Below are 70929 nucleotides of genomic sequence, written 5' to 3'. Positions count from 1 at the left end.
CAGAGATTTATGTAAAACATTGAAATATGAGACAGATGGCTGGACGTCAGCACATAGGGGTTTAGTTGAAGGAAGTACAACTAAGTATGACCGCTTTTGCACTCTTGGTAAAAGTATGGGCCTTTTTTTTTTTTTTTTTAGATGAATGACACTTATGTTTTGTACTGTTTATTCAAGGATTAAACCCGTGACCCTGCGCGGATAAGCGGGCAGGAAAAATGGATGGATGGATGGATTGAAGGAATAAATTATAAAACACATTCATAAGTTGCATCTAATGATAAAATGGGTTTTTTGTTTTTTCTGCAATTTTTTTCTTAACTGCAATAAACCAAATCACAGGAACTTGAACATACCAAATATCTTATTGAACATAAAATATTTTAATTGCCTAACTCTTAAAGTAGCAATGAACATAAGAGTTGAAAAAGGCAAAGCAAAAAGTGAAACTTATGATTCAGATCACCCAAGCTGACAGCTAGCTATGCACCATGCTTACATTAAACTGTGAAATATCCTCATATTGAAAATAAACTTTGGTTATTACCTTCTAACAAAAGCGTTTCTAATTTCTTCATCTCAAATAGTAACAATTTGTTAGACAATTGTGTTGACTTATTTTAGTCTCATTAGTTATTTGCTGTGTTTTTGGATTTAAATTAATGTTATCTTCCTATTTAAATGAATCCTTTATTGTTTTTTAAACCTGATACCAGTGAATAGTGTTTCTGGGATTTATTACAATCATAATAAAACAACGTTTTAGTGGTAATTTTAATTTTGTGGAAATTTACAAGACAAATCACCTCTGGGCTGCTGCACTTGAACTGCACAATAATTCTTACAATTTAATTTTTCTTTAGGTTAAAAAAATTATAACAGCATATGAACTGACTATAAGTGGAAAGTAGCAAAGGTTTCTTTTTATCCAGTTCAATCTGGAAAAGTTTTCAAAGACAAAGTTGAAGAATGGAGATGAAAATCCGTGATTTAGGTCACTGAGGGGAAACAAACGCATAAGTCCGTCCAGAGTTACTTCTGATGATTTGTATGAGATGAAATCTTTATTTACACATGACAGCTTTATTGATTTAGTACTGTGTTACTGCACCCCAAGACAGATTAGGGCAAAATATTTTAATCTGATCAAATTAAGTGAATTTCAAAGTAAAAAAAAAAATATATAAAAAATTTAAATAAAGCAGAAAATCAGAAATTTTAAAAAGATTTGAATCTGAAAAACTAAATATGAAAAATGTAATTTATAAAATAAATAAATAAACTTAATAAATTCTTCATCTAAACCAAAACAGATGATTTAGATTTACTTGTTTTGTTTGTTTTTCATATTTTAGAGAATAAAATTTACAGTTTCTTCAATATGGTCCGTAATAAAACATAATAGTTTAAATGATATAATTCACAATTAAAGTTCATGATGTTGTGAAAGGGTGAGCACAGTTATAAAAACAAATCAAATTATTTTTATTTCGTTTCTGCTTCTGCTGATCTACTTGCTCCAAGTTTGGTCATGTATTACTTTTTGCATCCACACGGGGGCAGTGTTTGCCGCTACTAAGAAACTGTTTTCCAACTGGCTGTTTTGCCTCCATATAGACGTTAAAAATGAAATAAATTATTCAAGGACACCATGAAGAAGTATTAAATTCACTGAAGCATTTATGATTCACTTCCGCATGCATATTTGATAACAAAACAACACACTTCTCACTTATAATCCCTACAAAATACATGCAAACCAGGAATTTTCCAAATCTTTACCATAGTTATTTGCATAGGTGGCTCAAATTATTTTGGGACTTTCAATTGGGAAACTATGAGGCATAAATATGCCAGAGGCCACATGGCGTAGCAGTGGTTAGCATTGTTGCCTTGGAGCAGGAGGGTCCTGGTTGTACCCTCTCTATTGCCTAATGATTGTTTGTTAAAGTTCAACTCTACGACACAGTGGTTTTTGTTTCAATCCTTCACAAAGAACACGGTAACGCCTCAGAGAAACATTTGCCGAAAGTTTCAGTGATTAGTGTCTGAAATCCCCAAATGACTGGTGTGAAAGCAAATTGTCACCCTGGAATACGATCAGGTTTCATGGGACGCGTTCCAGGTGAAGAACAGAAACGTCTGGTGTAATTTTGAATGGAGGCTGTGCTCTGTTTCTATGTGTTGCTTCCACAGCATCACACTGTGACCCTCAGTCATAATATTCACCTCCAGCTCCGGATTGGTGTTTAAATCTGTCGGACTCTAAAATGCATGGAAACCTTTTTACGCTGTGAGCGTGTCCACGAAAACTCTTCCCACCAGGTTGTAATGTGAAACTGCTGGTGTTTGTGCCCTCCTGGTGCTGAATCATGTTTCTCTGGTTCTGACACCCTCCTCCTTTGTCCTGCCGGTATCAGTCAGAGTTTCAGTTTGAGCTCAAATCCTTCCACGAGACACATTTTGCACTGTGTTCCTATAGTGCGGCGCCCTATTATGATTCATTTGTGACTAAATAAAGAATAATTTAAATGTCTGTGACCTTAGAGTTCCAGTTAAAAACGTTCATCCTCTAATCATCTGCATGAATTTCAGATTGATTTGGGGATTTTAGTGATTGATTTTAACCATTTTTATTCTATGATGTGGAACAATTATACAATGAACAATTTCAATCATTTAAAAAAAAAAGAAATAGGTGCACCAGATTTGAATTATTGTGTTGTTTCCTCAACTAGTAACTCAAATACACACATGCACCTCCATTAACGTTTGGTTAAATGTCCCTTGGCCAGTTGTACATCAATAACAGATTTATGGCACAAATCTGGCTGTATATTTAACCTCCCTTCCAACCAGAAATAGCAGATCTTATTTTATTGCTGCGATTATGTTCTGAGGAGGCTGCAAGAACTTGGTTTGATCCCTGCAGGCTGCCACCATGGGTCCTTGAGCAAGATCTTTAGTGTCAGCAGCCGACCACTCCCTAAGAGGTGGGTAAAACGTGGAGACAAATTTCCCCTCTGTGGGACTATAAAGGCAAATATTTAGTCACTTATAAGGAGTCCACACATTTCCAGAAGGTCTGATGCTGCTGCAATTGAAAAACGTGCCCGTGTGTGTGTTTGGGGTCATTGTCCTGTTGTGTCCACTTTCCAACCAGAGTTGTTGATTTGATGTTAAGCTGGATGATTTTAAAGGTAGTCCGTCATTAACTCATCCAGTTTGTACACCCGTTCCATGATGCTACAGCCATCTCACTTTCCAGGTGGTGCACCCTTGGTTTGGAAGCTAACCTTGAGTCCTGTAAACATTCTTGTCATTGAAGCTCAAACTTTTGTCATTTTAGGCTTGTCTGTGTCCGCAGCTACAAATAGCAGCTTGTGTGTTGTTGATGTTACCTGGATTCACTGTGAACAGTGAAACGAGTCTTCCAGAAGCTTCTAGTTAATGACCATTGCTTTTTCCTGAACTTTTCCTGATTATTCTTACATCTTTTTTTCACTCCAAGAGATCCACTTGGGTTTAGATGGTTGAAACTTGGGACACCCCCAGGTGTTTTAACAAAACTAGGACCCACAAACATAAATCAAAACTGGCTTGAGGACGGATAAAGACAAACATTAAGTTTCTAGAATGTCCTTCCAGAAGGCCAAATCTCTCTCCTCATGGAAATTTGTGGATTATGCTTCAGAACCAGAACTCAATATAAATTAACCGTTTTCAATTATGCCAGAATATAGTTGATTGCTATAAAAGATGGAACACTGATGTCCAGTTTGCTCAGGGTAATTTATTCAAATCTTAGTGAAGATGTATGTAGTTGAGCCTTTATGCATAAATTGAAGCACTTGTGAGTAAAGAAAAAAATGAGTAAATTTAAACTATTGCATCCCTCCTGTTGATTTTAAAATCACAGAAGTTGCATGTTGGATTATGTCTCCATTAGAAGCCAAATATTATTATGACAGTCATCCAAATACATGTCAAAATAGTTTTTGACCCAAATCACAAGCCTTTGTAACAAAACTGGAAACAATTATGGAGATTTAGACGCTAGTGAAAGTAAATGTATTTATTTAATATATAAACACATACATGGCAGAGAGATGCTCATTCTGGCAGTTCTTTTGTAATATTTAAAAATAAAACAAAGTTCACACTGATTCTGTTTAAGTGAAAGTATGTATAGATATTTCTGGATAAACAGGAAAATAAACATCTGTATTTAAAGTCCTTTGCGGTAAAGGTTCAGATATTTGCAGAAGAGCTCATTCTGGTAAAAACAACTCTTTGATTTTACTCCTAAACTCAGATCTTAGCCCCTGAAATCCAAGTTACGTTGACAGCTGAGCGTTAATTGTTTAGTTTCAGGAGAAGAATGCTTGTTCAAGGCCAACTGGTGGAGAAGATCAGCGCTACAACCAATAACTGATGAACTGATCATGTAAAAGTTGAACAAAAATTAGAAATGAGCAGATTAAGGAAATGCTGAGAACTGACATGAAATTAACTCTACATGAAAACCTTCAGCCTAGCTTTTAATATCCGGTTCCCTTTCCAGAGTTTTCAGAAAAGCATCCGCTAACAACTGGAACTGTTGCGCAATCGGCAGGTACTCTGGTTTACAAAACACAGGGCGGTGCTTTTTTTTTCTGCCTCATTTCTTGCTGTCCTCGATCTGCTCCACCTCACTGCACTCGTTGACCACCTTGCCGTTGATCATCGTCTGCGTGACGACTTTTACGATCTTCCTGGTCCGCACCTCGGGGTCTTCTGCAACAGAGGGAACCGAGCAGGATGAGTCCCACTTACGTAATGCCAGCAGAAACAACACTGAAGCAGATCATTGACTGTAAGGGAATACAGTCTGCTGTGTGGTATCGAGGCCATGAGGCTGCGCTGAAATCTAATGATTGGATTATGTGGGCCAACATGACTGCAACAGGGATGACAAAAGAGAAACATCTTTTCTCTTTTGTGGTGGAACAGGTGAACACAAAAGCCCCTTAAAGGATCAGATCCTTTCTGTAAGAGATGCCTTTTTTATTTTATTCTCACATCCTGCTGGAATTTCAGTTGATTATGTGAAGAAGATACAGATTAAATGTCTCATATATATATATATATATATATATATATATATATATATATATATATATATATATATATATATATATATATATATATATATATATATATATATATAGTCAACTGTGTTTAATAATATGAACTTACTTTTAGGTGGTGGAGTTGGTTCCTTTACCCTGTAAAACAGAGTTACACAAGCATTAATGAATAACACCTAAACAATATCAAACAAGATAAAAAGAATCCACTATAAATCATAGATTTGAAATGTTAATAGTAATCTATTTTTTTTTATTAAGCATCATATCTATGTTTTACTAAATTAAAATTCTGGTTATAAGTTTGAGCATAAGCAGGATAGTTTTCCTCTAAAGGGAAAAACAAAGAATTATTATTTTTTTCTATTCTGCTCATGTTATCATTTGTTTTGCTAAGTTCAACTAAAATATAACAGTTTGTAGTCACTTTATTTACAACATTAATAAGAGGGCATTTCAAAATTGGCTCGTTTAGCTGATTATAAAAAAATAATGTTATTGGCAAATTTAAAGACGAGGCCAAGAATGGCTTTTAGGAATAAAGGGTCTGTTTTTACAAGTATAACTAAAGAGAAATGTAAAGAGTTTTAGTCTTGATGATGGCATATTTTAAGTGAACCATCTCTGAGTCCCTGATTAAATGCAATTCCCAACACTTGTTGTTGGCTGATTGTCTGTGATTGAATGTCTGCCTTACATTTAGTGCTACCCAGTGAGCCGAGAATGCATTTTGCACAGCCACGTAAAAAAAAAAAAAAAAGAAATATCAGGGCCTTGACTTTTGTAATGTACACAAAATGTTATATCTTAGCTATTTTATTTAAATTTTTATTTTTTCTAAAACATTTATTAATTAATTTCAAAAAAAGTGAATGAATGTATTTTTTCTCAATTTTGTATATGAAAAATAAGTGGAAATAAAGCACATTGTGTTTGTGATCCAATGACAAACAAAAATGGCTTCTGCTGTAATTATATGTGGGAAAACGACATCGTTATCCTTTTTTTTTTTTTGTATTTCCTTCATATCTTAAAGCATTGATCAGTTCTATCATTTCGGCCAAAGTTGTGAAGAGACCTTGTGGGGTCTTTAGGAGCAAGGGAAGTGGGACACAATCACACTTCTGAATGGGTCATATGGTACTGATACTATACATATATTTACTATATACTGTATATTATGAGTACTGATACTGCAATGTAACGCCTCTGATTGTTTAAGGAAGGATCTGTCAGGGACTCTGGGGACAAAAACATCCTGATGGGTACATCCCACATTAGAGCATTTGGTTTTGATGTTACTCTTTCTAGACCCCGTCCTCATTTACATTTCCTCTCCTTCCAGCAGCCGCCTGTAGGTGGCGATCTCCATCTCCAGGTTTTGCTTGATGCGCAGCAGCTGCTCGTAGTCAGTTTTGTTGCGCTGCATGTCCAGACGCAGCTGAGACAGCTCATCCTCCAGCTGCGTCAGGGTGGCCTGAAGGCGGTCCATCTCCACGCTGTACTTCTGCCCGGTCTCTCCCAGGTTTCCCTCCAGCACGCTGACCTGATGGCCCAAAAATATAACACGATTAGACGACGATACAATATTTTAATACAATGTATGGATGCCTCTGATGAGAAGACCCAGCTCTCTGCCCAAGACTGACTGACCTGGGGGTGCCACTGGTAATTAATATCAAAAATCCTTTGTCATTATGTGCCCCAAACAACTTTTCTGTTGGTTATTTGCAAGTGCCATCAATGAGTTGCTGTTGTGTCTATGCTGATGGAGAACAGATGGGGGGAAAACATTCAATTTGGTTTTTGAGAGGCTCATGAATTATTATTTTTTTATTTAAGATGAAAAAAACTAAAACTATCAGGACCCCTAGTTTTTTTTGTTTGTTTTGTTTTTACTTCTTGTAGCTGGTGATCCTGCAGTCTGTGTTTGCACCCATTTAGCATTGCTTATCTATTGATTCTTGTTTCTGTCACTAGTTAGTTTTTTTTTTGGTCTTGTAGATGTTAGTAGTTTATTCACCTTTTGTTTTATTTCTATTTTTCTGCCTGCCCGTCTTTAGGTTAGTTAGGCTATTCCCCGACGTCTGGTCATTCGTCATGTTTCCCTGTTAGATTCTCTTCTTCTGATGGCCCTGCCAGTTCATTGCCCTCCTTCTCCTGCAGCTTAATTGCCTGTTCTCCTCTCACCTGTTACTTTGCCCCCCCCTCCCCTGATGTTCTCCCGTCGCCTCCTGTATATGTTCAGTCAGTCTGGCAACACTCAGTTTCAGGTTCTCCGTCACACTATCCTATACTGGTCTCATCCTTGCCTTGTTCCTGTTTCCTGTCATCCCTGGCATCTTATAAGCCTTCATTTTACTTATTTAAATAAATTCAATATACGACATGTGGCTTCCCAGCTCTTATCTGCGCTTTGGTGCTGATTTAAACAACACAAACCTTATGAACCTTGGGACAATATAACAGTCAAAGCTTTACGATAAGCTGCCTTTAAGAAGGATTGAGCATCTTTAATTACCATTGATGTCAACTTCCTGAATAGTGTCCCGCTCGTGTAGCAACACGAATAGCGACACAAAAGCCGAACCCCTACGAGGATAAAAGGTTGAAGCTTTTTGGCTCATCGCGGCGGTCCGGCAATGAGCTCACCGTTTTTTAGTGCTGCTTTGAAAACCAGCCTGTCTGAGCTCTTCCATTCACTCCCCCCTCACCACTTAGCCTGACATATGAGGGACTGTCAGCGTAATAATATCAACCCATTCAACGTGGTGGGCTCGGTATCACACTGCGCAAACATTTCGGAGCTTTACGCACCCCCGCTGCACACGGTATCTGTCAGCGTCCGGACGTACTGATTGATTACAGGAGTCCAGTGCAACCGCTCAACACTTTTGTGTATCTATACAGTTATAGCTCTTCGCACATAAAGAGTAAGCAGCTGTTTTCCATTGACTGTCCCGACATGTCTGCACCTCGGAGGACAAGGTGAGGACGTGGATGAGCTCTGAAAAGAAGGAGGGGCAGGTGGGCTCCAATGAGAGACAAGATGTTTAACGATTCTTATTTTAACAACCCCACTCTCACTGTGATGGGTAATGCGTGGAGAGATAGGCGAGTATTCACAGCTCGTATCTTTGCATTTCTTCTTTGCAACGAGCTAGACTGTCTGGTAAACTCTTTAAGCGACCTTGATTAACAGTGCCTCAGACTTCCTTTAGTTTTTTTTGTTTTCCTTTGGACTTTGGTTTAACTTTCTGTCCTGATTCAGACCATTATATGGTGAAGTGACGACTCCAGCTGCACTGGAAGTAATAGGAAACAACTAGATTTGGTCTGTAGCCTTAATAGGGCCGACCCAGGTCAAAGCAAACTAAGCTGCTGCTTAGGCAAGGCAAGGCAAGGCAAGGCAAGGCAAATTTATTTATATAGCACAACTCAGTGCAAAGACAATGCAAAGTGCTTTACATGATTAAAATATAGCAAAATAAAAGCAAGTAGGAATAAAATGTAGTTAGAAAATAGAATAAAAGCATGTAGGGATAGAATGTAGAAACAAAGAAGAACATTAAAAGCGGTAGAACAGTTTAACTAGAACAGTTAGGACCCCAAGGCCACGGTGACCCCAAAGAGTCATTAAGAATAGAAGTGTATTATGTAAACTGATTTCTATGTGATTAAAGTAATAAAAACCCACAATTTCATGATAAAATGTGAATTTTTTACGATAATATATATTTGATCATGTAAAAATTATTCCCTATACATGCAGAAAAAAAAGTATTGATCGTTGAGGCCTCTTAGTTGCCGCGGTTGGTCACGCTGCACCCCAAATATAAGGTTCCCGCCGTGCAAAACAATGTTGCAATATTATGATGTTTAGGAACGAGATTTGTGTGGCTGCTAATAGGAAATTAGCTTGCTAGTGACCTTTAACGGTCCGGCTAAGTAGCCAGATATGGTGACATGTTTGTATTTGTGTAAAATCTAGTTTTAACTTTGATTACGTTAATTATTGGGGTTGGTCTCTTATATGTCCACTTCTTTTTGGCTTGAAATCAAAGTTTGTGCTAATGACTGATAGCAAACAATAATTAAAACTTCACCACATTTGACACTTGCCAGCAAATCCATATTATTGGGAGAAATAGAGGGACACAGAATTAAATTCCGATCCCTGTGGAGGCTTGGGCCGGCCCTGGGCTTTAATCATGAATGTCGCTGATTTCTGTGGATCACCTGTTTCCGTAGATTGTCCAGTTCGACCTCCAGAGCCTGCAGGAAGCGCCTCCTCTCGCTGAGCTCTCCCTGGGCACAGCGGAGCGCCTCGTTGCTTTCTTTGACCTCAGACTGAACGGCCTCTAACTGCGGACACGTATCGGCACAAAAACAGCCTCTGAAAAAGTGTGCGGCCAGCAACAATCACCGTGGAAATAAGAACAATTCGTGCCAACCTTCTTCTGGTACCAGGCTTCCGCATCCTCCTTGTTCTTGCGGGCGATGCCCTCATACTGGACTCTCAGCTCGGCCATGATGGCCCCCAGGTCGGGCCCTTGAGCAGCATCTACCTCCACGCTAATCTGCTCATTGGCCAGACGTGCCTTCAGGGCGCTCATCTCCTGCAATGACAACAGCTGGCATTATAGCTCTTCGGTACCGTTCTTTTCAGCTGACCGTGTTCACTTTGCTGTGATGACAGTGGTGCAGTTATAGATGGGCATGCATGACTATCACCTAAACAATGGAGCCTTGATTCCAGACAAAGACAGATAATAACCGACCTCTCAGCTTTGGCCCAAGTGATGCTACAGACTCTCTCAGCGGCAGAGAGTCTGTTGCCAGGATATGTTCGCAAGCTTTCCTCTAAATCTTTAAAGTGTACATCAAAAAATGAGAAAAGGAAGAAAAAGAATCTGCAATACTCATGTATGTTTAAGTTTCAACAAAGTGCATTTTTCTAGACAGTTTGTAACCAGAAGGGCTGTAGGGCTGTGAAAATGGATGAGATATGCAGTTTGGAAGACTTTTTTTTTAATAACAAGTCTCTTCCTATTTCAGGAAGAGATCAAGAAAGTGAATTTAGTGAAACTTTAGACAAATAAGCATTCATTCTAAGAAGTTCTGTTGCTATCTGTATATTTACTACTGACTCTGCAACCATCTAGCTTGTTACACTTTTTCACAAAAGATTTGTGCTCAAAGGTCAAATTTCCAGACACAACAGGAGTATATCTGGACTGACGGCATATTAAAGTGTAACCCATCAATCAATTTTTTTTGCAGATAAACTGTACACTGTAAAAAGGAAATAAAAAAATCAGTTGTTTCTACTGAAAAACTTTGCTAGCTGTGGTTACCAGAATTTTTCAGTACGAAATACAGCATAAATGTAATCAAGGTTACCAAACCCACCTGTACATTTTACAGTAAAAATGTAAACTAGTTTCCAGAACCACCTGTAAATTTTACATGATAAAACTATGGCTTGCTAGGGCTGGAATTGAACCTGGGTCAGCCACGCCTGGGTCAGCCATGCCAAGGGCTGAGGCCACCGTACAGTCCGCTTGTGCAACCCTTGTGCCCCCAGAGCGTCCGAATTGTTACTTCTAAATACATAAATTATCATTAAAAAAGTGTAGTCATGGCACTGGTTATAATCATAATTTATGTATTTAAAAGTAACAATTAGGCTGACAGTTGCAATAAGCAAACTGTCTTACAAGTTTATGAGAAGAAGAGGAAGTTCTCAGAAGAAAGAAATAACACCAAAAGTGACTTGGGTGTTTCTTACCTACATTTCTGGGAAAAACTTGTCCACTATAACTTTAATCTCTGAAAATGTTTATCAAATAACTTGCATGACTATCAAAACGTGAATTCAACGCAGAATGTCATTAGAACTGTACATCTGTACTTCTCTGCCTGTTTGCTCTCTTATTATAGCACGCTGTTGCCCTGCAATGGGGAGTGATAGAAAAAAAAACATTGGCGCTTTGTCAACTCCTTCCCAATTGTATACATTTTCCAAAATAATAAATCAAATAAAATTGACAGAAATCTTGTCTTAATTATTTATCTTGATGAGTCGTATGCCTGGTTCCCCATGTGCGACCCTGCTTTGTCACCGAAAGAAAGTTCATGTGCCAGTGTTTTTTTTCTGAGTTACACTCCTTTGAAAGAAAATAACAGTAACCCAAAAATTTAAATCACAAGCTCAGACCTTTCCCGATCAGGTGTGGCTTTTGTTTTATTGTAAAACTTTGCAACAGATGAACACCATTTTTTAATGGCTGCAGCGCACTGTGTAAACTATCTGAAGTCTGAAGTGACATCCTGGACACCCCACCTGACTGACTAAACTCCTGTTTGATGATAAAGGGTGTGTCTGTGGTCACACTGCACAATTATCACATTTCAGACACTAGTAAACCTGGTATGAAAGTAAACATCGGCTGGCTTAGTTTAATATCAGCTCGCTGCAATTGGATAGAGGTGCAGGAGCGTTCTGCGCAGCTCAGGGAGCCAAACACACCTCATCTAATTTTTATTAATTATTTTTTTGTATTGTAAGAGTGAATGCGTCTCAAGTCTGGGTCTGCCTCTGCTCAGACCTCTGACTCTTTCTCACCTCGTCGTGGTTCTTCTTGAGGAAGTAGAGCTCCTCCTTCAGGCTGTCCAGGTCTCCTCTCAGGGTGGCGATGATCTGGTCATGGTCTGACTTTGCTCTCCTTAGAGCGTGACAGTCCCTCTCCACCGACTGGCACAACGAGGCCTCTGCCTCCCATCTTTAAGCAAAGGAACAGGGAGATAGAAAAGGAAGTCTCAAGCAAACAGTTGGAAAGTTATGGGGGGGAAAAAGTTGAACCAAATATGCTTGATCAACTGATGACACGCAATTCTGACTACTTCTGTGGAAGCAGGAGTTTAGGGAGTTTGCTGGTTTGTGACATACAGGTGTGTGTTAACATAATATAACATATAATATAACTATATTGCACAACATGGTCATGCTTAGGGAAAAAAGGAAACATTGTACCAGCCCAAGCTTCTCATGACAGCAGTCAAGCACCGTCCTGGAGAGGTGGTGGAGGAGTGATGATTTGGCCTCAAGATCACTAAATTGAACGTGAACATCTGCCCGTCAGCTTGCTTCAAATGTGAGTCTTGAATAAATTTAATCAGGAAGACAAAGATCCTGAACACAAATACAAATCTACTCCCAGATGGGGGGGAAAGCAAGGGTTGCTAATCCAGATCTTAACCTAATTCAGATTCTGTGGTGGGACCTTAGAGAAACTGCAAACCTCAAGGAACTGAAGCAAGGTTGTAATAAACTGATAAAGGAATTCATAAAAAAAAATCACTGTTCTGAGATATTGCTGCCAAAGGTGATCCCAGAAGGTGCTAAATTTTAGAGTTTTTGTAATTACCTCATGAACAGTAGGACTGCAGAGTGGCTCAGGGGATGAAACCATTGCCCAGCAGTGAGAATTTAACACATTTGAATGTTGGCCTAAGGTCATTCCAAAAAAGTTAAAAAAACAAAACAACTGGACTTTTTTCCGAAGTTTGAAGATGTTTCGCAAATTGAACCAAAACAGGTCCACCCCTTAGTAATGGGGAGTCGTTATGGTCACTGTTGGCCAGCAACAATGTTTTGTTTAAATTTGCAGTTTTGGTTTAATTGTTGCAGGCCAACAATGACCATAACGACTCCCCATTACTAACGGGGTGGACCTGTTTTGGTTTAATTTGCATGTTATCTAAGCCATTACAAGGCCTTTGTTGGGCAATACTACAAAGCTTGGAACTCCACACTACTCCAGACATTTTGAATTGAGAAAGCTTTCTGGATGTGAAGCGAAACGTCTTCAAACGTCAGAAAAGAGTCCAGTTGTTTTGTTTTTTAACTTTTTTGGAATGACCATGACCTGGATGACTGAGAATCTTCACCAGCTTGGCCTAAGGTCTTTCTGCCTGTTCTCCCCGTGCATCAGGGCTTCCTTCCACAGTCCAAAACATTGAACGTTGCTTTAATGTCGTTGCATATATGCCGTACAATGAAAAAAAAATGGCATATGGATTAAATTGTACTCCCCAAACAGGCCTTAGGAGTGAGTTAGTGTGTGTGAGCATGGTTGTTTATCTGCGCTGTCCTATGGTGGATTGGTGATCTGTCCACAGTTCAACCTGCCTCTTCTCTAATGACCTCTGGAGATAAGCACCAACCCATCAGGGACCCCGCAAGGGTAAATGGGTCCAGACAACGGATCAGTGAACAGTTTTTGCCACAATAAAGTATTTTTCTGTAAACCAGCACTGGCGTCTAAGGTTAAACTAGCTTAGGTTTAATTATAATCAGATGATGGGAAAAAAGTGCTCATGTACTTAGGTTCAGCTGTCAGACAGACAACTTCTTTTAATAAATCTAAACGTTAGCATAAGTGTCAAACAGACTTATGTAAGGAACTGTTTGTAAGGTTTACTCAAACGTTGGTGCCAGCAGACTTTATCACTGTCAGCCAGTGGATCTCTCCTTCATATGCAAACCAAAGAACATACCATCAACACATCGCGAAAACCCAGTGGCTGGTTTTTGACTCTACCCTCTTTGCTAGCGGCGGACTCTTCGAAGACGGATAATATCCCCCTGACCAGCACAATCTATCACAACCAACCACAGCCGGTTCCTATTGGTTGCTCAGTGCCTGAGCACCGTGAGAAGGGAGCTCTTATTTCACAGCCCTGACAGAAAGGTCATTTATTCTCATGCTTTGTTGTCTGACACTCCCATGTGAACCCTCTCAGGAAGGTAGACGGGGAGAAAAGTCTCTGCATGACACTCACTTGACCCTGAAATCGTCGGCTGCCAGCTTGGCATTATCAATCTCCAGCATGATCCGGGCGTTCTCCAGTGTCCTCTTTCTCACCTGTACAAGAAAACATGATCTAAATGCAACACTGTTTGCGTGTGAGAAACTTGTCTCACGCAGAATAAAAGAAAGCATTGACTCTGAATCGCCTACCTCCTGCCCGATGGCGTGTGCCTGTGCCATCATCCCCTCAATGTCGTGCCCTTTGGGAGTTTTGTCCATCATGAGCTGCTTGATCTTCACCTCCAGCTCGGTGTTGGACCTCTCCAGTGACCGTACTTTGTCCAGGTAGTTGGCCAGCCTGTCGTTCAGGCCCTGCATGGTCTCCTTCTCGCTGGTCCCGAGACCATTGAGGGAAAAGCCGGAGCCCACCATGTTGAGGCCGTTTCCCATGGAGACCGAGCGGGACATGGAGAGCATGTTGTTGGCGGCCTTGGAACGGAGGCTTCGCCCGCTGTCCCTCAGGGTGACGCTGGAGAAGGAGGGTTGACGTGCTGAGACGCTACGCACGGACAAGGTGGAGGCCATCGTGGTCTCTGCAGAAGGTTTAGATCACTTTTAGCCTTAATTACGGAGCTCATCCATGCTGATCTGCACAGGTTTTGTAAAATAAACATATATTTCACCCTACATGTGAGTTTCTTTGCGTTTAGAAAAGCCAGGCAAACTTTCAAGAAGCTTCTAACCTTTTCATTGTCTGCCCTTTCCTCAGTTTTACCCAGTATTTGACTCTCTAACAAAAAACAGGCCATCTCTAACAGCTGTCTATACCAGTGCTGACGTGGCAGCTGCACATTCTACAAAGAACCACTGGCCATTGTTCCTTGGGTTGAACTGTATACTATTTCTTTTCAATGACTACAACACTGGCCCATTCCCTGTCACTCAAGTCTCATCTTCCAAAGAGAGATAAAACATAGCGGGCTTAAAAATCTGTATTTGCCTTTTGTAACTCTTGCATGTTTCAGATTGTGAAATAAATGTTCTGTTCAAACATGTAAAAGCCTGAGTAAAAAACACACAAAGCAGTACGAACAAGAACTACATGTCTCAAGGGAAAACACTGATCAGAACCAACTTCTAAAAAAAAAAGTAATTGCCCCCTAAACCTAATAACAGGTTGTGCCAAACCTGCCTTCAGAGGTTTGATATTACTGGTGATGAGTTTTTTACGTCACCTTGGAGGTGGACTGTGACCAAACTGAGTTCTTCTCTGCTATCTGATTTCCCCCACCTCTTCAATGCAGAGTTGTTTTAATACAGTTACATAAACGTTTTTTTCAATAATGATTAACCTGTAACGTAATGTGGCAGCAGTTTAATTAGATTTAAGTCCAGACTAGGCCACTGTAGAACTTTAATTTCCCTTTTCTGGCCATCCAGTAATTGACTCGTTTGCTTTGGATCATTGTCGCAATGCATAACTGGGGTCTCCTTGAGCGCAAGGTTAGAGTGCAAGGACCCTCAAGGTTCCTCTCCTGAAGTTGTCTGGTAGAGAGAAGACTTTATTGTTCCACCAATTGTGGTCCTCCAGGTCCAGAAATGGCAAAGAGGTTCCGGATCATTGATGCACTCTTGGAGTTTGGTGGGCATTTAAACTCTTCTTAAAACTTAAGGTAACCAAGACTTGGGTCCTCAACTTTGATTTAGATGTGTATTTCCTCATGTCCACACAGGGTTAAAATTATACATTCAGGCTGAAATATAAACTTTATTTGGATAAAATCCCCTTAGAAGATCAAATAAAAACCACATGTTTTTTATAGCCCCACACAAGCTTTTATCAAAATTGTAAGTGGATATTTGAGTGACCTTGTTAGCAGAACTGGTAGAAATCAATTACATTTCTTGTTTTTTCTTGCAACGACCTGGTTTTAAGTGCACACATTCTTAATAGCATTTTGGTCAGGGACACAAAGAAGCCAATTTAACATCAACTGACAGGGTTTTGGCCAAGAGGGAAGAAAGTGGTTTCACTACGAAGAAAATAATGTTTGTCGGAGTCAAGTTGAGGCTTTAAGACCTTTAGAAGACTTTACCAACTGTTTAATATGTCGGTGGAAGTATCATGATGAGGGTCTGTTTTGCTGCCAGGCATACTGGTACATTGCACAAAATGGATAGAATAGAAGATCTACCTCCACATTTTTCAGTTTTACCAAAGATCAATAGCTCGATGGTGGAAGGTTGGACAGGTTTCTAAAAGGACAATCAAACACACATCCAAACAGGTTTTGGTTTAATGTAAAGTGACATTAACCCCCTGAAACGGTCACATCTTCTCACCAATCTGTTGAAAAGGTGGTCCTGTGTCAGGAACTGTGTGTCAGGAACTGTTTAAATGAACTATTCCAGTTCTGCCAAGAACAGTGATCAAATATCCAGCCACAAGCATGCCAGAAGCTACAAAATGGCTACAAATTCTGAGTTTTCTGCACAACTTCCTAGGGACATTTGACTTAATATTAGAAAGGGCCTGTGTGTGTGTGTGTGTGTATTAAGGTATATTTTGTCCAGGATTTGTTTAAAGAAAAACTACTATAAAATCTTTTTTTTTTATCAAAGTTTGTGGAATCATTGAATTGATCCAATAATAAAAACACATCAAATGCAAAGTTTAGGCCTAACGGGGCATTCACTGTAATTAGAAATGTATAGAAATTTCTGACTAGTTTCATGTTCTGAGCGCCATGGTAAAAAAATGAATATAAAGTCAAGTAAAATCATGAGAATATCCCTATTATAAACTATTTTAAATATGTGTTAACATCTGCATATCATCATCCCTTTTCCCACTGTTAATGGTTATTACTATGATTTAATATTTGCAAGGTGTGATGATTTTCTAATGAGCTTGTTTACACACTTAATTGACTTACGACTGCTCTCATGAGAGATGTAGCATTATTATGCTTGTGTATATGTGAGTTGTAACTATTGATTTTTCACCGTTTCAGATCTGCATTCCCTTTAAACAACAGACATAGAAAAAGCTTACAAAAAGTCAGATAATGCTGAATATAATGCATTAAATCTAGATCAGAGGGGTCTCTCCTTTGAGAAAAGTTTCCATGTGGAGAGTTAAATCTGATGTAAAAACTTACCAAATTCAAAGTAGTACTTACATGTGCTTCAGCGAGTCTGTCTTTGCTCGGCTAGGCTGAGCTGAGCTGCGTCTTGGTGGTGAAAGTGACTGTTGTTGCTGCACCAGCTTCCACAGGTGAGTCCTGCAGGGCCTTGGCAGTATTTGGTGGGGAGGAGCCACTGGGGAATCCAGCCCCTCTGCAAACAAGAAGGGCAATGCAACATGACACCAAGCAGAACAACTGAAGGCAGTCATGAGTTCAACCAAAATAACCTTTAAAGCGTAATTTCAAGAAGGAAACGTGCCAGTTAAGAGGTCAGAAGACTATAGATTACAGATAAATATACCTTGAAATCTGATTAAAACTGACATTTTGCAGGAAAAAAACATTTTCATCCCTGCAGATATATTTAATACAACACTATCTGTGTTCTCTGTGGCAGCACAGAAACTAGTTTTTTAGAGCAAAATTTGGTCTCATATCTCCAAACAATGAAAACCTAGGAGCCCAGTGTGACTTGCATGCAGCAGACGTGGGTGCCTGCAGTGGACCGGTGGAGGATACAATGCCTTTAGTGTGATGTGAGAAGCTGGCTTCACCTTAGTGCAACCCAGAGGACTGGAGGTGAGAACAATGCAAGGATGGAATGAAAAGAAAGTGAAGACCCTTGAGAAACGTACAGAGAAATGCAGGGCGGAGGTAGACCCGGTAGAACTGGAAACCTCAGAAAATGTAGTACGGGTCAGCTATCTCTAAACCTTTACAACACGTAATCTCCTTTTTCTGTGCTGTATTATAAACATGTGTGATTCTTGATTGCCCCGAGCATTATTCTCCAAATATCAGGAAATATCAGATCACTCAAATATACTGATCTGGTTTAGTCCAGAGCTTTAACCTAACTCCACCCAGCTTCACCCAACACAGCTGTGGTTGAATGAATTCCCTTGGCGTTCAACACGTCCTTTTGTCCTGGTTCTGGTACGATGATAAACCATATTACTTTATTTATCCTCCTCTTTTTCCTCTTCCTTCCTTTCTCTTTCACCTTTCCCGTTTTGTGTCCATTGAACGTGAAATACTCCCAAAAGTAATATCCAAAAAAGCTTTTTGTAGATATGAATCAAGCAGAGCACCATGGCGAAAGCAGTAATGCTCCACCTGTAAAAATGGGCTCTTTTTGGCATTAAGACAGCAAATCTTAATGCTACACTGAGAAAAGAGATTGACCATATTTCAATCAACCTTTTAACACACCTAAAGTGCTGTACAGGTCCATGAATTTAAAAGAAAACCAAGAAACAAGACACAAAAACATACAATAAAACAAGTAAACGAAAAGAAAAGAACAACCAAAAACAGTAAAAAGAATAAAAAACTAATAATAAGATCAACATACTATGTCTGCTCAACTGGAATTAAAAGCCAAGGAAAAAGATGGGTGTTTGAGATGGACTCAAAAGCATCCTAGCTTTTAACCATCCTTTCAGGAGGAAGATTGTTCCAGAGTTTGGGAGCAACAACAGAAAAAAAATCTCCTCGGGTCACAAAGCAACTTCTAGGAACATCTAAATGCAACTGGAGTTTGGTGCTCACACCTTTTCTGAGAACATGCTTGTGTAAAATTTCTGTTACACATGGAGGTGCCTGGCCATTAAAATAATGAACAACACTCAGAATCAATCCTAAAAACTTACAGGCAACCAGTTCGGAAAACCAGTGCAAAACAAAAGGTGTGGAAGGACAATGTTCTCACATTTCTTCTTACCCTCATGTAGACCTATGGCAGCATTTAGCGTCAGCAGGGGACGTGGAACAGATATTTGTCACAACAGGACGAGGAGGAGGCAGGAAAAATATCTGTAGCTCAAGGTAATCTTGAAGAAGTGACAGAAAAAAGCCTTTACTCTGCCACCAGCATAAATTCAATTGAGTGGAATTACATTATATTTATATAGCGCTAATTCATGAAACATGTCATCTCAAGGCACTTTCCAAAGTCAAATTCAATCAGATTATACAGATTGGATCAGATTATAGATTGGTCAAAAATATGTCCTATCTAAGGAAACCCAGCAGGTTGCATCAAGTTTTGACAAGCAGCATTCACTCCTCCTGAAAGAGCGTAGAGCCACAGTGGACAGTCGTCTGCATTGTTGATGGCTTTGCAGCAATCATGCTTGGTTACTGAGCATGCAAGAAGCGACAGTGAAGAGGAAAACTCCCCTTTAACGGGAAGGAAAAACCTCCAGCAGAACCAGGCTCAGTGTGAACGGTCATCTGCCTCGACCCACTGGGGGTTAGAGATGACGGAGAAGAGACACAATAAGAGACAAAAAACCACACATTGATCCAGGAATCTTTTCTACATTAGACGGTTCTGTTAACTGGATCATGTCACAGCTAACAGAACGCCAGACCAGGTGCACCTACTATGAAGAATAAATGTAATGTAATGTGTGTAATGTGGTATTTACTAAACTCTGAGACTTGAAACTGGTGCCATGTGCTTTGGACAGCAAACACTGAAGTGGGTTTATAGTGAAACAACGGAGGATTATGTGAAAATTCACCTCCTGCCCACTGTACGGCGGCAGATATGAGATGCTGTGGGCCTGTTGTTCTTCCAATGACCCTGGGAACCTTGTTAGAGTGTGTTGCATTATGTAATACCAAGAAAACCAGGACATCTCTGCTGGACTTGATCAGCAAACCCAAAAGGAGTTGTTGTCATGTTTTTAAGCATGATAATGCTGTAGTAAACATGGTTGAAGAGCATCTTCCATTGCCAGGGTGCGAGCTGAAGAGGAGGGAGCATAAGAGAGGACCCAGGCATCTGATTGAAAAGTGGTACCAATAATTATGCCACAATGTTGTTGTTGTTTTTTTTATCCCCAAGTGAATGTACTCAATTACAAGCTGAAATAAAGAAAATCTAAAAAAAAAATCTGTAAAATTATTTTAAATATAGAGGAATACATTTTAAGATCTTTTACACATCATTAACAGGGGTGACAAGAAACAAAAGGGTCAGTGTGTATCTTGAAAGTCAGGCTTGGTTAACCTAGTTGGTCAATTCCCTAAACATAAAGACACAGTTGAAATGATCTTTTTTATACTGTAACTAATAGTTTATGTGACCAAAGGTAAAGTCATCATAGAAATCTTAATCTAGCTTCTGCCAAACAAACCTAAAAAATAAAAAATAAAATAATAATTAACAAAATGGTACATGAAGCATCTAAACAGTTTGAAAAATATTTCATTGTGTCAAATGCCAAGGCATAAAACTATAACATTAAATCTTTAGTGCAGTAATTAGCTACATTTGAAAGCAGAAGATATAAAATGAAAATATACAAATAAAAAAAGGAGTGAATCAAATGCAAACATGTCTTTGAATGGATTTTGTAATTTAACTTTACAATTTACAATAATGTGCTAAATTAAAAAATAAACAAAAAAGCTTTTGTTCTTTTGAGACTTGAAACCTTTCAGGTGATTTGAGTTCTATCAAGAGAAATCACAGAATCTCTTTTAGGGTGGCTTGTTTATATATATATATATATATAAAGTTGTTTTAACACAATCTATGTAATTTCTTAAAATGAATAAGTGTAACTTCTTCAGTTGGTAGTGCTCTTCTGTCTTTTAAATCACTTTTACTTAAAGGCAAGTTTAAAGAAATGAATTTAATCATTTTGTGTTTCATGAATCTTCTGGTAGTGAAGGACGGTGATGACGAAAGAAGAGCGGAGTCAGCCCACGCTCGTTGGAGCGACGCGTTAGTGAGAATTCATCTGGAGGTCATCACCTCAGTGTGAAAACACACTTCCCCAGAGGATGACGTCTCCAACCACCGGCCTGTTAAACGCAGGGGTTTTGTCACCTTGATGGAAGACATGTAAAACCCAAACATAGACGTTTAAGAGCACACAAGCTCTCAAACCGTCCAATCAGGTCGTTGACCAAAGTTTACAACATTAGAGCGATGACCTCAAATGTTTGGTGAAAGGAAGAAAAACTCTTCACACCCAGACATGAGTTAAAATTAATTAGAAAGAATGACGTGATTAGGTGACTAAAAACCACTTTAATCGTGAACTGAGTATGTAGAAGTTTTTATTTTTTATTTTTTTATTTGCACCCTGGTAATCTCTATACTCCAGCTATGTTTGGATTTTGTGGTGAATAGTGACATCTAGTGATATTAAATAAAAGAGTTTTATCCTGGAAAAACAGAAACAAGTCCAATCTTGGGTATGTGTTTCGGTTTTAAAGTATATCTAAGTAATAATTTGTTCTGCTGAAGATTTGTTACAGTGACTTTTGCTATTTTGATTTACAATATAATTTATAAGATCGATTATTTCAGATTCTTCCGAATTATTTGACTTTCTGATCATTTTCTCTTTTTTCTGCAACTTTTAAATTGTAGATTGTGCAACAACATACCATATTTAAAGTAGAAAACATAAATAATTTTTGCTGTTCATTGGTTTCACATCAGTTATTTTTCCAATTCTTTCCTTTCGCTGTGTACTTGAGATTAATGGCATTATGTTTTATCAACTGTTTCACAGATTGACAAACATATTTTCAAATATTAAAACATTAGAAATACAGATAGATGTAATATCAAGTGGTTTGCTAGCGGCAGATATATGTACCAACGTAAAACTACCTAACTGAAATATATTCTTAGAAATATTAATTCATCATTTAATGTTTGTTGCTGTAGTTTGTTTCAGATAAGGTAAGGCTCTAAATTTAGGGTTAGAACAATGGAGAACGTTTTAGTAAATCATTCTCTCACATATGTTGCAACTTGTTCTATTAACCTATTAATTATCAATATTACTTTTTCCTTTATAAAAGTAACCTGATTATTGTTTTTTACATTTAATAGAAGCATTTTTAAAAGCATAATATCAATATTTTTGACAAAATAGATTTTATTTACAAAATACTAAAATAGATAGTCAATTTTGTTCCGCTTGTGTTTTGCTGCAGTGATTTATTTAAATCGTCCGAGCGCGCATCACTCCACCAAACCTCAACAGACAATCTTTGTTGTTAAACTCGCACGGCCTCATCGTTTCCGCTTATACTGGGAAAAAACCTCTCAAATCAGTCATGTAAGTTTGATATTGTGTGACAATGTAGTACAAGAAAAAATATTTACGTTAAAAATGTATTTCTGTTCGATAAAGTAAAAAAAAAAAGTCACTTTTCAAGGTTAGCCAACATGTCAGCTGTTAGCTTACAGTGAGAAAGCAGCTAGCTAGCTAAATGAGCTAATTATTTTTACTTATTGGGCAAACTTTATTCATGTAGGGTGAAAAGCCACAATTTTGTACCTTGTTTAAGGAGATGAGCTATATAATCCTGTCTTCACAAAATCTTGTTTTTACTCTTTAAAGGTGTGAAAGGAGCGACTGTGCCCCACCTGAGATCTTCTCTGCCATCCGATTTAAAGCACTTGACTATGTGTTTGAGGTGAGGTTTGGTTATAGTTTTAGTTTTGAGTCATCTTTTCTTGACATCATCTCTAATTATTTCTTTATTTTGCCTCCTTTGTACAGACCAGCACCACCCTGAAGGTCACTTTGAACTTACTGGCACTGCCAACACCTTATTTAACTGGTGGCAGTGACCTGTACCCCCACAGTGGAAGGGTCCCTGATGTCACCTACAGGATGCCGTGGATCCGAGGTTAACCAAATACAAAGATGCCTTCATGCATCTATCAAAGGATTTATTTAGGGCTGCAAAATATATTGGAAATAAACTGTCATTTCAATATTTCTTTGTTCAAAGACAACATGGCAAAGAACCGTCCAGCTGTGTGTTTGCTATCAGTTGTCAGGAGTTTGGTCTGTGAACCAATAATGGTTTGAATAGACAGTCTTTAAGTGACCTTTAAGTATTGTTGGAATATCACAAACAGCAGACTTTAGCTAAAAAGAGTAAATGAGGACAAGCCCAGGGAGGGCGCAGTAGACCTAAATACTAAGAAATCCTTAACTTTTGGAGGAACTGTTACATTATGCCTTTTTGAGATTCAAATGTTAAGATGTTCTAACATTTTCTTTTGCTTTTATCAAATGTCATTGAGCTGGACATCCTGTTATGATCCTGAACTCAAAGAAAACACATGACCCAACATGGTTTTCTGGTACAAAACACATGTTACAGGAAAAATAAGGGGAAAAAAATGTATTACTGTTTATAGAGTGGGACAATCACAAAGCTAGATATAGAAGGTAGAGAACTGATCTAAGTTAAAGAATTAAAAATAAAGTATTTCATGAAAGGACCCAAAAGTTGATCAAGTGAATCTTATTATTTCTGTCTTGGATCTTAAATCCAGTTCATAGGAGTGGACCAGGAAGCAGTCTTTCCATCTCAATAATATGACATGGCTGGCAAGAATAGATACAAGTGACAGCCCACTATGCTTCATATGTGTGCTAAGTAAGGGCTGTTAAGACTGCATGCTCTAATTAACAAACACTTCAAATTCTTGAGCTCATGGTCACTCAGTGGCTCTGATTCACTCTTTTTAATAAGTCTCCTGGCCCGTAAAAACTTATTTAAGGCAGGTTCTTGGAGCCATTTTGTAACAAGACTCTGACAAACTGACCTTTATAAGATCAAATGATGAATATTTAATTAATACCTGCCTAAACCAAACAGCCTCAGTAGATAAACAGGGATCATTGTACAAGGAAAACAGATTCTCGAAGGGGCGAGTGAAAAATAGATTTGGATGAATAATTGTCTAACGGTGATGAAATTTAGAGTTTAGCGGGTCTGAGTTATTTTTTAATTTTTATTTTTTTGCTAATTATGAAAAAAAAAAAACATGCAAGACTTCCTTTAATAACTGAATCCGCTTCTGAAGTAGTTAACCATGTCAGATCAATTCCTGCTGGTTGTTGGTGTTTCACACTACACTTCAAATTTTGACAGTTAGATGAAGCTCTGCCCTCGGGACTTGACTCTACAGATAGTGTCCCATTTAACTCATGGCAAATTCAAAATAAGATCTGGGCTTTGACTCATTTACATCAACAAACCAATCTGTTTTTATGTAAACAAGAATTGAAACTGGATTTCTTTAGCATCATAAAAGGCAACATTCAGAAATTATAGAGTTATAAAGTTAAAGAGCTGTCTTCGGTCCAATGGAATTAGATATTGTTTTAGAGGATCATCAGCTACGTTTACATGCAAAAAAATGTACGATCAGATAAAAATGTATTCAGATTAAATAATCGGATTGTACCGTTTATATCAGCACACAACCAATTAATCCGATCATAATGTGCACCTTTATTCACTCTGACATGCAGTTATCAAATTTCCCAAAAGAAAACGTAGAAGAAGTACTTCTTTGCTGAGCAACTAAAAATAGTAATCAAAGCAGTATCATAGGAGTTTGTTTGTCTTCCAAGAGCCCAGACTGAACTTGCACAATGTTCTAATTACAGTTGAAATGTTGCTGAGTAAGCAACAATTTTGAGCTCTTTTATTTTTTTCAAACAGAAATGTTTTGTCAGGATCCCCGGCTTTCTGACGTATTTCCGCCACTCAACATCACAGAAATACGTCACGTTTACGTCGGGCACAATGCGCACTGGGGTCAGTTTGCCACATTCTGAATAACTTGAGCCTGACGAGCGTTTTTCACGCACGTTGATCGGATTACAAATCAACGCAAACCATTCAGAATACAATTTCATTCTGATTGAGCTTAATCCGATCATCATATTTCGACTGGCTTGTTTACATGACACATTTTTATTCCGATGGGTCGTTTATTTCGATTACTGTCGTCTATGTGAACGTAGTCATTGAGATTTACGGAGAAGAGGCATTTATATTTCTAAAATATTTTAAAAGTTTCAAATCCAGGATTACTTAGAAAAGGCATGGGTAACTGAACAGCTGTGGACTCCTTGATTGCTGCACCCAGGCTTTGAAGCAGTTGATCTCTCAGCAGATTATTTAAATATTTTAATTATTTAAAATGGTAAATAGACTGAACTTATATTGCGCTTTTGTAATCACACCGACCACCCCAAGCGCTTTAGGTCATCCAGGCAGACTCACTGACGCACGCACACACTCTTACACCGATGCACCGTTCTGCAGGCATCTTGGGGTCAAGTGCCTTGCTCAGAGGCACATCGACATGGGTCAGGGGGAAGCTGAAATCCAACCCAGAACCTTTTGGATTGTAAGACGACCATGCCCACTGAGCCACAGTCGCTCCACAATTCAACACAATGCAGAAATAATTTCTCCATCCTTCCTTTTTCCCCCCCAGAAAAAAATAACATTTACTGGGGAATTCCTGGATTTATTCAGTTCCTAATGGATTTCTATTGATTCCTATTATAATTTACAGGAAAGGTGATTTCTTCCTGCCGTCTCTTCATCAGTGGTTCAGTTCTTGAAGACCTTGGAGGGAAGAATCAACCTGTTCATTCACTAGAAAGGTTTTTAACAGCACTAAAATGTGACAAATGCAACCCTGTGATGTTTTTAAAGACACTTTACAAGCAGCTGCGTAAAATTTCAGATTTACCGTGGAAGCAGACGAGGAGATTGTCCCCAGCTCTAACCCTGACTCATTAGACCAGGAGCAGTTTGTTTGTTTGAATAAGCAGATCGATGATGCATGTCAGGAAAGATTTTCTAAGCGGACAGCTGACCAGGAAGGTTCAGACAGTAAGACCAAAGGTAAGAAATTATTTTTTGTCTTTCAAATATCCAGAAAATGTATTCATCCGTTCTATTCTCTCAAAACTTGTTTACTTCCGTAGATCTCTTTCTCCCCGAGGAGCTCATGACTCTGGATTTGCTGGCACAGTTCAAAAGACATTTGCCGTCTCTGACAGCCAAACTGTCCAGACTGAAGACGCTTCCCGTGGCTGACCCTCTGCTGAACTCCACAGGAATCGCCATCTCCGAGGACTCCATGTTCAGTTGCTTTTCGCATCAAACTCTTAAAATCTCCTTCTGTCTCCAGAGCTCCACGTTAGCTGAACTACGTTTTTATCGCAGCTGCTTCAGACGATGTGCGTCCTATCAGGAGCCTCCAGCCGCCGCCGGCGTCGGCGCCGACACGCGTGGAGACGTTCAGGAACAGTTTGTCAAGCAGCCGCTCTTAGAGGCAGAGGTACAGCGCTTTGCAAAAGTATTCATACTCTGAGCTTTCTGACATGCACCATGAGTAATAATTCAATTTGTTGGCTAAATGAAATTGTTCCCCTGGTTTGTTGTGGTGGCCTAAGTGGTCGGAGCAGCGCGCTTGCGTTCAGAGAAGGCTGCAGGTTGCTGGTTTGATCTCCGCAGACTGCCACAATCGGTCATTGAGTGTGACCATTAACCCCAGATTGCTGCCTGGGCGCTATAAAGCTGCCCAGTGCTCCCTGAGGCAGGGGGACCCAGACTTTTCAGCCTGGGACCCCATAAATTACCCCATTTCTTTTTATTTTGGGGGTGTGGGGATTATGAGAATAAAGTAGTATTGTTATAAGAAGTTTTACTTTGACGTCGGTTTCACATATAAGGACAAACTAAATCTTACTAGTACATAACTAAAATCATCTCGGGACTTTGTGAACTCCTGCACTAAGGGATGAGTTAAAGGTGGAAGACAAAAATATTGTTGGAATGTACAAGTGCAATGACGAATAAAGATTTCCTCTTTTTGTCTGAGGATCCTTCCTACATATAGGATTTTAGTTGCTTCTGGTTACAGTAGAGATTGCAACTGAATAATGAAATCTTCAAATTCTTATCGACACCAGAAATCATATATTAGCCCCATTTCCATTGAAAGCTCCAGGATTTAAAGTCCCAGGCGGGGTGACAGAAGAGGGTAGACAGGACTGATCTTAAGATCTTTATAAGTTTAATTTTTTCCTCTGCCACGGCGAATTCAACGCGGACGGTTTATTAGTACCGTAACTTTAAACTTGCTTTAAATTTTGCTGTGGCTTTTAAATTCAGCAAAATTACTTTTTATGAAGGTTAAACGCTCCTCCTCTTTCTCTGCCACACACACACACACACACACACATACACAGTAGCGAAATACTTTATAATAAACTCAAAGCACTGAAAACATCCAGCCGAGGTTTTCACATTTGATATCTGTTAGGTGCAGATATTTTCCACTAACTTAGTAAGCCTATTATAGTGACTTTGCTGAGTAATAACGCTGCAGCAGCTGGTTTCCCCGGCAAGGCCAGCCTGTCAGCGGGTCTCTGCCGCCCCGACAAGTCCAACCAGAATTAAAATCGCCTCATAATCCTGATCAACTGACCGCACAGATGTACTTTCTCGTCTAAAATCATCTTGAAACAACTTTGTTTGAAAACTTAAGGCTATAAAATGGATAGGTTTATAAACTGCCGGGGACAGTTTTTCTTGCTGCACACAACCCCGCCCCCTCAACAAGCCCCGAGAAAGCAGAGCAAAGTAAAGTTTGGGTCGGGGGACCAATGCCCCGGGAAAGTATAAGCGTGTTGAAAGTGAAATTACTCTGGTAAATGTGTATGAAAACGCTCCTTGTGATTTGCCAAGCCTCAAGCTCCTGGAAAAGGTGCTAAAAATATTTTTTTTTTTTAAAAATAATAATGAAAAAGTAGAAAGATCAGCAGGTTTATTCTGAAAACATTAATCCAATATGTAATTTCTGACAGTAATCTTTCTTATCAAAACCGAGCCGTTTTACCGTCGCATCATCTACTTAATATAAAAAGTTTTTTATAAAATTGGTATATTGTGTATTCATAACAAGTGTAAGCCAACAAATATTGCATATACAGTCCTTAGAAGTCACCTGTCCACCACACTTTTCAGGTATTTAGTTGTAAAAAAAAAAGCAGAAAAAAAACGTGTAATTTTTTTGTCCACTTGTGATTTATGCACTACTTTTTTCTGTTTTAACACAGGACAGCACCAACATACACGTTAGTTCGCTTTAAAAACATTACAATGGTTCTGTCTCTTCTCCACATGCAGTCTCTGCTGTTACCTCCTGTAGTCGACAGTCTCCAGCTCAGCCCACGAAACTACACAGCCTTTTCCACAGTCTGTGGCCGTCTAAGCAGTTTTCCAGAACCGCTGGGGGAGCAGCGGCCTGTCCTGGATTTGCTTCGCATAGGTGAGTAAGAGATGGGAATAATTTAGCGTCGGATAAGAATTGCGAGCGGAAATCAAATTAGTTTTCTCTCCTTTTCTGAAGCGACCCTCTCAGGAATTTCAGTGGATATTTCTCAGTTTGATGAACGGCAGGAAGACAGAAAAGAAAGCTCAACGAGTGGAAGACTGATCGAGCTACAGTGTTCAGGTATAGTTCAGTAAAGCACAGAAAACACCTGCAATCTGGAATCAAACGGCAATAGCTATGTTTACATGCACAAGATTTTTACGATCGGATTAAAATGTATTCGGAGTAAATAATCAGATTGTGCCGTTTATATGGGCACACAATCAATTAATCTGATCATAATGTGCGTGTTTATCAGAATCAGAAATACTTTAATAATCCCAGACGGAAATTATTTTCGTTACATGCCCCAGATATATAAACAACGTATATATATATATATATATATATATATAGATAGATAGATAGATAGATAGATAGATAGATAGATAGATAGATAGATAGATAGATAGATAGATAGATATTCAATTTTATTTATATAGCGCCAATTCATGAAACATGTCATCTCAAGGCACTTTACAAAGTTAAATTCAATCAGATTATACAGATTGATATATTTCTATATAAGGGAACCAGTTGATTGCATCAAAGTCCCGACAAGCAGCATTCACTCCTGGAGAAGCGTAGAGCCACAGGGAGAGTCGTCTGCATTGTACATGGCTTTGCAGCAATCCCTCATGCTGAGCAAGCATGAAGCGACAGTGGGAAGAAAAACTCCCTATTAACGGGAAGGAAAACCTCCAGCAGAACCAGGCTCAGTATGAACGGTCATCTGCCTCGACCTCGAGACCTGACTTTATTCAGAATAAAACCACTAATGACATGCGCAGTTATCAAATTACCCTAAAAAAGAACACAGAAGAAGAAGTACTTCCTTCTTTGCTAAACAACAAAAAATAGCAAACAAAGCAGTATTAAAGGAGTTTGTTTGTCTTCCAAGTGCCCAGGATGGACTTGCATGATGTTCTAATTACGGTTGAAACGTTAACGAGGAATTACCAATTTTGAGCTCTTTTATTTTCTCAAACAGAACAGTTGTATCGGGAGCTAAACAGTTTTACATCCTGACGTATTTCCGGCACTCACCAAATACCAAATACGCTGAAATACGTCACGTTAACGTCGGGCGCACTCGCGTCACTTTGCCACATTCAGAATAACTCGAGCCTGACGAGCGTTTCTACGCACGTTGATCGGATTACCAAGCGGCACAAACCACCGCTCTCATTTGGATTACAATTTCTGAATGAGCTGTTTATCCCTATTACTTTTGTCCATGTAAACGTAGCTAACGTGGGCTGAAAATGTTGTTTCTTTAAGGGGAGGTTGTGTCTCCAGCTGGAGCTGAGCTGGACGTCATTCTGAGCCCGACTCCTAAGAAGAACACCGACCACATCAGTCTCTCAACGTCGCATCTCCAGGAAGAAGAGCTGCCCCCGTTTGGCCCGATGTGCGTAGTTCTTCCGTTTTGAAGTTCAAACAGCTAATTTTCGCTGCACAGATGAGGAAGACTCGCCTCCTACATCTGTGTGACAAAGTGACGCCCTCCGTGTGTGAATGCATTTAAAAAAATGTAACAATAGTGATTGTGTTGCAGATCCTTGTTGTCAGCGAGAACTCGGTGCGAGATGAAGAAAACGCTGTGGAGCTCAGAGAAGCATCTGACCTCTGTGCTGCGCTTTCTGTTGTCAGGTAGCAGCATCTGTATCAGGCGTTTAAAAAGCACCACTTTAGTACTAGAAGATAACAGAACGTTACTCCATCACATCATTCATTCAACAAAAGGAATCACATAATACCAATAAAGAGCCATGCAGCTAAATTCAGTTTAACCAGAAAAGTTATACTTCTCTGTTTGGTTTTATTAGTTTTTTATATCGCTGACATCACCCACCTGCCACACAAAAGTATGTTTTATTATATCCTGATATTACAATAGAACAATAGAATTAGGAAAGTTATTTTTTTATGTGTATGTTGTTTTTTTTTTGTGTAGAAAATGTCAGCATTATGGACTTTTAAAATAAAAACCTAAGTCAGGAAACCAGAATTTCATTATGGTTAAACAATGATAAAGATTGTAGTGTAGTGTTACCTCAATATTGAAGAAAAGCTGTAGTCTCTGTTGACCACCAGGTGTCGCTATATCCCTTAATATTCCTTAAGCTTTATTAGTACTTTTCACAGAGGCATAAAAACTATCCTGTCTTCTGCTCTGGAGGAAGATTTTGAAATTGAAGGAATTAACTTGTGGTGGGAATTTATTATAAAGTAAGCCGCCATTTTAAAAGGAAAGAGCATCAGACAAAAAAAATTGTTTAACGAGAATTCATACTGTATGGCATAATTTGCACCTTTTTGATAATGTTTGTCAATTGTTAGAAATTATCTTAATAATATTTATTTGCTCTCGCAGAAATATAAATACTATGAAGATGATACACAAATAACCTTTACATTTTTGAGAAAAAGATTTTTGGCAGACTTTAAATGTGAAGATATATTTTATTCCATGAAATAATTACATTTAAAGGGTGAGATGTAAAACTATCCTATTATTATTTTTAAGGCTAAAATAGTGAGTTTCTAGACTGAGATGAAGCTCCTCTCATGTCTAAATTAGGTGTTCTGGAATAATAATGCAATCTATTTATCATCAATGTAGCCGTCATAGACCCTAACTCCTCTTCTGATTGGTTGATCACTGCCTCTCGACGGCTCTTCCACTGAAAGGGCAGTTTTCCAAGGAGCTGAGATTTTTTAATTAATCCATTAGAAACAAGACTTGCCTGCAATTGGTTGTTAATTTTGGTTTCCATTGTCCTTTAATTGAAATACAGATATTTTGTGTAGGGTTCCTTCAGCGTTTATTCGTCATCTTCAATTCGTCGTCATGGGGAGTTTTCCATGGTTAAATTAATTATCTGGTCCTCATGTCATCCAGAGAACCGCTCTGCCATCAAACAACCTGTACCAGAAATAAGCTGATTCCTACCTGGTTCTGAAGACCAGGTAGTATTTTTTTCCAAAATGTACCCAACCAATTTAAAGTTAAATCCTAGAATTAAAGAATCAAGAAGCTTTGTTCCCATTATGTGTTTACATAATTAAATATTTGGTGAGGCAGACACAAGTTCAGAGATGGACCTAAAAACTAGACTATAATAGTTATGTTTTACATTCCTGAGTAACATAAAAAAATCAATGCATTTTTAGGTTTCAGTAAACAACATTTAATAAAAATGTCCCTTTAAATTAATTTTGTAAAACAATTTTGTATTATTTGTATTTCTGTTAATCAATAGTGAGTAGATCTTAATTAGATAATAACAAAGTAAATTCTTGATTAATAAAGTGATTTGATTTAATCACTCTTTCCTTTTATTTGAAGTGTTAATTTTTGTGTTGATTCTAAATAAACGAGTTAATAAATTAGTATTATCTGTCGTTTTTCAGACTCAGTGTCTTCTTTAATCCACAAACGATTTGCCGAACTCTCCTATATTTTCTCACAGAGCCTCCTTCATGTGAACCAGCTGCGGGCTTCCAACCTCTGTGTGAAGCCATGAGAGTCATCGAACTACAAAAAGAAAATGTAAGCAGTGCCAAACTGGAACTACAGCTGAAGCCAGAAAGCCCAGAGATAGTTGTGGGTAAAAGGCTCGAGTTCGTGGAGAGGATGATGTCTGAGGTTCCTACAGACAGAAAGGTCGAGAAGGAAGACTTCAGAAGTCTGGGACCTGAAGACGAGGAGGACGAGGATTTGTATAAAGGTATTTTTTTGGACCGTGTCTTACAGTATTACGATTGTATCAAAAAAAAAATTATTATTTGATATTTACATTTTGTTTTTCAGTAGAACTTGTCGATGCGGTTTCTCCAAACAAAGCCCACCTCCAACAGGAAGACGCTGTCGACTCGTCTCAGAGCTCGTCCTTGGTGCCCGTCGCCGATGATGGGTTCAAGACCCGGCAGAGCGCCCACAGTTCTGAGTGGACTCTGCCCACAAGATCACAAGTCGGCGATAATCCGAGGAGTTTGATCTACACAAAACCTGAGCCAGAGAAAAACCTCGACCCTCTGTCCGACTTCCTGATGCTGAGGACACAGCAGCTTCCTTCAGCCGGCGCAACATCTCCAGCTTCAGGCATCTCTGAGTCTGCAGGTGCAGTCAGACATTCATCTGTTCCTTTAATAAAACATTTCCTTCTCAGCAGTTACTTTATACTTGTAATTATACATTATGCATTATTATACAACACAATGCCTGAAAAAGCTTGTGGAACCATTGACAATATTCTAAAACAATAGTTAGCACGATAAGAAGGACGTAGTCACGGATAAAAATTCATCATATGGGGCGTGCTCCGATGGCGGATCCAGGTTCAATTCCTGAGGTCCTTTACCGCATGCCGTCCCCCCTCGCTCAAACCCCCTTTCCTGTTTGCCTACTGTGTAAAAAACGAGCCTCTAATACCGTAAAAACCCAGAGAAAGAATATTTTACAAACTCAATAAACTCAATAAATCATCATGTAGCCAGAAATTCAAGAATGACTTTATTAGCGTATTGGAGCCTGTGTTGAATGTGTGACGTGTTAATGAAGTCGTCACCAGCGTTATCCGGACGTTAGCAAAACGTCAAACAAAATAAAGCATGAGAACAGAATCTACAGCAAGCGGTGACAATTTAACCAAAGAAAAGCTTTTAAACAGAAATATTCACTGTTTTTTTCAAGTGTAAAAGATGCACACAGTCTTCAAGGTTTTACCAAAATCTTCTCTAATACTGGTTAGTATCCTTTTTCTGTTCCCTCTGATGAGGTTAAAAACGCTTAAACGTTCTGACAAATATCGAATCATCCCATCAGAAGTAGATGGATGCATTAATACTTTAACATTTGACAGAAAGACAAAGTAATTACAATGACTGGGACGGTGAAAAGTTTACATGCACTCACCTGGGGACGGATTTTAGACCTCTTAATGATTTATTTAAATCCTCCTTTTCAGTGGGAGATGATTAAACAACAAACAATTTCAATGGTAAAACTAATTAGATGTACAAGTTTAAATTATATATATATATATATATATATATATATTATTTAGTTAGTATTTTCTTTATTATTATTATTATTAATATTTTGTTAGTATTTCTTTATTATTATTATTATTATTATTATTATTAATTGATTTTGTTAGTATTTCTTTATTATTATTATTATTATTATTATTATTATTATTATTATTATTATTAATTTACTTAGTTAGTATTTTCTTCACTATTATTATTATTCCCGACAGAGTCAAAGTATTTGGTTAAATGTCCGTTAGCAGGTTTCAACCTCCTGCACGCACTTGTTTTGCAACAATCAAGATGTTTCCGCATAATTCTCTCCGGATATTTTTCCTTCTCTTCTTGGCAGACTTGGTAGAGTTCATCTAAACCGGTTGGTCTCTTTACAAAAGGCTCGAGGTCAAGGATTGATGTCCGACTCAATTAAAAGCTAATGTCCTGAGTAATAACATTCAGATTAATAAAAACAGTTACATTTCTTGTTTTAAATAGTCCTTGTGTACAAGCATAGTTTTTATTGCTTGTGGTTAGTGCAGAGAAAAGTTAATAATTAAATCACAATCGCAATTGTGGTTGAAATATATCACAATTTTGAGTCATGGCAAAATCGTCATGGCAAAATCTTTCATTTCTCCTCAAAGCTTCATCTAAATATTTGAAACCTGGACATCTCTGGATGTAACAACAGGACATTGACCCCAGACACACTTCAGAACAGTTTATTTTTATTTATCTTAAGCAGAACCAACTTCAACAAAATTTTTTTCAAACCTCTATAAAAGGTGAGTGAAAGGAAACAAAAAAAACCAAACTCTGCCAGGAAAAGTGTTCAGATATCTTATGAGAATGATGCCAGAAGGTCGTTGATGCTAGAAATACATTGGTGAGGCATAGTTCACTGAGGGAAATCAAATTTAATATTTGTGGTGGTCCATATTTATATATTTCTGGCCACGTGTGGATTCAAGAACATCCAAAGATTCATTGAAGCTGTTTGTTGGATAATCGTGCCACCGCGGAGACAGAAGCTCTGTTTTCTGCAGAGTAAAAGCCAACATCGTTTCTCTGTAATCCCTTTCCGTCCTGTCGGCGGCGGCAGGAGAGGCGAAGCATCCGACTCCAGAGAAGGAGCAGCAGCCTCCTCCTGAGGAGACGCAGACGGCTGACAGGAAGCCAGCGTACGTGAGCCGCGCCGAGAGAGGAGACGTTTGCAGAGAGCATCCCCCCACCGCTCTGAGGATGAGTCGGCTTGAAGACTCGAACCTTCAGGAGAAACGTAACAGCGGAGTCATCCAGGTTCAGCCAACAGGTGCACATTTACTCTACCTCAGCTGTTCTCTAGACGTCCATAAAAATGTTCCCTCAGCTGCAACGTAGGACTCAGAAACAGCAATTTAACGGCTTTAAAAATGTTACTGTGTGGCACCGATTGCCGGCAATCAGAAACTACTAGTACTTCTCCTGCCGACCACACTGAATGTTGAATGTTGATGCCGGCCTGCAGAAAGTCAGCGGCGGGCCTACGCCGAGCTGCTGGCCTTCGCTCGGCCCCGTCTGGCTTCTGCCAGACAGCTGGGGCTCAACTTCTCCTCGTGGGGAGACTTCAGCTGCTTGGCCCCGGACCAAAGCCATTTCCTCCTCAAACAGCAGGAGAGGGCCCTCTGCAGGACGCCGGCAGAGAGCACGGAGCACGTCAAGGGTAATGGCTCGCCTCTCTTTTCATTTGTCTTTGATTTTATCTTCTTCTTTTTTTTTAACAAAAATCTTTTGTTCTTCTGGCTGCAGATCAGGAGCGGCTTTTTAACCTGGCTGCTCTGATCCATGTGCTGGTGACGTTCAAAGAGCTGCTGCTGAAGTGTGACCTGAGCGTCGCTGTGGGTCAGTATGACCTGACGTCTCCCTGCAGGCTCTCTGTTAAAGCCGCTGCCTGTAAAATCTCCTTTAAAGTTAATCAAAGGTAACCTGACCCTAGCCAAATGAATTTCGCTCCGCCTAGCTCCAGTCATCCATCTGGAACAGGTCCATAGGAATGGCGTTTCAGAAGGCTGGGCCTTATCAAAAATCCTTGCATATGATTGGATAAGCCACTTGTCTGTCATCTTTATCGACGTGCTATTTCAACCACTCACACCGAAGCTAACCCGTGACGCTGATGAGAGCGACGCAGGAAAAAACAAAACTTGACAAATCCGGTCGGGAGAAGGGCGAAAACATGGTTTCCACCAACAAAAGCCTTCAGAGCCGTTCTCTGATGTTTTTTTAATTAAACAATTTTAGGTAGATTGGACAACACGGAAGAAATAGCAGCATCAATGTTAACGCTTGCTTCCTCGACGCGAGCCGCCATTGTTGTCTGAATCAAAACAGTCTCACGTCACGGTTGCTTCTCCACTACGTCACATCTATGAAACTCCAGCCCTGCGTCCTGATTGGCTGGACATTAAAACTGGTTGGAGAAATCACTCTCTATGGGCGATGTCCCAGATGGATGTGAGTGAAGCTAGGCGGAGCTAAGCAGAACAAAATTCATCTGGCTCGTCAGGTTAAATCAAAGGTAGAAATGTCGGAAACCTACGGTACTTAAGTGGGAGCCACACACAATCAAGGCTAAATATAAAGAAACCAAAATTGTTCTTTTTTTTTTTCTTCTTCTTTTTTTTAAATTTGTAAATTCAAAACACACATAAGAGGAAGTGGACCATTTTTGGTGTGTCATGTGATTTATTTTAAGAGTACCTGACCAAAGCAGCTGAGGCGTGTGCAGATGCCGGCCTGATGCAGCTGCTGAAGAGGCTGCAGATCGTCCTCTTCCTCAGCCACAAGAAGGAAGAACCCAACTTCAAGCTGCTGAAACTTCAGCAGCTTTTGGCCGAACGGCTGCAAAGCAGAAAAGGAGATGGCGGCACAGGGAAAGTCCGTTTTCATACAATAATTTCCTTTGAGCTTAATCTACAGTCGCATATCTAACTAAGTTCTGGCTAAAGTATTCATAGCTTTTGAACTTTGCAACATTTGGTCACATTAGAGCAACTAAGGAGGTTCGTAGGATCCCTGGTTTGAATCCCGCATACTGCCCCTCTGCGTCCTTAAGCAAGACCCTCCCTAAAAGGGATGGGTTAAAGGGTTAGGGTTTCATTGGGATGTATGTTGCATTGACAAACAAAGACGCTTATTACTGAAAACTTCAATGTATTTCAACAGTATTTTGTGAAATAGTGGCGCATAGTTATAAAAGAATCCATTGGTTTTTAAATAAAATCAGAGAAACGTGGTGCGCATATATATTCAGCTCCCTTTACTGAACCTCCATTAGAGCCAGCTGCCTCCAGAGGAAGTTTAATCCGTGAATAGTATACTGTAGTTTGATCTCGTTATAAACAGAGCAGCCTCGAAAGCTCGTTAGAGAACATTAGAGAACAACGAGGACAGCTCATCACAACCAGACAACTCAGGAACAACTACTATGAGTTGGTTTGTTATATAAAATCTAAATGAAATGCTTTGAAGATTTTTGCTATAATGTGACAAAATGCACAAAGGTTTAAGGGGTTATGAATGCTTTTGCGAGGCCGTTTAATCGTTCGTGAATCCCCTGAAGAAATGTTTCTGTTTCTTTAGATTCTTGTCATGCTGTCTGTGGAATCTAATGAAAGCAGTTCAATGATGGTCAGCAGCCTGAGCAAAGTGACCGGTGAGCAGTTTTCATCGCGTTACCGACCTTTTCTGCAACCTCCTAATTAGCAAAAAACACTCAGTGACTTACATCTTCTGCTGCTGTATTTTATTTATTTTTTAAAGGTAGATTAACCTGGAATCAGCAAAGGAAACATTTTCCGCAGCCGTTGCACCAAACACGTCAATAATGTTTTATGAGTGTGTCTGTGTTGCTGCTGCAGGAGCTGCTGTGAGTTCAGTTTGTCCCGAAGAGGACAAGAAGAAGCTGAACGGTGCCAGTGTGGTCAGCAGGTAGCTGCTCTCAGTCCAGCATTAGTGTTTTCATATATTATGTCAAATATTTATGCATATTGTCTCCTTCCTGATGCTCGATTTATGATTGTCGTTTGAACTTCTTTTTTTTTTATATATATCTTCTTGGGATAAGTTTTATACTTATTATGACAATTGTTTTTTTACCTTTTTTTGGAATTATGACAATGACAACATGTATTCAAGCAAAACTATATACTTTATCCTGAATTTAGATGCTTTGACGATCCTGAAACTACGGTAACAATAAGTCGGCTAAATCTACACGTCTTGGTTGATGCTTATTGTTTTCCTCTAAACGTGACATATCATGCAAAACCCACGTTTTTAGCCCTAAGACACATTTTGTGTGCTTGGATTCCCCAGGAGTGCAGAAAATGTGAATGCAGTCTGTCCAGGAGCTGCATAGATTACCTGTTTGGATCAGATTTATTCAGATTTATTCTCTTTTATGATTTTTGAACAACCACTTGTTCAAAAATCAAGGTCAGCTAAACAAGGTCATGGACTTCTGGCTAACCGATTTTGCGAATCCACCATGTTTGTTTCTTGCTGCTGAAGGATGCCGAAGCTACAAGTGGAAGGCTCCATCCGAATACGTTTAATTACAGCTCCTGCTCCTTGACCTCTCAAGTAGCTTCGGACTGCTGTGCTGATGTCGGACAGCCTTTAACTCCGACGTCATTACGCGACGGAAACCCAGATGGATGATGCAAGTCAAATCTGGCCTACAGTCTTCCGAAAGTGAACTACAAAGTGCTGCTCTCTTCTCTCCAGAAATTTTCGTTGATTTCCGTGAGGAGGCTGTGCTTATACGTCATGTCACGCAAAGGATTGTGGGATTTCATATAGCTCCTTAGCGCCGGTAGGGGATGTTGAGAGGTTCCTATGCCTAAACCAGCTGTGAGAGGAAGCCAATTCACAATACATGTCATCTCAAGGCACTTTACAAAGTGAAATTCAATCAAATCAGACAGATATGCCACAGTAAGGAAGGAGGTAGGAAAAGGACCTTACAGGCTCCTTTTCCTACCTCCTTTCTTACTAACCGCACTATTCGGACAGCTCTTATCATGGCGACCACTGGTGCACTTCTGCTTTGGCTAAAGAGTCCTTGCCCTATAGATGCTGGTGACGATTCTCAGTCATCCAGGTCATGGTCATTCCAAACAAAAAGTAAAAAACTAAGCAACTGGACTTGTTTTTCGTAGTTGAAGACGTTTCGCTTCCTATCCAGGAAGCTTTCTCAATTCAAAAAGTCTGGAGTAATGTGGAGTAACAAGCTTTGTACTACTGCCAATCAAAGGCATGTTGTCTAAGCCATTACAAGGCCTTTGTTAGGCAGCAGTATAAAGCTTTTTACCCCACATTACTCCAGACTTTTTGAATTGAGAAAGCTTCCTGGAAAGGAAGCGAAACGTCTTCAACTACGAAAAACAAGTCCAGTTGCTTTGTTTTTTACTTTTTTGCCCTGTAGATTTAATCAGATGGAGTCCCTGAGTCAAAATGTCCGGTTGTTCATTATATTGTCACTCACCGTTCTAAAAAAATGGCAAAAATTGCATTTAAAGAGACGGCGCCAACACAAAATGCTGTCAGACGCACCTCAGAACAGTTCCCCCTTTAAGGTTTGTCACTGGTCGATACTGATGACGGCCCATAATACTTACAGCCTTTCTGTGTTTACCAGCTCTAAACCGTAGTGGTCTGCGTGGTTTCGAACTGAGCAAGAAGCAAACCTAAACGAGAAGCATTATTTATTTATTTCTCTCTCCTGTCCAATCAGCGTCCGCGACAGCGACTGTGTGCTGGCGTTCGAGCGTCACATCGGCGCCGACTTTCCCTGGAGCTGTTTCTCTCTGCTGGTGGAGTTTGACCGTCCAGGCCAGTCCCCCTGGTCCACGGTGTGCAGTGAGAGGAGCGTCGCCCACTTCTCCTTCACCACCAGCCTCTCTGACGCCGGTCGGCTGCCATCACTTTAAAACCTTTTCACAGACACACGCATGGATGATTTCCCTTTTTTAAAAAAAATGTCTGTTTCTTCCCATAAAGACTCAGAGAAAGTCTCTTGGCGTCTGGAGGAAAACGTCCCGTTTGTGCTGTTGGTGACCGAGGGGCTCCTGAACTCTCCTCTGCTCCTGCAGACGCTTGAGTCAGGGTGAGCTTTTCGTTTCGTCCACTGTTAAAACATTTGCTCACCACGGGAACCCGGTTCTTAGAACAAAGCCCTGTGTGGCTGGTGTGACGGCGGTGAATGTTGTAATAATTTAGGTTTTGGTTGGCTGCCATGCGTCATCAAGGATTCTCAGGAAAAAACTGACTCACAAGTTGTTCTCAACCACTTGTTCAGCATTTTGAATGTAAACTCAGAATTGGAAATACTTCTGTGTTATTGTGTGAAAGTCAAACACAAACCCCATTTAGTGTGTCCACCCCCTCCGTTGCGTTTCAAGAAAGATTTGTCCAACCAACACTTTATTATTTTTAATTATTACAGACAAGTTAAAAATCTTACAATTAAATGTCCAGTACAACGCAAAACATTTGTCTTTTAATAACAACACTTTCTCTTTCATTTCAAATAGGACTACATTTATCCAGGGACTTTAACTCAAATGCACTAAAATCTGATTTGAATTTATCTATTTAATTATTTATTGAAATTGGCTACAGAAAGTTTAATTTGTTTATTTGGAAATTAGAATATTTTGTACAGCAGGCAAAAAATTATGTCACAATTACTTGGTTATGTTTATTTTGTTTACATTTGTTTTGGCCCTCAAGTGCTTTTGACTTGACAATTTCGAAAAGTTTGGACACCCCTGGTATAGACATTGGATGGATTAATAAAAAAACAAGAGGAATATTGATGTAAAAGATTAATGTCCTGCATATGAGTAAAATTTTTAGAGACTTTGCTGGATTTAAGATTAAAAATGATTGGGGGGAAAAAATGCAAAACAATCAACAAATAAAAAGGAAAAGTTCAGCAGTGAGTGTTATACACCTTTAGACAAGATCTACAATGTTTCTAGCAAATAAATATTTAGCTGTCCAAACTTTCTGAATGGGAAACACAGAAGTGCTGAAAATATACTGAAAATAAAGTTTTTTGTTTATAAATAAAAATATTTTATTTAATTTAACTTTTTTTACCTATTGTGCAGATTCCTTCCTATAACCCAGCTGTTAAAACAGATGTTGTGCCTGTGATGAGCATCCTGTGGGGTTTAAAGGGTCCGTCTGTGTTACAGCTTCGGCGTCTCTGTGCTGGAAAGGAGCCCCTCTCTGACGCTGCAGAAGCTCGGAGGGATCCACAATTACGCTGTGATCACCGTGGATGAAAGCACTGCCATCATCATTCAGGTATCAGGACTCATCAGACTTCCTGTATATCTAGTCTAATAACAGCATCGCTTCAAAGTAAGCACACGCCTCGCAGTCTTTTGTATTTTGTTCTATCCTTTCATGATGCAAGATACGACACTTTGACACAATGTAAAGTAGTTGGTGTACAGCTTATGTAACATTAAATTTTCTTTCCCCTCAAAATAACGCAACACAACCATTGATGTCTAAACTGCTGGCAACACGGCTGAACACACCTCTAAGTGAAAATGTTCAAGCTGTGTCCAAAGTGTCAATATTTGGTACGGTCACCATGATTTTCCATCTCTTGGACGCAAAGTTCTCTAAAGCTTCACAGGTTTCCACTGACGTCCAAATAAACGTAACTTTTATATTGAATTAACTTACTAGATTTATTGTTGCTAGCATGTACTCTCTTACATGAATGCACTTCTAGTTTCAACATTACAGTCAGGCAGTCTTGTAGACAGCTCAGGGGTCCTATCAGGTAGTGAGTGACACAGTGTACCGAAATGCTCCGAATATCCATTGCGCGTAGCTGCTTCATTGCTAACCAAAGTCGTACAAAAAAAAAGATTTTTGAGCGCATTGTACCACATAAAATCACTCTGTAAGCACAGCGGTGATCACCTATGAGGCGCACCAGATTATAAGGTGCACCATCAATTTTTGAGGTTTTTAAGTGCGCCTTATAGACCGAAAATACAGTAATTAGACTGAAATGCGCTGACGAGAACTTTCCGGGTTGGAGTTGACGGCTTGTTGTGCCAATTTACCCCATTCATCCTCCCACACTGCAAAAAGGGAACTAAAAGTAAGTAAAATGTTCTTTTAAATTTGTATATTTTTCCTTGATTTCAGCAGCTAAATAAGACTATTTGCCAATGGAATGAGAATTTCTACCCCTAAAATAAGATAATTAGACATCCTGCACTTGGAATAAGGTGATGGAGATTAATTATTCTTATTTTAAGTGCAAAAATCTTATTCCATTGGTAAATAATCTTATTTACCAGCTCAAATCAATAAAAAATACGCTAATTTCAAGAGGATTTTACCTACTTTGAGTTCCCTTTTTGCAGTGCAGGTATGTTCCATGTTATTCAGCTAGTGGTGGATGCAACTGTGTAATTGCATAGATATAAATACATATCAGTTTTTAGTCTTGGATTGAGTGAAATATATTTCTAAATAAATGGGATTTATAGTCCGGTGCGACGTCTATATGTTTTTTTTCCCTCTTTATGAGGCATTTTTTGACTGATGCGACTTTATATTCCAGAGCGATTTATAATCCGAAAAAATACGTCTGTGTCCTCTCCAGGGCGTTTGGACAAATGCTTCCCCGGGGGTTGGGACACCATTTAAAGGTCCTGGGAGAGGCCATGGGAAGAGAGTGTGGGGGGATTTCTATACATTGGTGTTTGTGGCGTTTTCATAATGGTCATAAATATAATGTTGAAAAGCATACAGAAGGGTTAATAAATGGTAAAATGTCTATATGGTTTATACAGGTTTAAATATGTAGCTTGGTGGAATTGGTGTAACCTTACCTTTATGGAAAACAATGGCTACTGGGTAGCAATGTGGACATTTTCTCTTAGGGGTGCACTTACTTTTGCTACCAACGGAATAGACATGAATGGCTGTGTGTTGAGTTTTTGTGTTGTATCAATGTCTCGTATCTGTAGTGCTGTTCCATGAAAAGATAAATCAATATATGCACAAAAATATGAGGGGGTGTACTAACTTTCCCCAGCTATTGTATAATTCTGTGTGTCCCAACTAGAAGGTTGATCTTATTTGAATCTGAACCATCAGACAGTCGTTTGGTCTACGAGTGAAATATTATTTTACTACAGTTTTGTTTTTGCTGGATGTATGCAGTCACTTCACGCCCTTCTGAGTGGAAACGGTGCAGAAGTCAGTGACGACTTACTTATCGTTTGAATCGAGCAAAAAATGTTTTAGAGGACGGGACGTTTAGATCTGGTCACTTTTGTTGGTTCTGTCACAGAGAAGTTTGTCTCCTCTGGTGTTAATGAGCCAATGAAAAAATGTACGGCAATTCCTTTTACTTAACGGCCAGTTAACTGGCTTCACTGAAGCTTTCCTACATTTTAAATTACATTATTATTATTAGTGGTAGTTTGATCCAGTGTCAGCTGTTCAGTGAGACGTCGTGTTTGTGTAGGAGCAGGAGGAACTGGGAGAAGATGGAGCCAGCGAGGGACTGGTGATGAGGCTGAGTGCGCTCTCTCTGCAGTACAGCTGCTGTTGGCTCATCCTGCACTGCCCTGACAGCCAGGATGGAGGGTCAGCATCCACACAGACCTCATTACGCTTCAAATCTTCCTTTCACAGGCCTGCTCATGAGTTTGGTGAAGTCTCTTTGATCAGTAACTCTCCGGGAGGCCTTTGTGTCTGTTAAGGCCTCCACATGGACATTTTGCTGTTCTTTAAACATAAAATATGCTGCCAGGGAAGAAGATCCTCCAAAGTCCAATAATTTCAGCCTCCCTTCAGGAAGTATTGAGCAATAATCAAGACCACCTTAAAGGATTAAGACTAATTTGAAGGAAAATCGAAAGAAATTAGGAGTGGATTAAAAGGTTTAGCAGCCAAAAGGGTTTTAACTTTAGTTTGTGTGTTTGTTTGTTTGTGTGGAGCTGCAGATTTTCAAGCGAAGCCTTCAACAACCTGGTGTTGGTTTATTCGTCTCTGGTTCTGTTCGGCATGAAGTCCGAGGAGCTGGATGTGAAGGTAGAAGCACGGATGTTCCAGACTTTCAGCCCAGAGTAGCTCACATCGCTCAATAAAAAAACACACTGGACTAAATTATGATAAAAGCTTAATGTACGGTCATATTCAGTAAATTCCCATCTGTGATCCAATGAGGCTCGTTTGTCGGATTAAAAGTAACTTTTGAAATGAACCTTTAAGCAGTTTTTAAATGTGTTTCATGAAACCCAGATTTTTGTGCTTAAAATGTTAGTTATTTTTATTGATGTGATGTAATATTCTAATCCTAAACGAAAATCATCACAATAAAAATAAATGCTTGGAGACATCCGTCTGGGTGTAAATAATCCTTATAATGTGGTTTACTTCGTGATGGATTTATTGAAATAAATTACTTTTTTCCATAATATTCTAATTTATTAACTGTATATCACATTATTAGAATATTATTAATAGGAAAGTGAAAGAGACATATGTTGTTTATGTATAACTTGGTGTATTTTTCGTTGTTGTCCAACTGGAGCAATATTTTTTTTTTTTTTTTACGGTTTCACTATAATCGTTGGTAGTTAGTTTTCTCCTCTGGTTTCCAGGTGCTGATTGTGTCAGAAGTGTTGGAAATGGCCCAGTTTATCAATCGGATCTGCTTCAGCACCCTGATGTCCAAAGACGGGGATCCTCGGAGCCACCTGAGCAGAGACTGGCTCACCATCAGCCCTTCTCAGGTGGCGTTCAACCTCTGGTCTGCTGCCGCCCGTGGTTTCACTTCGGCTTTCTAAAACACTGTTTTTCTGTGATGTTAGTGTCTAAATCTCAGCTCCTCTCCTGCTTTAGATACATTTAGGATTTAATTAGGGCGTTCACTTGTGTAAAGCTTTAAATATTTCCACAGTGAATAGTTGGAGTTGTACTCTGTGTATTTCTATTGTCAGAAATCCCCAAATCATCGCATATTATGCACCTACGCTGGTGAAGATTCTCAGTCATCCAGGTCATGGTCATTCCAAAAAAAGGTAAAAAAAACAAAGCTTAGATAACATGCAAATTCAACCGAAACAGGTCCATCCCTTAGTAATGGGCGGTCGTTAAAGCCATTAAGCCAGCAGAATGAACCGAAACTGGTCCACTCCTCTGTAACGAGGAGTCGTTAGGGTCGTTATTGGCTTGGCTTAAAGGAATAGGATTAATTCCGGCCAACCTTCACCTTAACTCTCACCCTCATATGGGTGATCAAAACATCGTTCCTTTAAGCCAAGCCAATAACGACCCTAACGACTCCTCGTTACAGAGGAGTGGACCAGTTTCGGTCCAATCTGCTGGCTTAATGGCCTTAACGACCGCCCATTACTAAGGGATGGACCTGTTTCGGTTGAATTTGCATGTTATCTTAGCCATTACAAGGATTTGTTGGGCAATGGTATAAAGCTTGTTACTCCACATTACTCCAGACTTTTTGAATTGAGAAAGCTTCCTGGAGAGGAAGCGAAACGTCTTCAACTACGGAAAACAAGTCCAGTTGCTTTGTTTTTTACCTTTTTTTGGAATTATGCACCTACGAAATGGTTTTGAATATTTTTCTTAAAGGTTTTAACAAATGTGACTAATATGTTTGTCTTTGGGCTCTTAAAGTCAAATACACCAGAGTTCAAACATGAGAGGAAAGTTTTTTATTTTCTGTGGAAAAAAAAAAACCCTGACAAGTAGAGTTTTCTATTAAGTCATCAAGCTTTTCATTGATTTACTGTACAACTGTGTTTAATATATGCTCTGTTGAATTTTGGTAATAATTGTTATAGATCAACATTGTTCTTACATATTGTTTTCGTTTAATTTAGGAGGAAGAGTGTCTGTCCCAGTTTCCGTGCATTAACCCTCTGGTCAGCCAGCTCATGTTACACAGAGCTCCATCCCTGCAGTGGCTCCTAGGGGCCGATCTGCCGCAGCTACAGCAGTTACTTCCTGAGGTGCCTCATAAAGTCCTTAAGGTGACACAGAAGCACACCAGCACACTTTGATACAAAAGGCAACAGCAGTAGTTTTTCTTTTTTTTTGTTACTTCAGGTCTTTGTTCAGGAACTGGAACGAAAATAGCTTCCAGGGTCCCGTTTCAGAAATAATGTCCGATGTACCCTGAGTAGAAAGCAGCTACTCTGAGTAGTTCTACCTAACTCTGCCATACTCAGCGTTTTCGGTTTCAGAACAATTGATATCAATTAGGGCTGGACGATAGTTCAATATCAATATATATCAATCTACAGACGTATATTGATGATAGAAAAAAGGGTCAATAAAAAGTTCAATAGAATAAACCTTTTCCTTCCTTATGCATTCTAGCCATGTAGGTTAATATTACATCATTATATCCTCCCAACCAATCACAACGTAGACCCAGGAACCGAGCTCCGCCCCTTCAAAGAGTTCAGAGCGCATGTTTTTTTTTTTTTTTTTTTTTTTTAGACTTACAGTTTTGTAAGTAAAAAAAAAAAAGACTTACAGTTTTGGTAAAATGTTGGTTGAATAAAGGGTTGAGTTTGAATTCAGTGTTCTTTATTTAAAAATGGGTCATTAAGCAACAGCATAAAAGGGCCAGAGCTACACTTAAAAAAGATGTTTTGAATTTGTTGATAATTATCGATCAATATGATTTTATTTTACATCATCCAGCCCTAATATCAATCATGTGACTAAAATCAACGTCCAATCCACCCTGAGTTGAGCGCGAAAGAAGCCCTCATCAATGGAGCGCAGATAACACGATTCACCACGTCAGCGGCAGGAAATAAGAACCATGGACATTGCGCGTCTCTATGGAGACTTTACCCACGCTCTCACATCCACTCCTGTCCAAAAAAACAGAAAGAAACAAAACCTGTTTTATATGATTGTCATCTGGCAGGATTGGGTTTTGGACATCAACGCTCCTTTTGTTAAGTTTCCTGCAAGTGGAATGAGAAATCTTTAAAGGAAGGCACATGGAGAATATTAAACCACAACTAACAAATAGAAACAACGCTGACAACGTAAAAATGTGCTGACACAGATTTTCTTGTAGGTGTATAATTTCTCACTTTATATTGATCATATAGGCTATATTTATATTTTAAGATGAATTAAAGGTGCCGTTATTTAAGTGAAGAAATGGGCCGTAGACTTGACAGTGTTGGTGGGTAAATATATGAATGGAGAATTAGCAAAAAGTGTGCGACTTATTGGAACGGCGTCTCACAACAGTAGATGGACACAGGAAGAGACTTAGTGATGAAAATGTTGATTCATTGCAACATTTACCTGTAATACAGCCATTGCATCATTTTTAAACAATGTTTTAATTGACCTAAAATTCTAGAAACTAGTATTAAACGTCTGTTTGTGTATAAACGGAAATAATGTTGTTTTTAAAATATAGTCAATTTTTTATTGTGTTTTTTTTTCAGATCAGTAAATAACCCACATTTCACACATTTGTTTATTATAATGATATAATAATCTAGTGATTCCTTACATTTCTTGTGGATTAAGACTGTTTACTTTTCTGTGTTTTCTGCACAAATCCTGCATTATGAGGTCAGACCTAAAAACATGAGTTTTAGCCAGTAAAATGCTGATTGATGGAGCCTCCCTCGCCTCCAAACAATGTTTTAATTCACCTAAAATTCTAGAAACTAGTATTAAACGTCTGTTTGTGTATAAACGGAAATAATGTTATTTTTAAAGGATAGTCTATTTTTTATTGTGTTTTTTTTTTCAGATCAGTAAATAACCCACATGTCACACATTTGTTTATTATATTGATATAATAATCTAGTAATTCCTTACATTTCTTGTGAATTAAGACTAAAAAAAACATCAAAGAAGCTGCAGCACATGTTTACTTTTCTGTGCTTTCTGCACAAATCCTGCATTATGAGGTCAGGCCTAAAAACATCAGATTTAGCCAGTAAAATGTTGATTGATGGAGCCTCCCTCGCCTCCAAACAATGTTGAAAACACTGGGAAACAAATTGAAGTCCCCTGTAAAAAAAGAAGAAAGAAAAAAAGATCTCCCCATGTAAAGGTCTGAGCTATAATAAGATGGTGTACGCATATGGAGTTTATGTTTGAACAGGTGAGTCAGAAAAACATCTTAAGCCCCATTTACACTTCCCTTTTTTAACCGATCCATGCCGAGCTCGGATCAGTTAACCGTGCCGAGCTTGGTTCTTACGACCATTTACACATCACGCTATTACGGTTCCTCGCCTCCTAGTGACGATCTGCGGTACTACAGCTCTCTAGGATTGAAGGAGGGAATCAAGCAAATTAAAATGGCGGCGCCCGTAACATTCAGGAAGTTATGTTTGGTTATAATTGTGATACTTCGTTGTTTGCGGAGAGTCAGGCAACGAAGGCAACCTTTGGTAAATTTACTTAATAGAGTCGGCTTTTGGGAAGTGGATAAGACAAACGAACGTCTAATCAGGGCTTACAGACGCAGGAAACAAAGACAGACGTTGAGGTTCATCACACTGCTAAGCAGAATCATCACTGGAAATCGTGTGGCACGGTAAGGAAGCTAGTATTTTTATGAATGTCTGAAACCGGGAAATTAGTCAGCTGACTGTGAGGAGATGACGCGGTCTGCTCATGCGCTCTTTGTTATCAGAGAACCAAGCCAGGAGAAAACCGGGCCGAGCCCACCCATCGAACTGGTCTAGATTTAGCACGGTTTGGTTCTGTCTGGCACGGTTCAGTTCAGTCTGCGTTCCATTTACACTCGATAGTTATCTCAGTTACCGAGCTGGGACCGTTCTCAGCACAGTTAAAAAAAAGGGCCGTGTAAACGGAGCTTTAATGTCCAGTTAACATCTAAAGGATGCAGAAAGATGCTGCATAAGTGGCTCCGTTTTACCAGCCGGCCTCGTTTTCCTCTTGTTTTTAGCTGTTCAGCGACATCACCTCCTTGTACTCGAGCAACCCAGAGCCCCCTGCCGCTCTGACAACCGTCGACGAGACAAACCAACAAACCGGGCCTTTCAGAAGCCCCCAGACCTTCGGTGCTGAGCCTGAGTTCATGAGTTGTCTCCACCCAGAGCCGTTCACCAGCTTCCTGTGCGGAGCTACGAACCCAGACGACCTATTCCCCACCCAAGACTCCTCAGACTTCAAATTCGACCTGAACGGCTCTTTTGGGAGCCCCGTTGTTGACCTCCTGACAAACTGGACCAGAAGAGACCCCTGGAAGGAGGAGGAGGAGGAGAAGAAGCCTCCCGTTTGGAGAGGCCGAGCTGGAGCAGCAGGGAGAGTTGTAGAAAGAGCGCCAGACGCGTGGACACTGAGAGACTCTCCATATAACCACAGCTCTGACCCTCACACAGCGGACAGTACAGTGAGCCTGGAGCCCAGGTTCAGTTACCGCCCCGCCCTGCTGCAGCCGGCCACCGGCCACACATCCTCCCGTCCCGTCATCAGCGGCGACCTCCAGCATCCTCAGAGCTCTCACCTCAGCTACAGTCGGCGCCCCCCCACGGAGGTCAGGTGGGAGCAAAGCTACGACGGCATCTCCGGCCCTGGGGGGACGGCGGCAGGCTCATCTTTGCGCGGGTCCGTGTTCTGGGAAGATCCGGAGAGGAAGAGGAGCGGCGCTGCAGCCGGTCTGGTCGGATCAGGTCAGAGCGGCTCGAGCCTCGTTTCTGCTCGCCACGACGTGATTTAACGTGATTTTAACGTTTTAATGTGGTTTTCACGTGATTTTAACGTTTTAATGTGGTTTTAACGTGATTTTTACGTGATTTTAACGTTTTAATGTGATTTTAACGTGATTTTAACGTTTTAATGTGGTTTTAACGTGATTTTAACGTTTTAATGTGATTTTAACATGATTTTAATGTGATTTTAACGTTTTAATGTGGTTTTAACGTGATTTTAACGTTTTAATGTGATTTTAACGTGGTTTTAACGTGATTTTAACGTTTTAATGTGATTTTAACGAGATTTTAACGTGATTTTGACGTTTTAATGTGATTTTAATGTGATTTTAACGTTTTAACGTGATTTTAAGATCAGATTTTTTGTATAATCTGACCCAATCTGTATAATATGATTGAACTTGACTTTGTAAAGTGCCTTGAGATGACATGTTTCATGATTTGGCGCTATATAAATAAAATTGAATTGAAATTGAATTGAATTTTAACGGATCGTTTTTTTTTTTGTCCTGCAGTGCTGACGCCGCTGAAGAAGGGAAGGCTGAGCTACGAGAGGGTACCGGGCCGGAAGGATGGACAAACCAGGCTTAAATTGTTTTAATGTTGATTTTTATTTCCTATTCCTGTTTTAAAAATAATAAAAAAAAAAAATGAATGTGATGAAACTGAGCGGGTTCAGGTAGCTGTAATCTAAAACCGTTAACTGATATATGATTGTACTTTAACGCCTTTCACTGAGCGGGGCTCGTTTCTTCAGGATTTAATAAACCAAAACCTATTATTTGATCGTTTCAGTCATCTTGTAACTCGTCGTGTTAATCTGGGATAAACTGTGAATGGATTAAAATATATATCCTCCGTTGTGTCCTACTGCGTCACAGCTAACACCGATTGCCACATGTGTGTGTCACATTAAAATATTTAAATATATTAAAATAATTTTTGGCTAAAATAAAATGTTTAGCTGGTTGCTGGTTCCTTTTTTTTTTTTTTTGAGCATGCTCAGTAGTAGAAAAAGAAGTGATTTATGGGTGGAGGACTGGGATTGAGGGTCTTTTCCCATCTCCACCGATAAAGTCTCTCATTTTAGCAGCTCCATTGGCGGAGCTTCCTTTTTTCTATATAATTTAGTGAAGCAATCCCCTTATCGTGGTCTCTCAGCATGTGAAGAGAGTGCTTATCTTCACGAGCCAGCAGACTGGAGCCAGTTCCCCCAGGAATGATCCCCAGACAAAGACAGCCCTGGGGACATGGACTCCAAGCCTCCCTGACTCCGGCCAGCCACCGACGAGCCGACATCAATAACCTGACGGTGTCTTTTCTCCGCCGCCGCCCGGCCTTCTCCCAACAAAGAGAGAGAGGAATGGCTTGTTTTTATTACTTGCCCGGGAACAAAAGGAGCTGGTAGGGTGGTCAACGGGGGTCTGTGTTTGAGGCTGAGGTAAACGGCGAGCTAATGGTGCAGTAATGGTTCCTGAACATATTTGTACCGCTGGACTGAATGGGGCAGCGGAGATAATGTGGGAGTTAACAGGCTGTTTAAACCAAAGCATCTTTTACGCCGGGTTTCCGACTCGGGCTTCAGCTGTAAAAGGTCATGCCTGCGCTTATCTCTCATCGCAGGCTGCAATTAAAGCGTCACCTGTGTGTTTCCCACTCTGCAGGAAGAAGACCCCCCCCCCCCCGATTCGGATTATACACCAGAATGAAATAAAAGGTTTTGGTGCAGAATCCTAACAGAAATAAATCCCTTTAAATGCTAAAACACATGTAAACCTACGACTTTAAAAAAATAAATACAAACACCTTGATCGTTTGGTAATTCAATGCATTGTTTAGATTATATAGCAGATCTAGTTGAATTTTGCTGTCTTTTTATAAGTTTGTTTCTGATCTTAAAACATTTTTGTCAGTTTCAAACAATCTGGAAGTAGAGGGATGATGGTTCATCTGTCAAAGACTGGATAAATACTTCATCCTGGGGGTAACATGTTATAATATTCAGATTTCTCCTGAATGATTGACTTAAATCTGAACAAGTTATTTCTCAGTAACATTAGTGCTCGAGTAAAATGGTTCAACAGGTCCGCTTCCTGAGGGCTACCATCCTGCAGCTCTTAACCCTAACCCTTCTCCAAAACACCTGAATCAAAAGGCTGATGAGGGAATTCAACCATAATGCATAAATGTTAACTGGAAGGAAAATTAATGCATAGATTTTAAATTGTGCAGCTTTATTCTGACACCCAAAATGAATAAACCCCAGTCCAGCTAGCTGCTTTATGAAATTGTTTAATTGCTAAATAGAGTTCACCTGTGCGTAAACAATCTTAATATAAATGTATCCTAATATAAAAGCCCCTCAGAGGTTTGCTGGAGATGCTTAATGGGCAAACTGCAACATGAAGACCAAGGAACACAGCAGACGGGTCAGAGAGAAAGTTCTGGAGAAGATGGAGCAGAGTTTGGTGATAAAACCATAGCTTTGAGCTTCTCACAGAGCTTAGTTCAGTACGGCAACCCTACCGAGACACGGCCGTCCACCTAAACGGACAGGATCGGCAAGGAGAACATTAACCAGAGATGAAGACTCCCATGGTAGCACGGGATTACGGTAATTTCATCGTCCACAGAAAGTGATAAAACGTCCCATATATAACGTTCCCCGCAAGAAATGTAGAGGACACAGCGGAAAAATGTGCAAGGTGCTCTGGTTGGATAAGACCGAAACGTAAACTGTCTGACCTACAGGCAAAATGCTTTGCAGCATCATGCTGTGGAGACGTTGGAATAAAGCTGAACTCAGGACAATCCTGGAAGAAAGATCTGCAAAAGGCTCTGAAAGAAGTTCACTTATTGTCAGGACAACGATCACAAACATACAGCCGAAGCTGTTGGAATGGTCTAGTCAAAGATCGGATGTTCACAGAGGCTCTCTGTCCAAGCTTACGAATGGGAGAACGCTTTAGTCTCTACATGTGCAAAGCTGGTAGAGACAGATCCCCAAAGATTTCCAGCTGTGAGTCACAGGACCTGAACACTGATGTACGTTACACTTTTCTAATATGCTGTAAAAGGAAAACCGGACAATTTTCTTTTACTTCAGGATTTTGCACCAGTTTTTGTTCGCTTCACATAAAAATCCCCCCAAAACACAGGGAAGATCGTGATTGTAAAATGGGAAAAAGTTTTATCAGTCGTACTGCAATGGTGCAAAATGTTAGAACAATGTTATAAATGGTTAAAAAAAACCGCCTTGAAAAGGTTTCGTTTTGCATCACCAAACTCTCCAAACCACCCGACTCCGAGTGCGTCTGCAGACCTGGAGTGGAGGCGGACAGCGGCAGAGAGCGGCGGGGCCCGGCTGCAGGTGCAGCCTCTTGGGCGTGCGGCCGGGCCAATGAATGGCCGATTCAGAGAAACGGCCCCCATCGGGGCCCGTTCTCCAGGCCCTGGGCTAATCCCGCCGCCTAATCCGATTATGTAAATTCCTACTCCACACACACAGTTTTCTGGAAGGCTGCGTCTTTGAAACAACACTTGAAGGGTGTAAAAAAAAAAAAAAAGAACAGTGACAATTGGTTAAACTGGACTTGTTATTTTATCTCATCGGAGGTTGAAAGTGGCAAGCAGGGATGGGGGGGGGGGGGGGCGGGGGGGGGGGGGAGTCAGACTCTGTGGCCTCCGTGTTTCCTCTAATTTATGTGTGCCCCCCCCACTTGGAATCGCTCAACAAGATTACCATAGTCATAACAAAACACATATTGTTCGACTGTCAATCTGCATGTGGCATTTTTACCTTTTTGTGGCCCAATCAGTGTGGATTTAAAAAGCAGGGCTGCGGGTCTTTGCCCTTGGTGCCGGGGGACGGTGGGCCGTCCGTGCCTAATGTCAGAGGAACAGAAAGGAATAAGTGTCCACAGCAGTCAGAGAACGGTCAGAACGTCTCAGTTTCACATCAATAGGGGATTAAATGAGCAGGGAATCGTACAAGCGCCACAAACAATCACCTGAAGGGCGTTTGAGTCATAAAGCCGCAATAAATAAATAAATAAATAAATAAAATACACGCTTTGAGTTATTTTAAAAGTTGGACACAAAAAACCTGCAGAAAGATTTAAAACCCATCTATAGTCGGGACCTCTGAGGAGCAACATCAGTAATTCACATCTATTTATTTAGAATAAGAGAAAGGAGGGGAGGGGAGTCGGCACAATGGACACAGGCTCCACGACATCACACGTCACACAATGCTGCTGCTCGCCCTGCTATAAAATGTGGGATTCAAGCCGGCAGCCGCCTCAGCTCCCCACGTCCCTCCCTGCCCGCCTCTCCTCTTCCCTCTCGCTCCACTGGAACCCGGCGGGGATGAGGAGCCTCAGCTGAGCGCAGATTCAACCAAAGGACTCCCAGACGCCAATGACCTGTGGGCGGAAGCTCTGCCTTACCAGATTTCTGCACATTTCTTCACAAACAGGTGAGACTTTCTTTTTTTTTTTTTTTTTGTTCCTTCTCCTACAACTAGTGAGGCCAGTAAAGCAGTTTTTAAATTCTTCAAAAGAAAAGCCTGAGGGGGAAAATGCTCTCCTTGTTTCCGGCTGTCATGTTTTAATTTATAATATGTGCTATTTTCTATAAGAAGGTCTGCTGAAAACTGACAGTTTAACACCGTCATTTAATATTCAGCATCACAAAATTAACATGAATTAAAAAATTAGTATATAAGCTCTAAATATTTATATAATCGGATTATAAGAGCCTCAAATTATTGAAATATTATGATTAATAATGCCCATAAAAGCTTACACTCAGATCAGTGCTAAACATTACGCCATTTTTAAACAGGACAAAATAGTAACTGTGCACTCTTTGAACTTAATTTGGTTTATTTAGAACCAATATTAAGCTGGAATGTTTTTATTTGAGTTTTGATTCTGCCAATATGTTTAGATGAATTAGATTTTTTTTACCAGTTGGTCTTGTAAGGTGCCTTGAGATGACATTTGTTGTGAACTACATAAATCAACTGAGCTGAATTGGATCTAGATGAATGTAATTATTTAAATTTGGAGCAAATATGATCCCAAAGCTCTTTACATGGAAACTGGCACGATTGATGATTAAGAAATAAACATTAAATCTAAATCATACCAACACATTTTAATCTTATGGACAGAATATAATCAAAGACATTTCAGTCGGTTACTAAATATAACAGAAGACAGTCTGAAGCTTTTTATAATGCCAACATGTCACAAGTTATCCTTAGAAGTATAAATGTGAAAAATAATCCCCATGCTTGTGTAAAAGCTAAGATTAAACTGTGCCTATGTAAGAAGCTTCGTTAAATCAGCTGTTAGACTCCCTCCTGTTGACCTTTGTGCCATTGCTCTCAGCACCATGACCAGGAAGGTGTTCACCAACACGCGGGAGCGCTGGCGCCAGCACAACGTCAACACGGCCTTCGCCGAGCTCCGCAAGCTCATCCCCACCCACCCTCCGGAGAAGAAGCTGAGCAAGAACGAGATCCTGCGCCTGGCCATGCGCTACATCAACTTCCTGGTGCAGCTGCTGGAGAGCCAGAGCGGTCAGCCGGCCAGCCACTCCTCCACGGCTCTGCTCACCTTCCTGCGGGGGAACATGGAGCGGCTGCACTCGCCTCCCCATCCCTGGGCCGCCGCCAGCGACACCGAGGCTCCGTCGCCCGGATCCAGCTGCGAAAGCTCCGAGGCCTGGTAGAGCCACGACCTGGGAGGAAGACAAGAACATGCAAAGGATTTTTACGCCTTTTTTTATTTATGGGGGATGGGAACTGATTGTGTCGTTGACCCCCCAGCAGGGCTGAGAGGGAAGGGTCCTGCACCCTGATTATTTATAAGATGTGATTTCCAGGTGAAAGTGAGTTTGTGTTCTGCATGGGAGTATACCACGGTCCCTTCATGTCTCCATGTAAACATTTCTTGTTGCTGGAACTGATTTCGTTTTGCAGGAGGGAGGCCTCTTTTTTTTTTTCCTGGTGAGGAAAATGGAGGATTATGGATTTTCTTATTCTGATTTAGATTAAATAAGGAACAGATAATGGCTCAGCCAATTCACCAGACTGCAAATGTCTAAAAATAGTCAAGAGCACTTTTCTTTTTCTTGTATTTAACCTGCCGTTTGTTTTTTTTCCTCCTAAAAAAAACAAACAAACGGCAAACAAACTGACCTTTTTCTGAATTATCAAGATTGCGTGACTTCAGAGGAACCAATTTTCCTGTTTTCCATCTTCTTCTTCAACATTCGGAAGCCGATTTCTAATGTTTCGATGACACTGACAATCTACTTTCAGTAGTTGATCACAAATATCTTATTTCTAAGGAATTTGCTTTTGTTTTATCCTATTTTTGTTTTGTAAAATACGCATGTGACATGGCCAAAGATAATGAACTGATTGTCAGCAGTGATGAGTGTGTTAATTATCAATCTTATACGTCTTTGCTAATTTATTTGGTTTTGCTTGTGAACACATAGTATTGTATTTATTTTAACTATTTATTCAATAAAGGAATTGTTAAATATGTACTTTTATTTTTTGCATTTTTTTTCAAACATTTACACAGAAACACTAACTCAAGAGTTCCTACAAAGTTTCAATACTTTTCCAGACTATAAATTTCATGTGTTTTTTTCCCTGCATTTCTTAATGAGATTTTGGGCATTGGAGTTCAAAGTTTAATCCTCTTTTAAAAGTAGTCATCATGTGTAGTTCACACAATAATGAAACAATGCAATGCAAAAAATGTATTATGATGTAATAATGTGGAGTTCAGGGCCTTTTCACTGCTTTTGTGGTATCTGGATGTAGAATAGATCATTTTGCTACCTTTTTTTTGTATATATAGCTACATATATATATATATATATATATATATATATATATATATATATATATATATATATATATATATATATATATATATATATATATATAGCTATTTTCTTTATGTTTTACAAACAAAATGAATGTAACAAAATTATCTATTCTAGATCCAGATACCACAAAAGCAGTGAAAAGGCCCTGAACTCCACATTATTACATCATAATACAGAAATGTTAAAATCAAGGTTTTTAGGAAATAAATGATATAGCATGTCATATAGTAAATCAATGTGAAACTGCATTTATTAAGCAATGTTAGTCATTTGTCCTTTAATCGACAAAAGAAAAAAGTCTGGAAATTATTTTTTGCCATACTCATCCAGACCTGGAAAACCTTAAAAGCAATTTCCAGACTTTCCCAGATGTCAAAACCGCATAAGAATCACCAGATGGGAAATAAACTTCAAAATGGGATAGAAAATTATCATATAATTATTTGTTATCAAGAACACCAAAATGATCATCATAAGAATTGAGATTTATTGTGATGAACTAATTATTGAAGTCTGCAAACCTCCTAAGCTGTTAGGCTTGGGTTGTTACCTTTGCTGTTGTGTTACTGTTAAACTTTTGACATGAGATCACATCAGATAAACAAATAAATCAGATTGAATGCAATTATCGTGTGCTGCACTACCTAATGTATTCGATGCACTGAAGCAGCATATTTAAAAAAAAGGGTTGGCGTTATTTTAGATCAGTACTGGTGTTTGAGAAGCTCCGGGTGTATGCAGTGATATATGTATCGACAAAAAGGCTGGATGAATATTTTTTTACTGTGTCTTTTATCCCTATTAAAATATCATAATACAATTTCAAGTAACTGCAGAATTTAAAATTCCACTTGATAAGCAGAGTTTGTTTTGCCTTAAAGGTGGATTTATATTAGTTTTATGTTAGGCATCCAGTATTTCCTTTAAGCAAACCCCTCAACATCTCAGTATCTTTTATGGACAAAATAGAAAAGCTATGGCAGGTGTCCTAAACTGCGGACATCTTTAACTCAGCTTTACATACGTTTAAGAAATTTTTAAAAATCGTTGCTATTCGTGAAACATGAAAATTGCCAAAATTAGAAATATTCTGTCCAGGAGCGATGCCGAAAACTAGTCCATGCATTTGTTACATCAAGGCTGAACTATTGTAATTCTTTACTATCAGGAAGTCCACAAAATGCAGTTTGAAGTCTTCAGCTGATTCTAAATGCTGCAGCAAGAGTTCTGATGAAAATCAACAAGAGGAATCATATTTCTCCTATTTTAGCTTCCCTTCATTAGCTTCCTGTTAAATCAAGAATATAATTTACAATTCTCCTTTTCACATATAAAGCCTTTAATAATCAAGCTCCATCATATATCAGAGCTCTGATTACCCCGTATGTTCCTAACAGAGCACTTCACTCTCAGACTGCAGATCTGGTGGTTCCTAGAGTCTCTAAAAGTAGAATGGGAGGCAGATCCTTTAGCTATCAGGCTCCTCTCCTGTGGAACCAACTCCCAGTTTTTCCACAGGAGAGAGGCAGACACCCTGTCTACTTTTAAGACTAATCTTAAAAAACTTTCCTTTGTGATGAAACTTGGAGAGTGGCTTAGGTTATCCTGAGCTACAGTATCTCTGTTGATATCCTTCTATGGGCTTACACTGCTGGAGGACATAATGACCACTTCTCCTTACTTTGCTACATTCTCCTACTACTCTCCAATTTAGCATTATTTGCTATTATTTCCACTTTGAACTATGTTATCTCTGTCTTTTTCTCTTTATAGTAGCTACAGTAGACCCGGCGTTCTGTTTAGCTCTGACATCATCCTGAAGGGGGGCATCAGCTGGACTTCTGCTGCCAACAACTTCTTGCTCTCCTTCTGGCCCTGTCTTTCAGTGGTTAAACCCTGTCTCTCTCCTAGACATAGCTATTGGCTGAGCATTTACTGCTACAATGTACTCTCTTATCTTCTAGCTCATCTGCTTACCTGTGTTTCTCTCCTAGATAAAGCTACGTATGGAGCTTGTACTGCAGTTGCCCTTTTGCTTTTCTCTTACATTGAAAGTACTCCTGGATCAGCGTTTGTGTTCCTTTTTCTGTGTGCTCTGTCTTCTCTGACCCCTAGTTGGTCGAGGCAGATGACCGCTCACACTGAGCCTGGTTCTGCTGGAGGTTTCTTCCTGTTAAAGGGGAGCAAAGCCGACGAGACATCGCAAATGACTGTCCACTGTGGCCACATGCTCATCCAGGAGGAGTGAATGCTGTAAGTCAGTGACTCATTGCAATCTGCTGGGTTTCCTTAAATTGAAAAACAATTTGAATAATGACTGAACTGGACGACTCTGTTTGATAGCTAGGATCAATTGGAATGACTTCACTTGAGATGTGTATAATTGGACTGAATGCACTTTTTCGGCTAAGGTGCCTTGAAAAAACAACATTGCTCTGTGTTAGAAAATGAATCAGTGCACAAAAAAATCCAGTATAACTTCACACTAACTAACAACTGAAAAAAAGAGCAGAACAGCTTCTTCTTCGTGCCAACAAAGCCCTGAGAGGTTTGTCTCTCTGCATCCCCTGCGATGACCACGTGGACACAAAGCTGACCTCAGACCTTTGTCCGCTGACCAGAGGCCTGCGAGAGGAGCGGCTCAATGCGCCCGCTTAACTTGCAACCCCTGAGGTCAGAGGTTGATCTGAAGTCAAATGCTGTCCAGTTGATCTGTGTGCAGACGACGTTGTTGCAGGGAAGACTTACACTGCCAAAACGCAACTAAAAATAAGCAAAATTTTCTTAAAATTAGAGTATCTGTTCTTGATTTGAGCAGGTAAATAAGACTATCTGCCAATGGAATAAGATTTTTGCACTTAAAATAGGAATAATTCATCTCCATCGTCTTATTTTAAGTGCAGGATGTCTAATTATCTTATTTTAGGGGTCAAAATACTTGTTCCATTGGCAGATAATATCATTTACCTGCTCAAATCAAGGAGAAAAACCCAAATTTTAAGAACATTTTACTTATTTTTAGGTCGGTTTTTGCAGTGTAGAAGGGCCGGGATCACAAACACTGAGCATAAATAAAGGAATTCCATGGGCCTAAAGTCAGATATGATCAATTTAACTCCAAATAGTAGTGTGGTTTTATATTATAATGCAAACGTTTGATATAAATATGTTACTTGAGATGGATGGATGATGGACGGATTCATTAATTCTTGAAAATAAATACAAATATTGATTCTATATTCTGCTTTCTTCTTCCAAACGCGTCAAATCAAAGTCCAGACTTTTCCAGAAGCCTTTTATAGAAGAGTCAAAAATAACGTTCGCAGTAATACAAACAACTAAACAACTGCTAACACAGAAACATTTGTAGGCGTACCTAGTCGGTCTTTCTGAAACATTGTTTGCAGACTAACGACAGCAGTTGTGTTCACAGTCGGCTTCACATTTAATCCGCAGTCGGACATTTAAATGCCTAAACGTCCATTGTCACCCTGTGTCCCATCTATTGGCCCAAGGTGGCTCGACACTGAGCTGAAGAGTAAACACTGATCTTTTACTCAGAGCGCTCTAACCGAGGGTGTTAAACTCTGGCTCATGGCAGCGTGTAAACGAAGCCGAGCGCAGCTGGACCCGGTGACTGGAGGCCTGTGGGAAATGACAGGTGACTCTTTTGTAGTCCTGCAAACATGAAATAATGTAACATGGAGAGGCTGATGACTAAAGTACAGCAGCAATCACTACAGAATTAACCCGGGGGCATTCTGCTTTGTGTGTCGTTTCACAGTTGGTTGAGTCATTTCATAGCAACGGCTAAAAAAATAAATAATAAAATTCAGGAACAACTAAATTAATATCTCCACTTCCTGGTAACGGGATGCACAGCGCTAAAAACTGTACTTCCTGCTAAGCTGGTGGGGGGGGGTTCCTGCAAACTGGAATCCCTGGAAGGCAATTATTAGATCTGAGCAAGAGAAAAAGAAATGCTGTCGTAGGAAATGTACTTTATTTACATATGCCACCAAATCATGTCTGAACGTCACTGTTTTTTCTGCACAGTTGGGAAAAAACCTGCCGTACAGAAAAATAATAACAAATCTGCATGCCGCTCGCTCCCTCCACCGAGTGCGTTTTCCTGATTGACTATTCCGTCCTGAGCTTGCGGGGAATCGCCCATTGAGAGCACATTTCCTTATCAGCGTCTAGCACGCCGTCTCAATCCGTTATCACAATGGAGCAGATCAGTGCAGGCAGCCCCTCGCTCTCCCGGCTGAGGCGCTCCATAAAGAGAGAATTTCTGGAGTTGGGTGCCAGCCGATAGGCCCTGAGCTCTTTATCCCCTTAAAGCCAATTCACCCTTTGCATGTTTAAATATCTCAGCTCAACCCCTGCCCTTCGTCTCCCACCACAGCACTCGAGCCCCCCCCCCATCCGGCTCCTCCTCCTCCTCTTGTGCTCCGTCACCCCTCGGCGGCTGCAGAGGTCCAGGCCTAAACTGCCGCTGTAATGGACCTGCGACATGGAAGCAGGGGATGCAGGTGCAGGGCTGGATGGCCGCTGACGGCGGAGGGGCGTCCTCCATTGTTGGGCTGGACAGCACCCTCTCTCCTCTGGAGCACCCTCTGATGGGAGCGGGGGTTGCGCACAGACAAGCACGTATCCTAATCTGATTATGCAAATGTCTACTTCAAAAGGCAACACTCTGTAACCCTCAGCAAGTGGTGGAAGACGGTGCGAGGAGGCAGAGGAAGCAGCAGGAATGTGGGAACTAAATGTATGGTAAATTCCTATGAAAAATTTGAATTACCGAGAACCAAAAAACGTGGTTTCAAAGCGCACAAAGATTTCGCCACTTTTACTCCTAGTGCTCTTTCCAGGCAGGAGGAGGTCAGAGAATGAAAACCAAACGTTCTCTGAATGGAGGCTGCCTCGCGCAACAGGGATTGAGTCCAGCATTCAGATACCCATTGTTTTTCCACCCGCTCCTGAATCCAGCGTTAAACGGGAATCTACAATGTTAATGAGGGGGACAAAGTCCCCGGCGTTAAGATGCTGGGCACTTTGGGCTTAGATGCTCAAACAATAGAGGGGTTCTGACCTCAGTTGTTTCTACAAATCAGCTGCTCCTTCCTGCTGGTACACACACATCTAGCTATATATATATATATATATATATATATATATATATATATATATATATATATATATATATATATATATATATGAAAAAGCAGGTTTGTTAGAAATGTGGCGTATGAGTAGAATGTAGAAATGGGATGAACGAGTGGAACGTCAGTCCTGGGAGCTGCATGCACACCTAGACAGGCTGGGACACAAGGTCATCAGATAGCACCCAAGTGGTGACACATTAATTTACTGACGACATGTTAGGAAGTGTACAGCCCTTGCATGGACGTGTACCTAGACTTCTTTATAATGCTTAAGAAATGATCAGTCGGGGCTCTTGCAACATTCATTGCTGTTGCGTCATGTTCGATCAGGAGCCCGTCAGCGCTCTGCCTTCATAATCAAGTCTGTAAACCATTCCTCTGCCTTTTAGATTAAATATGGTAAAATATAGTTACGGTTTCAAGAGTCTTTTTATTAATACAGAAGTCTACAATGCAAACACCGCACTATCAGATAAAAGAACCAGGGGAGGCTGAGAACAGGTCATACCTGAACAGGTTGACACAACTGCATGTACACAACTTCAAAGTTACCGTAATGTCAAACATCAAAGTTCACTCAGATCTTCAACAAGTCTCTGGAGCTGTGTGAGGTCCCCCCCCCCCAGCTTCAAACACTCCGCCTTCATCCCAATCCCCAGGAATTGCACCGTCAGAGGAATAAATGACCACAGACCTGTCACCTTGACGTCTGTGCGAGTGTTGAAGCTTCTGGAGGACATCACATGCCCCCTGCCGGACGCTCTGCAGTTCGCTTACGTGGGAAAACTGTTAGATAATGCAGTCAACCTGGTACTACACTTTATGTCCAACCGCGATCTGTTTGCAGCTGATCCTTTCTATGTTCTGAGTTACCGTTCTGCTTCCGTGGATAAGGACGGAAAGAAACAAAAACAAGAGGATAAGATACAGCCCAGTGGTAACAATCAGACGGGGCCACCCCAGCCCTACGTCCGGAGAGGAAGTCATCCTGGAGTTTTCTCTGATGCCTCCAGCCTTACAAGAACAGAAATGAAGACTCATCTTCATCCAAGTCATCCTCCCTATCTCTGCTAGACTTCACTTACCACATGAAGGAGCTGGTCACTGCTGGTAGAGCAATGACTCCATGCACCAGTCCCATCCCTGCATCCAAAAACCTCTCACCCCATCGTCTTCCCCCACCACACACTCCAAGTGTCAACATGGTCTTCTCTGACCAGATGAGGGTGGAGAAGCAGGATTCCCCTGGAGGATCACTGCTACAGAAAGACCTGCATCACCTGAGTCATCTAAAAGAGCTTTTGATAGAGGCCAATTCCCAGCGTCAACACCCCCTCCTCGACAGAAACAGAAACATAATCTCTGCACACAGCCAGATAAAGCATCAACAAGTTCAAATCGATAATGTGCCGAGTCCAGACTGTGTGTACTTGTGGCTCTTTCCAGGAAAAGCCGGGGCGCAATATGGAAATACCTTTCCCCATCCTTGTTTTATTATGTACAAATCGGAGCCAACAAGAATAACATGCGGAGTTCCTCAGGGTTCAGTTCAAGAAAGCCTCTGTTGTTTAACATATTTATGCTGCCACTATCTCAAATTATTATAACAAAAATGTGTTACCCTAATGACGCAGATGACACAAATTTCCATTAACATCTCGCCAGGAGAGCATACTTCCATTTAAACGCTGATCAAGTCCAGGTATCGCCTCATTCCTGTGTTTGAGGTAATCTTATTCTTCCCCTATTTAGTGTTTCTCTTGTCAATGTCAATAACAACAACACAGCTTACAGTGATCTACTACTCACTTCTATTCAATTTTATTTATATAGCGCCAATTCACAACACATGTCTTTTCAAGGCACTTCACGGAGTCAAATTCAAACAAATCATACAGATTTGTCAGAAAGTTTCCTCTCTAAGGAAACCCAGCAGGTTGCATCAAATCTTGACAAGCAGCATTCACTCCTCCTGAAAGAGCGTAGAGCCACAGTGACAGTTGTCTGCATTGTTGATGGCTTTGCAGCAATCCCTCATACTGAGCAAGCATGAGGTGACAGTGGAGAGGAAAAAACCTCCAGCAGAACCAGAACCAGGCTCAGTGTGAACGCTCATCTGCCTCGACCAACTGGGGCTTAGAGAAGAGCGGACACCAAACAGCACAGAAGGACACATTGATCCAGGAATCCTTTCTATGTTAGAGAGGCAGATGATCTGCCCTCCCAGGATGGCATTACAGTGAAACAGAACATCACACCAAATGTAGCTGCTATGAAAAGAAGACTGACCGGATTGATATTATTCCAAAAGGTGATGTTAAAATCTGATTGCAAAGTGTTTCTTTGGTTTTTACTTAGCAGTTTATACAAGGATGCCTCAAAACCACTGATGAGAAGAAAACCACTACTTGGGTAAATGCATCAACAATAATGCTTTGAATTACTGTGACAATCATTAAGGGAAATGCTTACACATTTACCACTTAACTTCCTTGTATGACACAATATTGAGCAAGTCCAAAGATCTAATATGGTCCTTTCAGAGTGATACTTCTCATGAAACCAGTGATATCTGCACCCAGAGGAAGTTTGACGTCTGTACCACAAAGTTGGAGCTCTGAGACATTTTTTTTTTATGTCACGATGGAGCTACATATCTCCATCTTTGTCCTGCTGCTTCTTTCTGCAGCAAACAGCTCAAATGGTGGAAAGATTCTGGTGTGGTACACCGATGGAAGCCACTGGATCAACATGAAGCCGTTCCTGGAGACGCTGGTGGACAGAGGACACCGGGTGACGGTTTTAGCGCCGAACACGTCGATGTTCATGAAGAGCAGCGAACCCTCTCGTTTCCAGTATGAACCGTTCAACGTCTCCGTCTCACTGGAGGTGAAAAAGAGGCTTGTTGAGGAGTTCTTTCACTTTTCCATGTATGAGGTGGATCACATGACGTACGTTCAGATTTACCACAGATTCACTCATTTTATGAGGACACACGTGAGCTATTTCCTTCAGTTCTTGGACAGCTTGGTGAAATCAGAAACCCTGATGAAAAAGCTAAAGGAAGGAAACTACGACCTGCTTTTTGCTGATCCAGTCTACCCCGGCAGTGACCTGGCAGCAGATATTTTGGGGATCCCTCTCGTCTATTCATTGCGGTTTTCCCTGGCTAATAACTGGGAGAGGCTGTGCGGTCAGATGCCTGCTCCACCGTCCTTTGTCCCCGGCGCTATGAGCAAACTCACAGACAAGATGGACTTCTCAGAGAGACTGTGGAACGTCCTCTTCTACACGCTACAGGACGTCATAATGCAAAACTTTGTATGGAGAGAACTGGATAAATATTACTCTGAAGTCAAAGGTAAGTCAAGAATCCCGGGGAAATCATTACACTCCAAATTAATCTGAAATCTGTCTTTTTTTTGGGAAGGGTGGATTATCATTTAAATACTTTTCTTAGCTTTTACGCACCAACAAATGTTACTGTTTAATAACATGTCTGTATCAGGTACGTCTGTCAGTGCCTGTAAGATGATGGGAAATGCTGACTTCTGGTTGATGAGGACCTACTGGGATTTTGATTTTCCTCGTCCGTTCCTCCCCAACTTTAAATTTGTTGGAGGGATCCACTGCAGACCAGCTAAAGCTTTACCAAAGGTACGATAAAACACTATACCGTATTAGCGCTGATATAAACAAAAAGGAAAATCAAGATGTGACATTGCTGAGTAAAAATCTAAAAATGTTGGCTGGCTCACTGACTATGAAAACATGACTTATCTACAGGAAATGGAAACCTTTGTCCAAAGCTCTGGAGATGCTGGGATCGTGGTCTTCTCTTTGGGATCCATGGTCAAGAACCTGACCACAGAGAAAGCAAACACGATAGCTTCAGCCCTCGCTCAGATTCCACAAAAGGTCAGAAGGATCTGCAAGTGCCAGCTCCAATTAACTCCAGTACAGTTAAAACCATCCAGACTCAGATTATCATTGACTTCCAGATATTTCATGACATCATCTTCATCCTATCCTGGCTCTGGATTCCCAAACAAAATCCTGGTTTCTTTCAGTTCAGGATTCCTGCTAAACTCGAACCCGTTGTGCAATCTGCTCAACTACAAAATAAAGACATGCTTGCATTTGATTCTTTATAATGCCTGTGTAACAGCATTATTAATACGTATAAAGTGGTGAATAGTCTGGCTCCAGTGCGTCTTTCTACTCTTATGAGAAAACATTTTTGTGTCTCACTCTCTGTTCCCCAAATCACTATTAGAAGTTATTTCCTGCATGTAACAGAGAACTAAAGGAGATCAAAGTTTTTAGTTGTTGACCATAAAGGTTGTGACATAAGTGGGATCCACTGTTGTGTTTGGCTGAATAACTGGAGTCTTAAAAACACCCACATCTTTTTAAAAGACACGTGGATTTAGTCAAGCATTGATTTGAAGGTACATTTTGATCAGTACATGTCTTTACATTCTCTTTTATGTATTTTATTCCCTTGTCTTAATGCTTTCTCTCCGTTAATTTTCATGATCAGCGTCTCATGCGGCGTCTTGTTTCTATGTCTGGGAAAAGTGCTTTATAAATAAATATCCATGCATTCATTTTCTGTATTTTAACTAGTTGATGTACCAACTTTTTTTAATGATTGTAGGTACTGTGGAGTTACAGAGGAGAAAAACCCAAAAGTCTGGGTTCCAACACTAGAATCTATGACTGGATTCCACAAAATGACCTCCTGGGTGAGGAAATTTAAGTATCCGTCACATTTTAGGTAAAAACTGAATATCTGCTGCAAATACATCCCAGCAAACCCCAATCCCAACTCAGAGGGATGCCCTAGAGGTTAGAGCAGGGCACTTGTTGACTTGTTGTACGCCCTACCGGGGCAGCCTGCTGCTCCCTAAGGGCTGGCTTAAATGCAAAAAGGCTAATTTTATTTTAATCTATGTAGCAATGACAAATAAAGACTATGATTATGCATATGAAGTCCGTTACCCTGATACGGAAGAGTTATTTAATTTCCAAATGTTTGTTTTGACTGAATTGTGGTTGTTCTTCTGCATAATTCACTGTAGGGCTATAGTAGTCGTACAAACAGGTAAATATAAGTTAAGAGTTGTTAAAATGATCTGTGTTAAACTTTGCCTTTAATTTATTTCAATTTCATGTAAAAATGACCCATAAATGGTTGATAACCTTGGTCCCTATCAGGTCACCCTAAAACTAAAGCTTTCATCACTCACGGGGGAACAAACGGGATCTATGAGGCCATCAACCACGGCGTGCCCATGGTGGGGATCCCCATGTTTGGTGACCAGCCTGACAACATGGTGCACATGGAGGCCAAAGGAGCTGCAGTCACACTGAAGCTAAACAAAATGACAGCTGAGAGCCTGACAGACGCTGTCAATACCGTCATCAATGACGTGTCGTAAGTACAACGCACGCTCAATTTTTTTTTTGTGTGTATTTACAGCAACTGTAGTAAGATTAAACGACACCAGATGGCACAGTTTCCTTAACAGATGTCTCCAGCTGTGAGTTAGATTTAATATAAAACCAAGTTCCAGCTTCTATGACGCTTCTTAATAGAGAGGAAAATATACAAATGTAACCCTGCACAATGTGTTTCCCTCACTTTGTTTCGTATATATTCACAGCTACAAAGAAAACATGATGCGACTGTCCAGAATCCACCACGACAGGCCCATGAGTCCTCAGGATGAAGCAGTTTTCTGGGTCGAGTTCACCATGAGGAACAAAGGAGCAAAGCACCTGAGGGTCCAGGCCCACGAGCTCACCTGGTACCAGTATCACAGCCTGGACGTCCTAACCTTCATCCTCACGGCAGTCCTCCTCCTCATCTTCATGATCATCAAGACCTGCAGCTTTTGTTTTCAGAGATGCTGTCGCAGAAAAACGGCAAAGAGAAAAGCAGAATAAAACAATGGAACTGAAACTAATCATTCTAGCGCATTGCAAATTTAATAAGGTGTGTTTGTCTTGTTCATTGCTCTGAGGAATTTTTAAACATGTTAAACTTTAACAGTATTGTAAATTATTGGGGGGTGGGGATGGAAACAAACAAGATTTTTGTCTTAAAAAAGGCTGCATGACAAAACAACTGATGTTTACCTCAAAGTGCTCATATTCTTCATTAACCCTCTTCTCTCCTGGTAAAACAAGGGTTCCCTTCACTTCCCGCCTCCTCATTGGTTCTACTCTGAAACTGTGAAAACGACCCAAACACCTTTTACGGGAGGGGATGTCCGTAGATGAAAACATTATTCTTTGTACACCCTGAAACACAACAGACTCCACCAAAAGGGATTAAGCCAATATTCTAATGTGTTTTGTTTCTTTGGACCTATTAAATTCAGCAAAGCAATCTGCACGGGTCAGGAAGGGGACAAAGTGCCCAACTTGAGGTTTTCAAAGGCTGTTATGTGCTGAAACAATGAGAAGTGACGTTTCCTCAGAAAATCTGATTCCAGAAGGTCCCGTTTGTACCTCCCACCTCCTGAATATTCACAAACCGCAGACTATGCTGAGCCACACATTTATCTGACATCCATTGTTAATTCTCCACCAACTGTCCAAAGAACGTCAATTTTATGAATCGAATTTTCTATAATCATCTTAGATCTGCATGATTAACCAGAGTGATTGGTGAGGCTCGTCTGGATTAGGGAGCTTGCAGAACCAACCGTAGCCAAACCTGGAGGGGAGTCGGCTGGCAGGCCTTAGATCCAGATGCTCACCTCACTTGGATCCTAAATAAAAACTGTTGTAGGTCTCCTGTTTGTGCAAGGGTGGACAAACTTAGTAAAGATTGATTTGGTGTTAATGCAAATGGTGCTTTGCTTTTGGGTTTTCAGTGCTAGGCATGGGATGTCCACAAAAAATACCAAGTTTGAGCTCTAGGTGAACATGTAGTTAGTACCAGGTGACTTTGGGCCACATTTTTGTAACTTACAGTAACTCTATCACCAGACATGCAGCCTTAGTTAATTAGTTAATTTCAAACATGATTGAAAAAAAAAGAGCAAAAATAAACTAACACATATAATCAACAGAGATTTCACACTATTCAAAGCAGCAGCTAATGTCATGTTCAAAAGGGGTTAGGAAGAACTACACAGTTTTTAAATCCCATCCCAGCCCCTCAATGCCAACTTTCCTTGTTTGAACATGTTTATTTATCTGTTGGTAGCCATTCAAGATATTACTGTGTGTAAACATTCAGCATTGTCTATAATTCTTTATTAAACTAGGTTCATTATGACGTTACAAGTGGCACACATAAAGTTACATACACTTGAATGTTTCACACAGGAAAACAAAACAATGTACGCATGGACACCATACAACAGATGCAAACACATGACCTATGAATAATTCAGACCCTCCTCAACTAAATACCAGTGAAATCTTTTTTTTTTTTAAACTGGGTGCTCTCTTTGGACATTCCTGAATTTTTACTTTGAGACTATTCCACTTTCACTTCCCATATAGAAAAACAAACCGTTTCCATAGTTGTTCTAATACGTTCTTAAGATTATATTTTTTCTGAACTAACAATCTCCATCGTTTTCTGAAAAATATCTTCAATATATTTACAGGCAGCAGGGCTTGTTTCTCACTTTGTGCATCATTTATACAGGTTTGCATTTGACCATATCAACAAAGTTTAGGAAACTTGACTTGTAGAATAGCATATTTGTATGTTCATGACAACCATTGTTATTAATCATTCTTATTGCTTTTTTCTGTAGTATACATAACGGTTCAATTGCTGTTTTATATAAAACAGCAATCGAATCGAGCTTTAAATTAAGAATTTTAAACCCTCACCTGTTCATTTAACTACATTTAATATTTTAGGATTTATTTTGTACAAATTATACATTTGTACAGTTTTCATAATGACTTTGCAGCTCTATCATTAGCCTTACAAGCATTTTGATAGGGTGAGCCTGTTATCTTGCATTATTCAGTGCAAAGAGCAGCGAGTCAGAGTTCACTCAGAGTTAATCAGTGTCAGTTTACAATGCAGCTGTGAAAAATACCACAGCTGCTTTTCCTGCAGACGCAGAGCCACCATGGAGCTGCGTCTCTCCGTCTGCGTCCTGCTGCTGCTCTGTGCGCCAAGGAGCTCCGATGGAGGAAAGATCTTAGTGTGGTACACTGAGGCCAGCCACTGGATCAACATGAAGCCGGTCCTGGAGACGCTGGTGGACAGAGGACACCAGGTGACGGTCCTGGTCCCCAGCGCGTCCATGTTCATGAACAGCAGCGAGCCGTCTCGCTTCCAGTACGAACCGTTCGACGTCTCCGTCTCGGTGAAAGATGTAGAACAGATGTTTGAACAAATGATTCACTTATTCATAAATGAGATGGATCACTTGAGCACGCTTGAGATTTACTTTAGATTTGTAGATTTAATAAGCAATAACTTTAAAGTTTCTCTAAAGTTCTTGGATGGGGTGATGAAATCAGAACGCATCATGAAGAAGCTGAAGGAGGGAAACTACGACCTGCTTTTCGCTGATCCAATCTACCCCGGCAGTGACCTGACTGCGGACCTTTTAGGACTCCCTCTCGTCTTCTCTTTGCGTTTCTCCATAGCTCATAATGTTGAGAGGCTTTGCGGTCAGATGCCTGCTCCACCTTCCTTTGTCCCCGGCGCTATGAGCAAACTCACAGACAAGATGGACTTCTCAGAGAGACTGTGGAACGTCCTCTTCTACGCTCTGCAGGACGTCGGGATGGAACGTTTTATGTGGAAAGAGCTTGACAAATATTACTCTGACATCACCGGTAAGCAACACATTAGTAATCCCAGAGAACCGAGACGGACACAGTGGGTGTTATAAGTATTCACGTTTTTCTAAAGAAACTTAAAACCTTTAATTTCTTTACTCTTTATTATAAATCCACTGTGACAGGAACGCCCACCAGTGCCTGTAAGATGATGGGTAACGCTGATATATGGTTGCTGAGAACTTACTGGGATTTTGATTTTCCTCGTCCGTTCCTCCCCAACTTCAAATTTGTTGGAGGGATCCACTGCAGACCAGCTAAGCCTTTACCAAAGGTACGTTTATACTCCACCTATTTAAAAGTCATTATATATCCACAATATTCCTGATGTTAAAAATATTTATCAGCCCACAGCAGTCTGAGTCAAGGTCAACTAACTGGCTCCCTGATTGCTAAAGTATTACTGTTTTGCAGGAGATGGAAACATTTGTCCAAAGCTCTGGAGATGCTGGGATTGTGGTCTTCTCTCTAGGATCTATGGTCAAGAACCTGACCACAGAGAAAGCAAACACGATAGCTTCAGCCCTCGCTCAGATTCCACAAAAGGTCAAGAAAATTGGATAAAAGACAATGTGTAGTTTCCAAAGCAAGCTATGTAGACAATCCCAGACATTAAGATCTGTATGATTTATGCAGTGTTTTTAAAAAATATACATCAAATCATGTTGTTATTATTTTTTACTATTTCTAGGTGGTGTGGAGATACAGTGGACAGAAACCCCAAACTCTGGGTTCTAATACCAGAATATATGATTGGATCCCACAAAATGACCTGCTGGGTGGGTAAACAGGAGTATCAAACGCATTTTATGAT

General features: G+C 40.1%; 5 protein-coding genes across 5 annotated transcripts in view; 4 read left to right on the top strand and 1 right to left on the bottom strand.

Annotated features, from left to right (window-relative positions):
• Positions 1 to 4522: 4522 nt before the first annotated feature.
• Positions 4523 to 17140, bottom strand: krt1-c5 (keratin, type 1, gene c5). Its single transcript, XM_012878436.3, has 9 exons — positions 17128 to 17140; positions 14156 to 14538; positions 13977 to 14059; positions 11758 to 11914; positions 9584 to 9748; positions 9369 to 9494; positions 6458 to 6675; positions 5239 to 5267; positions 4523 to 4776 (listed from the first exon to the last, which is right to left on the bottom strand). The coding sequence occupies exons 2-9, from the start codon at positions 14528 to 14530 to the stop codon at positions 4661 to 4663; spliced, it is 1269 nt and encodes a 422-aa protein (XP_012733890.2). The 5' UTR covers positions 14531 to 14538; positions 17128 to 17140; the 3' UTR covers positions 4523 to 4660.
• A 5012-nt stretch (positions 17141 to 22152) lies between these two features.
• Positions 22153 to 50131, top strand: shoc1 (shortage in chiasmata 1). The gene is made up of 28 exons (XM_036144061.1): positions 22153 to 22226; positions 22512 to 22587; positions 22674 to 22803; positions 25505 to 25595; positions 25679 to 25839; positions 25923 to 26094; positions 26173 to 26278; positions 28132 to 28273; positions 28355 to 28459; positions 29660 to 29789; positions 29937 to 30031; positions 31855 to 32112; positions 32196 to 32504; positions 34518 to 34727; positions 34923 to 35117; positions 35204 to 35296; positions 36150 to 36331; positions 37037 to 37109; positions 37315 to 37384; positions 39192 to 39367; positions 39458 to 39563; positions 40660 to 40771; positions 42969 to 43090; positions 43450 to 43537; positions 44110 to 44241; positions 45352 to 45501; positions 48435 to 49161; positions 49716 to 50131. Coding segments are annotated over exons 1-28 (4299 nt in total). The 5' UTR covers positions 22153 to 22224; the 3' UTR covers positions 49802 to 50131.
• A 3351-nt stretch (positions 50132 to 53482) lies between these two features.
• Positions 53483 to 55764, top strand: tal2 (T-cell acute lymphocytic leukemia 2). Its single transcript, XM_012878466.3, has 2 exons — positions 53483 to 53677; positions 54597 to 55764. The coding sequence occupies exon 2, from the start codon at positions 54601 to 54603 to the stop codon at positions 54937 to 54939; it is 339 nt and encodes a 112-aa protein (XP_012733920.1). The 5' UTR covers positions 53483 to 53677; positions 54597 to 54600; the 3' UTR covers positions 54940 to 55764.
• Positions 55765 to 63926: 8162 nt separating this feature from the next.
• On the top strand, positions 63927 to 67235 carry LOC105937244 (UDP-glucuronosyltransferase 2A2-like). The gene is made up of 6 exons (XM_036144058.1): positions 63927 to 64644; positions 64792 to 64940; positions 65070 to 65201; positions 65944 to 66031; positions 66504 to 66723; positions 66953 to 67235. Exons 1-6 carry the CDS (start codon positions 63927 to 63929, stop codon positions 67233 to 67235), a joined length of 1590 nt encoding a protein of 529 aa, XP_035999951.1.
• Positions 67236 to 69381: 2146 nt separating this feature from the next.
• ugt2b3 (UDP glucuronosyltransferase 2 family, polypeptide B3) overlaps positions 69382 to 70929 on the top strand; it is a 3441-nt gene continuing 1893 nt past the window's right edge. The window contains exons 1-4 of the mRNA XM_012878461.3: positions 69382 to 70112; positions 70241 to 70389; positions 70530 to 70661; positions 70807 to 70894. Of these exons, the coding sequence (XP_012733915.2) occupies positions 69395 to 70112; positions 70241 to 70389; positions 70530 to 70661; positions 70807 to 70894 (1087 nt within the window). The 5' untranslated portion in view covers positions 69382 to 69394. The remainder of the gene's footprint in view (positions 70113 to 70240; positions 70390 to 70529; positions 70662 to 70806; positions 70895 to 70929) is intronic.

The sequence above is a fragment of the Fundulus heteroclitus genome, chromosome 12, assembly GCF_011125445.2.
Source record: "Fundulus heteroclitus isolate FHET01 chromosome 12, MU-UCD_Fhet_4.1, whole genome shotgun sequence".
Lineage (NCBI taxonomy): Eukaryota > Metazoa > Chordata > Actinopteri > Cyprinodontiformes > Fundulidae > Fundulus > Fundulus heteroclitus.
This window is presented reverse-complemented; position numbering and strand designations above follow the sequence as displayed.

What these genes read in the sequence shown, in the direction of transcription:
- krt1-c5 (XM_012878436.3), bottom strand. Translation starts at nt 14,530, where the DNA reads ATGGCCTCCACCTTGTCCGTGCGTAGCGTCTCAGCACGTCAACCCTCC. An exon ending in AAGCCTGGTACCAGAAGAAG is followed by an intron (nt 9,495 to 9,583) that starts GTTGGCACGAAT and finishes ACGTGTCCGCAG; the next exon opens with TTAGAGGCCGTTCAGTCTGA. An exon ending in TGGACAATCTACGGAAACAG is followed by an intron (nt 6,676 to 9,368) that starts GTGATCCACAGA and finishes TTGGGCCATCAG; the next exon opens with GTCAGCGTGCTGGAGGGAAA.
- shoc1 (XM_036144061.1), top strand. An exon ending in CACCAGCCTCTCTGACGCCG is followed by an intron (nt 39,368 to 39,457) that starts GTCGGCTGCCAT and finishes CTTCCCATAAAG; the next exon opens with ACTCAGAGAAAGTCTCTTGG. An exon ending in CTGCAGACGCTTGAGTCAGG is followed by an intron (nt 39,564 to 40,659) that starts GTGAGCTTTTCG and finishes TCTGTGTTACAG; the next exon opens with CTTCGGCGTCTCTGTGCTGG.
- tal2 (XM_012878466.3), top strand. Translation starts at nt 54,601, where the DNA reads ATGACCAGGAAGGTGTTCACCAACACGCGGGAGCGCTGGCGCCAGCAC.
- LOC105937244 (XM_036144058.1), top strand. Translation starts at nt 63,927, where the DNA reads ATGGAGCTACATATCTCCATCTTTGTCCTGCTGCTTCTTTCTGCAGCA. An exon ending in ATATTACTCTGAAGTCAAAG is followed by an intron (nt 64,645 to 64,791) that starts GTAAGTCAAGAA and finishes TGTCTGTATCAG; the next exon opens with GTACGTCTGTCAGTGCCTGT. An exon ending in ACCGTCATCAATGACGTGTC is followed by an intron (nt 66,724 to 66,952) that starts GTAAGTACAACG and finishes ATATATTCACAG; the next exon opens with CTACAAAGAAAACATGATGC.